Here is a 72089-nt window from a genome sequence, read left to right as displayed (position 1 = left end):
ATGCCATTGCCCCAACCTCAGGCTGAGCTAGAATAATAGGCTATGCTGGCATAACCTCTAGGACCTGATCGACATGGACCCGCTGCTTTGGAGTACAAGCCGCGGGTGTCTAAGCTCCTCCCCCAATCTGAGATGTCTCTAGTGCAAGTGGAATCAACCCCACCTGAGCTAGAGTATCTAACATGCTCAGGAACTGTGCTAAGGTCTCCTGAAGTGCATGGGTGACAATAGGTGCCTCGGGTGCCTGTACCCCAACTAGAGCTAATGGAGGTTGTACCCTCCTCGGTCTCTGCCCTGGCCCCCGCCTCTCATGGATCTATCAGGGGGCGTGGGTGTCTGATCGTAGGATCCAGCGGTGCGTGTCCTCACCATCTGTGAGAGAATAGAAAGTCAAAGATTTAGATTTTGAAATCAACCAATTCGCAAGATAGGGAATCAAAGAAGTGGAAATTTTTCTAATAGTTCTATAGCCTCTCGAATATAAGTACAGACATCTCTGTACCTATCCGCAAGACTCTACTAAACCTGCTTATGACACGTAACACCTATGAACCTAGCGCTCTGATACCAACTTGTCACTATCCTAATATTCCTCCTTAGGATGTAGTGCTCTAAGACTAGGTAAGCCTAAGAAACGGGCGAATATGGCAAAAATAAAATCTAGAAATAGGATATAAAATAATAAGTCTCATAAATATCATAAAAACTGAATCACAGCTACAATACTCCAACCCCGGAGATGTTGAGTCATAAGCTCTATGGAATGTTCCAAAACACCTACTACAACATTGTCTAATAAAGGAAACAATAATATTGAAAGGATAATGGAAGGTAAGTCGGAGACCAGCGACCGCCGAATAGGTATACCTTAAAGTCTCCGGGAAACGGCTAAATCAAGAACTAACGTCCATCACGGACAAACGTACCTGAATATACGTAAAAGAAGTGCAGAGCGTAGTATGAGTACATCATATGGTACCCAATAAGTATTAAGCCTAACCTTGGTAGAGTAATGATGAGGCCAAGTCAAGACACCTAATAGAGCATGAATAACAGAGCAAAAATATAGTAATGAGAAGTAATGAAGAGAGAAGAAATAAATGATAACAAAGCGGGTTAATAACGTAGACTAATGACTGAATTGTAAGCATACAACTAACAAGAAGGAAGAAAATAATGAGAGCTATAATAGTCAAATATGGACAAAATTGGTAAGACAAGGAAGAATAAAAGCAACAATAACTATTCAACCTATAACTCGTTTCAATATGAAATGCACAACAAGAACCACAATCGTGGTACCGCCTGGTATTCACTTTTCACAATTTCAATCACAATCTTTCCTTATATCATCACGGGAGCCTAATATTTAGTTTTAAAAATCATTTTCCGAAAAACCTACCTGCGTTTTAGCCCACCTTGTTTGCCACGCCCCGAACTTGGGCCTGGACGTAACACGGTACTCGGTGCCTGACTACATGTGACCGAGCGAACCAACTAGCTGGTTGAATCAACATGTGATATCATAACATACTAAATGCGGAAGATAAACTAACACATGATGATATATTGAATGTTTGAATAATAAAACTTAAAGTGTGGAAACACTAATACAAGTCTGAAACATGTCTGTTGTCAATATTGCTTAACACAAAAAGCTTGTGACTCTATCTATCTGTTACTATAGTCTATGAAGCCTCTAATGAAGTACTGAAATACACTGACTATTTAAAGACACTGAAAACTTTAAAGTAACAATAATTCCCCGAAAGAACTAGGGATCACCAAATTGCTGGTACGAGAATTCTAGTGCTCTAAATCATCAACCTGTAAATCATTACCTGCATCATGAGATGCAAGCTCCGGGAAAAAGGGACGTTAGTACATTTGAATTGCACTGGTATGTAAAGCAACTAAAAGAAAGAATTATAAATGCTGAAATTGAAACTAAGCTGATAATTGAGAATTGATAATTAATAACTAAAATGATAACTATTGAAACTGAAATTGAAATATTAACTGGTAACTGATGACTGAACTGATAACTGGTAACTGAAATGATAACTAATAACTGAAATGATAACTAATAACTGAACTGAACAAAGAAAGTAAGGATATGAATACTCCCTCTTCTGAATGATGAACAACATGTTTATCTTAATAAGATACGGCCTCAGGCCCAATATATATGTGCACAAGCTACGGCTTCAGGCCAAAGTATACGTATACATAACTACGGCCTCAGGCCCAAACATGCATATAACATAAACTACGGCCTCAGGCCCAAGTATGCATAAAGCATATAAACTACGACCTCAGGCCCAAATACAGGTGTTCAACATTTAGGAACTGAGAATCATATTGAAATACATGATGCTGAAATACTGAACCATACTGAGTTACATGATACGTAAATGCTGAATAGAGCTAGACTGACATGTATTTATGAATTGATTATGAAAATTGAAACTTCAACTGTTTATGACATGCTGAGTAATCTACACTGAGACTCATGAGCATCAAACCCAAGTCTATATTGATTATGCACTGGTTTTACAACGTTTAGAATGAAAGTCATGAATGAGTTACGAAGCTAGAGAATAGAAGTTCTACGACTATTCATGGAACTAAGGCATAATCACTTTCTGAGGAAACTAGTAATAGTCATAATGAATGGGACGTAGGGAGAATCATAGACATTCCCAAACGTAAAGATAGTTAGCCTCAATACCTCAATTTCGCCCCTTAGTAATACTAAAATGATCCACAATACTAAGAACCTTCAATCTATAATAGCAACATCCAATGGAACCCAATATTAGTAACAAATTCCATAACTTAAGCCATTTAGGCATATTATCAAACACCTTGTAGTCATAAATCTCTACATCTCATAACCATATAATTAGTTCATCTAACTACCACCATTCATCAACAATTTATCCTACCATCATGATTAACCAATTTATAACTTCCAACATCACATATATGACCATCCATCCACACCCAACCACCAAAGTTCCATTAAATAATCATCTTTCAATCTTTCAAAACTTCTGAATTTCGAATTCGATCAAAAAGTCTATTAAACTTCGTCTGAATGACCTGAAATTTTGCACACACATCCCAAATTATACAACGGACCTACTCCAACTTCCAAAATTCTATTCCAACCCCGATATCAAAATTTCCAATGCCGACCGGAAAATGCCAAATTTCCAATTTCTCCAATTCAAGCCTAAATCTTCCACGGACCTCCAAAACACATTCGGATCATGCTCTTAAGTCCCAGATCACCTAGTAGAGATAACAAAATCATAAAAATACAAATCCGAGATCATATACTAAAAAATCAAAACTTGGTCAAACCTTTCAACTTAAAGCTTCAAGTTGAGAATTGTTCTTCCAAATCTATTCTGGTTATCCTGAAAACCAAAACCGACGTTTTGCATAAGTCATAATACATCATACGAGGCTAATCATGCCCGAGAACTGGTGAGCAAAGTGAAATTTCTCAAAACGACCGGTCGGATCGTTACATAATATTTTCACAACTATCATACATAATCTTAATAATTTAACTCTGCTCACACCGTTAGTATTGGAGAAACCACATTTCGATAATTCCTAAACGCTATTCTTCTATAGCTTGCTCTCTCACTGTTAGCTGACTTTTTTCCCTGCCACTATACTTCGGGTTTAACTTAAACTCTTTGTTTTCTAACATGCGTTTGGTGTTTCAAACTGTTAGCCACTCACTAGTGTTAACTTTACTAAGTAAATCAAATCTTACCTTTACTAGCTCTACTAAAATTGCTAATTCACTGTATTTATTCAAAACTTATTTACTATTTTTTTACTAATCACTTGCTAGCATCATGTTTTCTTGCTCTGCTTTGAATAACTAAAGTGAAACATAAGCTTATTTGTAACTTCCCTCACTATCCGACCATATTCTTTTGCCATACACTATCATTCTTTTTGAACCATGCACATGGATCACACTTAGGGAAATTTCATTTGTCTTAAACAAAATTGGGATATCTAACCCCTAACTTTCTATATAATTCAAAATCATATCAGATTATAAACCTTCAGCCTAAACACATAGTCACATCATGTGAAGGGGAACTGTCATATTTTTATCTCACAATAATAGCCACTTCGTATACAAATTCACTAAACATGGTACTTTCTAGTTCTGATTTGAATAAATCTAACAACTTAAAATCATTCCCTAAAATTCAATGTCGCCTCTCTTGATTCTCATTTTGTACATCATATTATTCTTAGCTATATTTTCCTTAGGCTCTTTTCTGTCCAAAACTATAATGATCAATTCTATGCCCGCTACGGTTGAATTCTTAACCTGTTACACCATAGGGTCTGACATACGGATACACTGCCACACAATCTTGGGTCTTAATCCCTAGAACATGCTAAGATTTCGCTATAATCGTTGTTACTTACATATTCTTTGAGCATCCATATGCATTATTGTATACTCACAAGTCTCCAAAAATTTTGATACACTAAAAATTGGATATTTGTTAAACATATAATTGAATACTGGCATATTGAATAACCATAAACTTTCTAGCTGAAAGGCCGCTAACTGGTAACTGAGATAAACTGATAACAATAAAACATGATAATTGCTTTTGTACTTTCTGATTAGGTTATGATATAATATGTACTACCATATGTAGCATCCCACTTTCAATATACCCTCAAATCTCATTTGTTACCAACCTGCACGCCATAAATATACCCCAATGGGCAATCGTCCTCTCTAGAACCTTAGGTTTCTCCTGTGCGTCGCTTGGGCATCCAATACGTTTGGAATTCGATAGGAAGAGAAGGTTAACTATTGCTATAAGCTTCATGGCACGATCTATAGTAGAAGGAAGTGAGACAATCCTGAATGTCTTGGTAGTTAACTATTTATATGAGTAGCCGGAACACAGATATAAAGGATACACTACTGGACACAACTTCATAGACTCCCTAAGACTCTTGAACCTAGTGGCTCTGATACCAAGCTTTGTCACGCCATGAATCTGGGTCTGGACGTAACACAGAACTCAGAGCATGACTACATGTGACCGAGTGAACCAACTGGCTGGCTAAATCAACATGTGATATCATAACATACTAAATGCGGAAAATAAACTAACACATGCTGATAAACTGAAAGTCTGAATGATTAAAATCAAAGTGTGAAAACATTAATACAAGTCTGAAACATGTTTGTAGTCAACATTGCTTAACACAAAAAGCTTGTGACTCTGTCTAACTATTACTATAGTCTATGAAGCCTCTAATGAAGTACTGAAATACACTGGCTGTCTGAAAATACTGAATATTGTAAGGTAATGATAATGCCCAAAAAGAACTGGGGATCACCAAATAGCTGGTACGAGAATCCTAGAGCTCTGAATCATCAACTTGTAAATCATTACCGGGATCGTGAGATGCAAGCCCCGAGAAAAAGGGACATCAATACATTTGAATTTCACTGGTATGTAAAGCAACTACAAGAAAGATTTATAAATGCTGAACTGAAACTAAGCTAATAACTGAGAATTGATAATTGAAATGACAACTATTGAAACTGAAAATGAAATGATAACTTATAACTAAATTAATAACTGGTAACTAAAATGATAACTTATAACTGAAATAATAACTAATAATTGAACTGAACAAAGGAAGTAAGGATATGAATACTCCCTCTTCTGAATAATGAACAACATGTTTATCTGAATAAGCTACAGCCTTGAGCCCAATATATATGTGCACAAGCTATGACCTCAAGCCCAAGTATATGTATATATAACTACAGCCTTAGGCCCAAAAATGCATAAAGCATAAACTACGGCCTCAGGCCCAAACATGCATAAAGCCTAAACTACGGCCTTAGGCCCAAGTATGCATAAAACATATAAACTACGACTTCAGGCCCAAATACAGGTGTTCAAAATTCAGGAACTGAGAATCATATTGAAATACATTATGCTGAAATACTGAATCATACTGAGTTAAATGATACTTGAATGCTGAATAGATCTAGACTGAAACATGCACACAGTTGCATTGCAAGGGGCGGCGTGGTAGTGTAAAATTCTGTCAGCTTTTGGTAATTTGGTCGTAACTTCTGGTAGGAGCATCCAAATGATGAATGGTTTCAAGTGTTAGAAACTAGACTCCAAGTGATTTCATTTGATAGGTTGTGCATCACATACCACCTTATATAAATATATATATATGATCATGCAAAGGTTGGTCTTGTGCATGCTCATTTGGAATTTTAGTCTATCATGAAATTTTCAAACTTGACTTAGACTTAGGCCTCTCCTTGGACCCCAAATCACTTATGGTACGCCTCGTTCACTTATTATCATATCCAATTAATAACCATCACATTAATACTCATTTAACGCATCCACAACTGATTCAAATTTACGGGGTGTTACATTATCACACCGTGTGGATTCAAGTAGTTCCCCTACTAGCAGCACGCGTATCAAGTGCACCTTATCTCACTGCATGCATATCAACTCCAAGCCTTATACCAACTTATATGTATCAATGTCACAACATAATCACAAGTTGCACCACAAGTGCCCATATACCACAACTTGCCAAAAGAATCATCAATATCAATGTTTCCATAACAAATAGCCTATGGCTTAACCACAATGTGTACAAAAATCTCAACAATAACAAAATAAAAGTGAATAGCTCAACAAGAAAAATATCTCAACAATTAATAATTTCGCCTGAATATGATAATGATAGTTCTCAACTTCAACACCAATAACTCAACAATACGATATTTCATGAAATAACAACTTCAGTGAAAAGTAATTCAACAATTTAATGATGTAACAAAACACAAGGAAGTTAATAACTTCAACTAATACATATAAGAGTAAATTAGCAAGTAAGAGGTGAAACAATTGTTAACAATGTCAAAAAGAGCATATAACTGTAGATTATCGCATGAAAGGGTGGATTAACAATGAAAGGATAGATATAACATATAAAGATAATTCAATTAAAAGCAAGAAAGGAGTTTATATTTCCTAAACCAGTCAAATATAGCTTGTATAGCCACTCATCACCTTACATACATGGCTTTCACATAACACAATTAGCACAAACAAACCAATTCCTAAGGAGTAGTTCCCTCACACAAAGTGAGGTAAGATCAACTAGGCTAACTCAACCCTCATAAATAGCTTTTCCCCTAAAATTTGCCTCCTCACGGCTCAAATCTAACCACAATTAGCTTAATATCATCAATCAATGGAAGGAAAAACAAATACAATAGATGAAGCTTTGATCATTACAAAATTCCCAAAAAGTCAACAGAAGTCAACTCCGGGCCCGCCCGGTCGAAACCAAGTCCAAGGGTAGATTTTGACTTTCGATAACCTTATGATTCCATATATTAGATTAGTTTTCCAATTCGAGTTCAAACCGACTCTCAAAACTTGGAAAAAGTTCACAAATTTTCAGTTTGATTCACATGAATTTGATGTCTGTTTGGATATCATAGGAAATGGGGCACTATAGGAAGGTTTTCCAAGTGAACAACCGATGCTACGTCAAAAGCATGAATTTTAGCTGTCGAATGAAACTACTAAATACTAAATGTAGGAATTCCAACTTATCTAAGATATATTAATGAAATATAATTGAGAACTGATTATAATCACTTACCTAATATTTGTAGATGATAATTCTCTCTCCAAATTGCCTCCTACCGAGTCTGGGGTTCTAAAATATGAAAAATGAGGCTTAACCTGACTTTCCAGCCTTTATATCCAGCTGCAGCTATCGCATTTGTGACACAAGGTTGGCATTTGCAAACCCTTGCAATTGCGGACTAGGGATTACATTTGTGAACCTTCACAGCCTCAACAAGGGTCACTCTCGCAAAATCCACCAAGTGGTCGCAAATGCGACCAAGCCCCAGGCCTGTTGACGTCATAATTATGAAGGGGTAAGGCGCAATTGTGATAGACCATCCCTTGTCCCCTTCGCAATTGCAAGGATGGTCCTCTAAGCAGCACACCATTAAATTTCATTTTCAGTTTAAACCATTCCGAATCACGTCTAAAATTCATCCGAGCCCCCGGGGCTCCAAACCAAACATCCACATAAGTATAAAAATATCATACAAACTGGATCGCGTGACCAAAACACGAAAATAACATTTAGAGCTAAGAATCGCACACCAAAATGCATGAATTTCAAAGTAAAGTTCAAGAACTTGTATAATTGCAACTAAACGTCCGAATCCTATCAAATCAAGTCCAAATAGTACCAAATTTTGCAGACAAGTTCTAAATAGCATAAAAGACTTATTCCATGTCCCAAAACTAAATTCCGAGCCCGATACACAAAAGTCAACCTACGGTCAAAGTTCTAAATTTTAAACGGCCAATTTTTGGAAAAATAACACAAATCAACCTACGAACTTCGAATTTGATTTCGGGCATACGCCCAAGTCAAACGTCACGATACGAAGCTACCGGAGCCATAAATACATCGTTCTAGGGTCGTTTTCATAAAAGTCAACCATTGTTAACATAAACAATTAGGCTTTTAAGCCAAGAATCAAAGGGTCTAAATCAATCTGAAATCTTCCCGGAACAAAACCATCTAACCCCGTAAGTCATAAAACTATAAACACACATGTATGAAGAATCAAAAGAAAAATGGGGCACAAATACAAAAAAATTCTAGTCGGATCGTTACAACATCTTCTATTAAAAATGCTTTCCTTTTTATAGATGCCATTTAATTTCAAACTCCAATGCCCATAGAGTCTTTTTTATTTCTTCCGTCGAAAAACTTAGTGATTAAACTTTTGTCTGCAACTTTTATTCCGGATATCATATTCTTTTTCAGTTACAAATCTTCTGGCCCGTTGGAGCCGCTCCTTCCTTTATCCTCTTGATATTCTTGTTGTTGCATCTTTTATGGAATGATTTAGTTTTTCATTCCATAAATCGCTTCTTCCATTTCTTCATGAATTAGAACCTTTTGATCGTAGCTAAATGAGCTTTGATTCTTAAGATAATCTTTTAGCAAGTTGGTGCAATTTGTGTTTCCTTTGTGCAGTATCAATCCGACTCCAAATCTTTCAATCTATGTATTACGTATTTCCTTTCTTTCCTTTCCAAGCTTTGCTCCTCTTTTATGTGTGCTACATTTGTCAAGACATTTCCTTCCATTTTGGTTCTTTGCAAATTCAAAATATCCTAGCAGCTTGTTGTCATGCCCCAACCTCGGGAGACGCGACCGGCGCTCAATCGAGAGAACCTGACTGAGCAAGCTTTTTTGGACACTTTTTACCCAACTCACTATGATTGAGAAACCATGCTTTCATTTAATTAGACCATAGGGAAGATCATACATATAACATTGGTAGTTCATTTACATTACAGCCCTTAAACCATAGTTAAGTTTTCAAAAAATTTCATACAGTTACAATTTATAGGAACAAGAGTTTAGAATTACAACATAGTCTAGAGACCCATCCAGTGCCCATGCATAACCCACACAAACGTCTACGGAGCTTCTAAAGATACAAAAGACAGTTATAATAATGCCGGCAACAAGGCCCCAGCTATATCTCAAAAAATGGTAATTTATAACAAAAGATATATTTCATAACCCCTAGAAGAAAAAGGGGCTCACCAAGATTTCTGAGGAGGATGCTCCGCTACCTGCGATCGACACTGTCTACTATGGAACCACCTACATCCATTCAAAGATGTAGCGCCCGGCAAAAGGGACGTTAGTACCGTGGAATAGCACTAGTATGTATAACTAAACACCATCTCAATAGAAAGAACAACCATACAAGAATAAAGAAATCATAAGGATCAACAAAAACTTTAAACAATCACTACATCATCAAATAAGGGATCACATAGCTTTCACACACCCATATCTTTAAGTTGGGACATTTAATAATGTTACATCATCATTCACAATACCACTGCTTTCTTGTGCGGAGTCCAATCATGACCTGATCGGCTAGGTTGCCTCATTTGAGACATGTACCTCAGTCACGATTTCATTCTTACTTTTCGATTTCAATATCAGCACAATACCACTATGTGTGTAGCGTGACGTCCAATCATGGCCCGATCGGCTAGGCCGTCTTACCAAGATGTTTTTCCTTTTCCATCCATCATCTCATTTCAATCTTTATTTTACATATATCAGTTCATTGGCACTTGGGGCCACAACTATCACATCATACTTGGCACTAGGCCACATTTCATAACTCAAGCTCTTTTCCCCCTCATTTCACATCATTTCCACTTGCAACATTAACCTTGCAATTTAAGATAATAGGCACGCACAAGAGCAATTCAAGTTGTAAGCATAGAGAGGATTTCAAATAGTTTGGAATAACAATCTCAATTTAAACTTGACTTTAAATCTAGATATTTTAGCACATAGTTCACATTCTTCACGCATCCTTAATTTACCAAGAATAGCATATTGAACACATTGAGACACACCTTTCACATATATTCTTGCAACACCATTCCACTTAAAATAACAAGTACTACATCAATCAATTTTCGGACTTACAACATTTACATGGAAATCATGGGAGCTCAATTTCTAAGAAGAGGGGGTTTTAGCCATACATACCTCAATAGAGCTTTCCTTAAATTCTTACAATAATTCTGGAACTCCTAGCAACTTCGATCTATTTTACGAGAATTAAAAGTCGAACAAAGAATTAGAGGGATAATCAAGATTCTAGCTTATTTGGGCACATTATCAAGCACTAAATGTGTATTATGATTTTAGGGCCTTTTTGGTGAGAGATTCTGTCATCCTACACCCCATTTGTTATATTTTTAGCTCATAGCCTCCCCATACCCTTTTTATCACACATGCATGCAAGAAAATTCATCCTTATACACATGAGCCCACTTGTTAATTACATATTTTAGTAGGAATTTCGAAATCAAAGATAAGGGCACAAGTTCTTGCCTCTTAGGGTAAAGGCTTAGAAACTTTACTTGATAATCTTCAAAGATTTGGGCAAGGATTGAATAGAGAATTGGTGAGGATCACTTTATCCCTTTAGAACTCTTTTTCTCACTCTAAATGTAGTAGAAAATAGCACAAGAGGGTCTAATGGGGTGTTTTAACGGAATGTGGTCGGATTTTAAAAGTTAGAAAATAGGAGCCCGACTCAATCTTCGGTTGCATATGCGACCACATAACTGATATGCGACCCGCACAAGGGACCGCAAAAGTAACCCTCAAGACTCGAATAATTTGCCCGGGTATGCGACCAATATGCGGTCCGTATCCCTGTTCTACGGTCGCATAATGCACCGCAGAACCGCCCTTCACAAAAATCCCAAGGAGCTTATGCGACGACTATACGACCTGCATATCGATTATGCGATCGCATAATTGGCCGAATAGCTTTCCTCAAAATTAGCCAACACTCTGTCTCACCCTGCGGCAGATATGCGGCCCGCATTGTTGTTATGCGGTCGCATAATGGGCCACAGAAATGCGCTCTTCTGAAAAATAGTTTTGCTTAACTTTTTAATGCTCGGATCAATCCAAAAGGTCCTAGCCGCGGCGAGCAAACTTTTCGTGAAGAATTTATAAATTTCTAACACATATTCTTAACTTGGCACTACGAAATTTCGGGTTTTTGAGTAAATATTTCATGGGGCCTTACACTTGTGATATCTTCCTTCGTACCTTGCCTTCTTTTTATGCTAAATACATCATTAATGGGGTCTTCAAACATGTAAAATCTAGTAGTGGAATTCATTCTCACTCTTCACTATTCCAACACGAATTGTTGAACTGATCACTAGTAGATCTCCTTCCTTTCTCGAATATTCTGAATAATCTTGTTACATCGCTCTTGATTCTTTTTCCAATTAATTCTTTCACTATTCATGCATTTATAATTCCTGATTCTTGAGTCTTGCAATATCTCGACAGATCTTTGACTTTTACGCACAACATTTATTGTAAATATTTCTTTCCATAACTCCGTTGTATATGTTGCACATGACTGATACTTTCCATATTTTATTTTCTCTATTGAATGAACCAGTACAAAAAGTAGGTTTACCATAAATAAATTTTCATCGTTAACGTAAATTGGTTTCGTATCATCAAAATTAATATGTGAAACTTGGGGCTAAAACTAAGTTCCCCGCAATGTGCTAGTATTTTCATATAGAATTTGATGAACGCCATCTGAGCTTGGAGCCTTACAGATTTTTGAAGGAGTGGAGAGCTTTTAATATTTCAGTGTTGCTAGGAGGTTTAGAAAGGGACAGTCATTTTGACTGGGAGCAAAACTATTGTTTGAGAAATTTAGAATTTTTAAACGGGGGTGATTTGTAGTATAGATTTGGAGTAGTATTAGAGGGTATGATTCTCAATTTCTTTTTCAGTCAACTTGAAGCCACGCATCGACATAAGGGGCTAAAGAATGTGTAGCTATTTCGGGAAAATAATTTTAAAAATATCTAATGTAAGGCTCACACGACGATATAAGGAAAGATTGTGATTGTGAATTGAGAAATATGAATATGAGATGTGATACTTCGATATGATTCTTATTGTACATTCTATGTTGGAAAGACTTGTTGACTTGAACGGTTATTGTTCTTCCTTCCTTCCTTCATTCATTCATTCATTCATTCATTTGTATTTTGATTGAATTTGGTTATTCATTATTATCTTGGTGTTGGAATGGTTATGACTTTTTGTGTGAGTCATGCATTCCACGTGATTTATTGTATTGCTTTAACATGCCAATATGTGCCTCCGTTATTACTTGGTAAATTGATTGTCAACGTGAATTTACTTACGTGGAGTCATTATCTCATATTCTGTTGAGTTGTTGGTAACATAACTGTTTAAATAAAAGAATTATCAACATGCTTTATTCTAAGTGTGTTTTAAGATACAACTCATTATCTTACTCTATGCTTTACTATTTTAAATGGTCATCACATTTTTACTTTAATAGGATTCTCAAATTATACCTATCATCCTATTTGATGTTTACTTTACTTAAAACTGTTATCATGTGTTATTTTAACAAATTCTATATTTAATTTTTTTAATTTGAATGATGTTTTATTTTGTCTAAACACGATATTTTTACTTTATTTGATTAATTTCTAAACAAAGCTCATCTGATACTCTATTTTGTATAAATTTTTCTTCAAACTGATTATAAAAAAACTGATTATCTCATTTGACGCCTTAATTTATTCAAGATTATTATTATGCCTTATTGTGTTTAAATATATCTCTCAAATATTTTAGTTGATATTTGATACGGATAGAACATGATAGCACGTGGGCTTTGTCGTGCGGATGTGATTGTTATTGTGGGCACAAGGTGCCAGACGTGTAAGATTTGAAAATTGTGGCTCATGATTTGGGGTTACGAGGTGTGGTGCATTGGGGTAGTTCTTGTTGTAAGTCCATGCATTGGAAATGATTGATTAATTGAGTTGTCATCTATTTTTTCTTATTTGAGTTCATTCATATCTCATCTGTGTTCTGATTATGTTGCTGCTTTATTACTCGTCTACTTCTTGCTACCATTTGTGCTTCTATTATTTTCATTGCTAGTTGTAAATCAATAATCTTTCAGATGTTAGTCTTATATTAATGTTCTTTCCATTATTAGCTTTATGTTATATCTTGCACAGATTTTTATGGCTAGTAGGTGTCTTGACTTGGCCTCGCCACTAATCTACCGACGTAATGCTTAATACTTACTAGGTACCACTATAATGTACTCCTACTATACTTTTGCACATTTTTGTGCAGATCCAGATACTAATGTCATCCAAGAAATAGTCGCTAATTTCTTTCATTTTTTACCCTAGATCAGAGACGTGTAAATCATATTATTTCCTGTAAGAATAACAAAGGGGACTTCGAGCAACACGCATATAAATTCCATCTTATGTCACTACATACATATCAACCCTTATCCTTATACCACTGCATGCACATCAATATCGCAATAACATCTCACACCACACGTGCCCATATATCACAACTTTAAAATCAACAATATCAATGTTACCATAACACATAGCACACGCTCAGCCACAATGTGTAGAAGAATCTCAAATTAACAAAATGAATTAGAAATACTCAACAAGGAAAGATATCTTAATAATCAACAACCTCAACTTCAATATGCTAATAGCTTTCATGATTTCAACTTCAATAACTCAAAATGAAGGTATTCCCAGGAAATGATAATTTCCAATTCAAATGTATAACATAAACTTAACAATGAGAGAGATAGTATGGAATAGTAACTATGCCTAAATGCATGAGAATAACTTAAGACAAAGTGACTTCATGTAATAACAACTCCAAATAAGAATAACTCAACAATAAAGAATGTATCATGACAATAAGAGAGGTAACATCTTGAATTAAGGCATATAGGAGGGAAATTGACAATAAGAGATCGAACATGTACTAACAACGCCAAAAAGGCATATAAGAGTAAACTAAACAATGAAAAATATAATATGATATGACAAATTCAATAAAATGCATGAAAGAAGCCTAAGAGTCTAAACCAGTCAAAATACCACATATGAGCCCGTGTACAGACTTGTCACCTCATGTACATGTCTCCCATATAATTCAATTAACACAAACAACCCAAATCCTAAGGGCTAGTTTCCCCACACAAAGTTAGGCAAAATACTTACCTCAAAGAAGTTAAATCAATACTCTAAGAAGCCTTCTTGTGTGAAACAACCTCCATGCGGCTGTAATCTAGCCAAAATAACTTAATATTATAAATAAAAGTCGTAGGAAATAATTTTGGCTAATAATGCTTCGACTTAATGAAAACCAAAAAGTCAACCCTGGGCCCGAACCTCAGAACTCGACAAACTTATAACTTCCGAACACTCGTTCTGATACGAGTCGAACCATACCAAAATCATTCAATTCCGACCTCAAATTGGCCTTCAAACCATCAATTTATGTTTTAGAATGTTTTTACTATAATCCTAATTTCTCCAATTTAAATCATTAATCAAACACTAAAATTGAGGTTGGAATCATGAAATAGTAACAAATCCAAGTCAACAATACTTACCCAAATCCAAAAGGTTAAAATTCCCTCTAACATCACAAAAAATCGAGCTCCAAAACCTTGTGAGAAAAAGTAACTAAATTTCGAAACAAGAAATAAAATGTTGTAGCTATCCTAACTCGAATCAGGTCCTAGATGATCCCAATACTCATATTTGATATGTCCAACATGATCCTTGCGAGATTACACACAATATAGCTTCTTGAATCATCCAATTTAGCTTTAAAATGAGAGATATATGATGTTTTGAAGTTTTAAAAGAAATCTTAAAATTTCTGGGATATAAACGGTATTTTCGTAATTACTTGCACCATCAAAAAACTAGAAATAAGAAGATCTTCATTTTAGCACCCAAAACTCATTCGGAACCTCCTGGTCACAAACCATATATGCATTTCAATCTTGACCCGATATTGGCCACAGTCAAACTTCAAATTCTTAACCTAACTAGTTTCTCAACTAATGATCCAAAATACACCCGAGCCTCTCGGGACCCCATCTGATCAGACCAACAAGTATAAATACATTATCCAAATTTATCCAAAGCCTCAAAACACCCACGTGAACATCACAACAATAAATCGAGGCTTAAACGAAATAGAATTTCTCTTAAATTGTTAAATTTTTATTCTTTCAAAAGAGTGTCCGAATCACACTTAAATACTTCGGATTACTTTCAAACTTGTCACAAAAGTTCAATTAAACTATATAGACCTATTCAAAGTCTCGGAACACCAATTGGAGTCCAATAACATCAAAGTCAACTCTTGGTCAAACTTATAAACTCTTAAGTTCTTCAAATTGCCAGCTTTCGACAAATATTGGCGAATTCTTATAGGAACCTCCGAAACAAAGTCCAAACATATGTACAATCTAAAATTATCATATGAATCTATCGAAACAATCAAAAACCGATTCCGAGTCCAGTTACCTAAAAGTCAAACCTTGGTAAACTCTTATAACTTAAAGTTTATAAAATAAGAATCATTCTTCCAAATCAATCTCCAACCGCATGAAAACCGAAAACAACTATACACTCAAGTCATAATATATAATATGAAGCTACTCAAAGTATCAAACCACCGAGTGGAATGCTAAAGCTCAAGACAACCGATCGGGTCATTACATTCTCCCCCACTTAAACTTACGTTCGTCCTGGAACGTGCCAAGAGTCGTTCCAAAGCCGTCAAATCGTTGTATAAACATTCCATATGCATACCCATAAAGTGATTCCACATCACCTTAACCTATATACGTCCGACAACACAACCTAGCTGAAGATCAATACTGCAACCTTAGCCCATAAACCTTAGAGTCAAATTTCTAATATCCAAATTCCATTGCAAGACCCAATTCTCACATGTATATGTTTTTAAGTCTGAATAAGATAAATAAATCCATATTCATATCCCAAAATTGTCACGTCCCAAACTCGGAGAGTGTGACCTGTGCTCAACCGAGTAAACCCGGTCAAGCAAGCCTGTTGAACACTTTCTACCCAACTCACCTATGATTTAAAGAGAATGTGTAACTTGAAAATTGACCAACAAGGAGATCATGTAGACAATACCAAATACCTAACCATTAGTTACTTCATTTAATAAGTCTCTAAAATAATGTGTTTCACAACCATAGTTTACAAATAGGAGCATGTGATACAATTAGGACATTTTTAGTTCAACTTTTCCCACACCAATACACGACCTACATTATGTGTACGGAGCCTCTAAAGATACCAAAGGGTATAATGATAATGCCGGAAACAAGGCTCTGGCTATACCTCAAAACATGATAATATATACAAAACTAAAGATGCACAATCTTGGAATGAGAAGGGGCTCACCAAGTCAGTTGGGAAGAATGATCACCGCTATCACTAGTTAATATCCTCCGCTGTGGAACCATCTGCATCCATTAAAGATGCAGCGCTCCCGGCAAAAGGGACATTAGTACATGTCGAATAGTAGCAGTAGGAAAACCACAGATCTAATCAAGAACCTGAAAATACAATACGAATATGATGAATCAGGGTGACAACAAAATAACATAGATGGCCATTGAAGCCAAAGCAAGTTTATCAAGAGCTTCCAATAATATTTATAAATTTTAAGACGAGGTCCTTTGTAACCATCTTTACACAAAGCGTCCCTGCCGCCTCACCTCAATGTATGCGGGTAGAGGTGTAACCACAGTACCAAAACCTACACAAAGTGGCCCTACCGCCTCACCCCAATATGTGCGGGTGGAGGTGCAAAAACAATATCAATACGACACAAAGCAGCCATGCTGCCTCACCCCAATATGTATGTGGGTGGTGGTGTGACAACAATCCCTAAAATTTCACACAAAGCGGCCCTGCCGCCTCACCCCAATGTATATGCGGGTGGAGGTGTAATCCAAATCACAATCTCTACACAATTTGGCATATTAACTTTCATATGAAACACGACTTGGAGTTACAACATGTAGATACACAATCCATAATTTGGAACACATCCTCAATTAAGAGTACAACATAATAAGAGCATCGAAATACGAATTGAACGTATAACTTTATCACAAAGCCTATTCAGAATAATTGGTTCATAGTGAACATCTTGAAACTTACAAGAGTAATGTGGGGTTAAATTCATAAAGAAGAGTTTAGCCAACATACCTTAATTGAGCTTATTCAAACTCTAAAATGTTCCAAAAATCTTAGAAACTTCAATCTATTTTAGAAATGTAACAAATTGAATCAATATTAGGAAGACGGTAATTATTCTAGCTCATTTGAGCATTTTATCAAACACTAGGTGTGAATTAAGGTTTCAAAGTCCTCCTATGGTGGGTTGCATCATCCCAAACCCATTATCTACCATTTTTAGCTCAACAATCTTCTTACACTCTTTGATAACACATGCATGCAAGATGAACAACTCACATACCCATAAATTATCTTACTAATTGCCCATTTCTAGTTAAATTTCGAATTTAAGAGTTAGGTTGTAGAATCTTACCTATAGGATGAAGACCTAATATGCTTTCCTTGTTAATCTTCCAAGATTTGAGTAAGAATTGGTGGATGAAGCTTAGGAACTCCCTTTCTCACTCTATGTTACTCCCTCTCTGTAGAAATATATGTTTTCCCATTAAAATGATCCCCAATGGTGTTTTATTAGAATGGGGTCGGGGTCAAAAATTAGAAAAAAATAGGAGCCCCGACCCAGATCTGGAGTCACATATGCGACCACATAATGATTTTGCGGTTCGTGAAATGGGCCGCAAAAATAGCCTCCAGAACTTGGTAGGTCTGCCCCACTCTGTGGCCATTATGCGGTCCGCAGACCTGTTCTGTGGTCGCATAATGTGCTGCAGAACCTCCCTCAAAAAAATTTCCATGTTGGATCTGCGATCGTTGTGTGGCCCGTGAAATCATTTTGCGGTCGCATAATTGACCGCAAAATGACATTCAAAATTTGCCCAGTTGACTACCTCACTCTGCGGCCATTCTGCGGATGCATGGTGGGCCGTAGAAATGCCCTTTTCAGCGAAGCATTTTCCATCAATTCCCCAACGTACAGTTTGACCCAAAAAGTCCGTACCACGGTCTCTACTATCATTAACACATATGCCTACCTCGGCACCGTGAAACACCGATTTTTAGGTAAAATTTTACGGGACCTTACAAGAAAAAATACACATGATATACCACATAACTATGATACTCATAACGGTAGCGTCCGACCATAATGGTTGTTCAATGACAAGACCGGTACCGGTAACAAATCTTACATCAAATAAAACCTTATTCTGAACTATCATACACTGCCAATAATGGAGGAAACAAAGCGTAAACTCATAACCACTCATCAGATCAACAAGTCGTGGAGCTCTCTTGCCCGACAAGAACCGTAGCCGAAATCTAAGCTGACTAGTCACATTATCCTTCCAACATACCTTTATCAAGTCCGATAACAATCATTCCAGGTCAAATAACCTCACCCCATCTAGTACAATCTGCTCTACCAACATGGCACACAAATCCTATTTAGAGTCACATACATGCAATATGTGCACTAACAAATAATAGCTCAAGATATACCCAATGATGGAAAGAGAATGAAATGAAAAAACTGCCATGCTAGCTAAACAGATACCATTACCAGGCGCAGTGCTTTGAATCCATCACACAAGGAGAAACAAATATACTGGATAAGTTCAATGACCATATCCTAACATAACCCTACTGCGATATTTGATAAAATATAGACACCGGTCCGCATGGAATGCGTCGAGCCTTGAGGATCACAATCAACAACTATATGCATATCAACAACAAACAAGCAAAGCGCATGACCATAACCATGGAGAAACGGATATCACTACATATCACAAACAGAAGGCCATAATCAATATGCAATCAACCATGCAACACCCCAAGAGCCACCTCGTTCGAATTCCGCCACAAGGCCCAAACAGTACTGCATAATGTAACATTCTCACAACTCACCGTGGCAAAGGAAAGTAACACATGGAACAAATCAAAACACGAATAAGATCAATTCAATCGAGGACATCACTATTAACATGAGTTGTTCCAAGTTATTAAAGTCTGTATGAGGATTGCCTGTCACTGCCATTGTGCAGATGTCATTCAAGCAGATGGCAGAAAGGTTTGTTGAAAGGGCTGCAGGTGCAACATTATTGATGGAAAGGGGTGTTGAATTTATGCCAAACCCAATGAAAATTTTTGAGAAATATAGGCGGCGAGCATATTGGCATTCATTTTTACAGTATGATCACGATCGAAATATTTTTGAAGTTCGCACCGCTATCCATGAAAATCGGGGGAATAATGTACACACCATAAATGAATCTAGAAGGTTATGCTCTTGTGGGAAATGGTTCATCTACCACATGCCGTGCTTACATGCCATCAGATGTTTTCAACATACAGGTTTAAGGCCAACTAACTACGTCGATAAACAATATAGGGTTGTTGCATACTTAAACACCTATAATGGCCAGTTGCAGCCAGTGGGTGCTAAGCATTATTGGCCGCCGGAACCATTTAAAATGGTGTGTAACAAGGAGTTTTTATGTTAGTGACAGGTGCAGAAAAGAACGAGTATACGAAACTAAATGGATATTGGTGATACAGTTTATGCGTTTAAATATGGCATATGCTCGCAAATAGGACACGACCATCGTAAATTCCCTTGAGCTAGTTTGGGTGGTAGTAGTAATCCAGCTCCCGGTGGAAGTTCATCTAATGTGCCGAACTATCAAGGATACACGTAGTGATTTGTTTATCTTGTTTGTAATGTGGTTGTAATAAGTGCATGTACTTGTTTATCCTGAAAAATATGAAATAAAATTATGTTTCCTTTGCTATTAAATCTTATTGATGAGCCATAACTTAGCCGGCACCCACTATCCACATTTGGGGTTGGCTGATCCTCAGCAGCGGTCGATGGGCCTGAAAATTATTGCTCCTAATACTCTCCGGTAAAGCTCATGCCTGTGATCAACAATGGATCTGATGGGGTCACCTGTGAAGTTAATGGAGTGAGCGGCAGTTGAAGGCTGAATGATGGCATGATGTTGTGATGCTCGTTTGGCTGATGGAGGTCACCCGGCAGATCAGCTCCAACATCCTCAATAGGTGCCTCAACACCCCCTTGCTGGGTACCACCTCCTTGTCGGCCCCCATGACCCCGTGGGATAGCCCTACCTTGTGGGGTAGCCCTATCTCGATGGTAATGCTTTGATGCCACATAAGCAGGGTCGTGTACTAAGCTCTCATCCTCTCGGGATTGCTGTAGTGTTGGGGCAACAAACTCTATAACCTGCCGACCATACTCGTGCAAAATGGCCGCCCCCTCGTTGGCATGCTGTCCCAACTGGTGGAATAAATGTAGGCCAATAGCTTGTACAACGTGTAAAATATAAATTACGAAATGTTAGGTTACAGTTATAAGTAAGAATACCAAATAACATACTAGTGCATCGTGCCTCCCTTAGTATGGAATGTACCGACCACCAGCTCGATGAATGGGATTCCCGACGAAAATTCGGGTAATGCCGCGGTATTAGCCCATATAATCATGCTTAGTATCATGCCGACTCGGTGAAGGGAGGTGGAATCAGGTCAAATCACCGGTCCCAAGTATCGATCTGCTCTTCTTGCCATGCCAAATATGCATCGTCCACCCTGGAATGATCATCTTACTAGAAATGTGTGGTCTGCCAGGTGGGCAGTTTTGGTACGAGCTAAAGAAGGCTATACTGGCAAAGTACCCACTCGATGGCATGATGCTCCACAATATCAAGGCACATCAATGGGATAGAAAAGCCCTATAAGTCGGTCGACCGAGCAATAATCGGGCAAACCAGCTATTAGTGCATCATTGTATGGTGTCTAGATGAACTATTAAGTAACAACAGAAAACGTGTGTATACACAACATATGTGAAGCTATGACAAGTAAACTTAGGTATACTGTAACGACCCGGCCGGTCGTTTCATGAGTTACATCCACATTTTGCCAATTTTTGCTTCTTTATGTGTTGTTCTACTATATTTCATCATATTATGTTGGTTGGTTCGAGTTCGGAGTGGTTTTCGAGTGGAATGAGACACTTAGTCTCTAATTTAGGAGCTTAAGTTGGAAAAGTCAACCGGATGTTGACTTATGCGTAGAAGGACTCGGATGTGAATTTTGATGGCTCAGATAGCTCTGTCAGGTGATTTTGGACTTAGGAGAATGTTTGGAATATAATTTGGAGATACGTGGTAGAATTTAGGCTTGAATTGGCGAAATTGGAAATTTGGAGTTTCCGATCGGTAGTGGAAATCTTGATATCGGGGTTGTAATGGAATTCCAGAAATCGTAGTAGGTCCATAGTGTTATTTTTGACGTGTGTGCAAAATTTCAAGTCATTCGGAGGTGATTGATAGGTTTCAACGTTGTTTGTGGAATTTGGAAGTTTCTAAATTCTTAGGCTTGAATCCGAGGGTGATTTGGTGTTTTGGTGTTGTTTTGAGTGATTCGAAGGCTTGACTAAGTTTGAATGATGTTATGGGATGTGTTGGCATATTTGGTTGAGGTCCCGAGGGCCTTGGGTAAGTTTCAGGTGGTTAACGGACCAATTCTTAGTTTTGGAAGTTGGCCGATTTTCTTGTATTTTGTTGCAGAGAAATCCTTCTTTGCGTTCACAAAGGGATATTGAGAGAGGCAGCTGGGTTGTTCTTCACATTCGCGATGTAGGTACTACGTTTGCGAAAGTTCATGAGTTTAAGGCTAAGCGTTCGTGACCTGGGCATCGTGTTCGCATAGAGTAAATGGTCATGTGGAGCTTCGGTCAATTAAGCCTACGTGTTCGCGAGGAGTGTTCCGCGTTCGAATAGGGTTGAGCTGAGTGGTCTTCGCGTTCGCGAGTGGGCCCTTGTGTTTGCAAAGGAGGAAATTCTGGTCTGAGGCAGCTTGTGCTTTGCGAACACGAGGGCACTACCGCGTTCGCAAGAGGAAGACATCTGGGCAAAATATTTAAGTTAAAAAACAAGGGTTTGAGTCCATAACTTCAAAATTCAATAAAGAGCTCGGGAGAAGACGATTTTGTCACGCCCCAACCTCGGGAGACACGATCGACACTTAATCGAGTGAACCCAACTGAGCAAACTTCATCAACACTTCCTACCCGACTCAATATGAATAAGGAAACCATACTTTCAATTATTTAGATAAGGAACGGTAGTACATTCAACATTGTTAGTTCATTTTATATCACAACATTAAACCGTAGTTAAGTTTCCAAGATTCCACACAATTTCACTTTAGATAAGCGAGAGTTAGAATTACAACATAGTTCGTAGACCCATCCAACACCCGTACATAACCCATACATATGTCTACGGAGCCTCTAAGGATACAAAAGAAAAGTATGACAATGCCGGCAACAAGGCTCCAGCAATACCTCAAAAGTTGAAGTCCACAACAAAAGATGTACAATATAACCCTTGAAGGAGAAAGGGGCTCACCAAGACTTTGAGAAGTGAGGTACTCCGCTACACGCGATCGGCACTATCCGCAATGGAGGCACCTACATTCATTAAAAATATAGCGCCCCCAGCAAAAGGGATGTTAGTACCATGGAATAGTACTAGTATGTATAACTAAACACCATCTAGTTAGAAAGAACTTTCATACCAAACATAAGGAAATAAAAAGTATAACTCAAAAGCTTCAAATGATCACAACATTATCAAGGTAAAAGAATCATACAATTTTCACATTTTGTTTCCATAGCCTTTTGTTTGGCATTTCATATTGTTCATCATTATTCACCATACCACTGCTAGCTTGAGAAGAGTCTGATCTCGACTCGATCGGCTAGGTTGCCTCACTTGAGACATACATTTCAATCACAATCTCATTTTTCCTTTTTTATGCGGGATTCAATATCAACACAATACCACCATGTGTGTGGCATGGCATCCGATCTCGGCCCGATCGGCTAGGCTGCCTTACCAAAGCATTTCCCTTTTCCATCAATCATATCAATCCAATATTTGTTTCACATATGTCATTTCATAGGCACTTGGGGCCACATCTATCACGTCATATATTTGGCACTAGGCCACATTTCACATCATTCCCAATTTCAATATTAGAGTTGTAATTTAGGATAATATGTGCACACAAGAGCAAATAAAATTGTAAGCATAGATGAGACTTCACATAGAAGACACAACATATGCTGCTTCAATCTCAATTTAAGGTCTAAGCATTTCAGTACATGATGTCATGCCGCACACATGGTGGTATTGTGTTGATATTGAATCCCGGATAAAAAGGGAAAAATGAGATTGTGATTGAAGTGTATGTCTCAAGTGAGGCAACCTAGCCGATCGAGTCGAGATCGGACTTCGCTTAAGCTAGCGGTGGTATGGTGAACAATGATGAACAATATGAAATGCCCCAAACTAAAGGCTATGGAAACAAAATGTGAAAATTGTATGATTCTTTTACCTTGATAATGTTGTGATCATTTGAAGCTTTTGAGTTATACTTGTGACTTCCTTATGTTTGGTATGAAAGTTCTTTCTAACTAGATGGTGTTTAGTTATACATACTAGTACTATTCCATGGTACTAACGTCCCTTTTGCCGGGGGCGCTACATTTTTAAATGAATGTAGGTGGCTCCATTGCGGATAGTGCTGATCGCGCATAGCGGAGTACCCCCTTCTCAAAGTCTTGGTGAGCCCCTTTCTCCTTCAAGCGGTTATATTGTACATCTTTTGTCGTGGACTTCCACTTTTGAGGTATTGCCGGAGCCTTGTTGCCGGCATTGTTATACTTGTGTTTTGTATTTTTAGAGGCTCCGTAGACATATGTGTGGGTTATGTACGGGTGTTGGATGGGTCTACGAACTATGTTGTAATTCTAACTCTCGCTTTTCTAAAGTGAAATTGTGTGGAATCTTGGAAACTTAACTACGGTTTAATATTGTGATATAAAATGAACTAACAATGTTGAATGTACTACCTTTCCTTATCAAAATAAATGAAATATGGTTTCCTTATTCATATTGAGTCGGGTATGAAGTGTTGATAAGGCTTCAGTTGGGTTCACTCGATTGAGCGCCGGTCGCTCCTCCCGAGGTTGGGGCGTGACAAATTTGGTATCAGAGCCTAAGGTTTTAAAGTGTCCTATGATGTCTTGGAGCTGTGTCTAGTAGAGTCCTTCTTATCGGTATGTTGTCAACCACATCTATAAGTTTGAATCTACATGGATATTTTAGGAATGTTACCCTTCTTCAACACTCCAGATCGTACGATAGAGCTTAACTATGAGATTTTCTTCTAACACATGCTTTAAGGTTCAAGGTAAGTTTAAATGATCTTTCGTCTATTTCAAGTAATATTGTCATATGTCATGACCAATGGGCAAAGGCCTGAATATTAAGGAGATGGCACATGCATCATGTTGAATAAATGGTACGAAAATATGAGATTCGTACATAGTACTAGAAGCATACTTTATTCGAGAAAAGTGTTAAAAATGATTACCACCTCCAAAGAAACATTGAATTGATAAGTGATATGTAAGCTTGAATAGCAAATGTGGGTAGTGTGAGAAGTATGTAAATGATCCTAAGGTGTAAAAGAAAATTTGTTGTATAAGCATGTGATATATGTAAGGCATGATTAGGAGAGTAATGAAAAACGTGTAGGTCTCTTACGGGAGACAAGAAGTTATGAAAGGAAAGTTAATTGAACCCATAATGAGAAGACCCATGTACAACGAACTTAATAAAAATCCAGAAGTGTATAAAGTGATATTACACTCCTAAAGGATATTGACCCGAGGAATTGGAATCCCAAGTCCGTGTGGCTAAATAAGAGCAGAGAACTTATGAGGTTAATACCATGGTGACTTAAATATCCCTAATAATCGAACATATATATGAGGGATAGAGACATGAGGCATATGTCCCTGAAGTTGCTAAATTCAAGACTTGTGTCGAAATCTGGGACATTCGCCCCAAGTGGGGGAGGAAGGGCCATAGTGAGGCCACTTAAATACAATGAATAAAAGTAAGACCATGTAGCTATGATGTTTGAATATTTTGTTGAAGATATACGTAGTCTAGAAAAGTGATAATGGATGACGTGATTATCTGAAAGGATATGCTAATGATAGACCACTAGTATCCCTCCCCCCTCCTAAAAAAAGTGGAGGGTTGAAGAAGGTAAATTTTTCATACAGGGCAATGTGAATGATAGGGTCAACGATCCTAGAAACTACGAGTATATTTGTAAAGGGATCTTATACTTGTTAGAGGGTTAGGAATAATGGAACCTAAGGAAGTACATAGGCCAAATGTGGAAGGTTGCGAGTTTTTAGAATGGGTTAATCATAGACTTGAGATTTAACCAAAGTACCAAGGTGTTAAGAAAGGCAGGACGAGTGGGAGAAATAAATGTGATGCTATAATAACCCAAGAGGGTATTTAGGCTTAATGAAAAGCCTCTAAAATATCTTACAAGCAAAGAAGTGTTAAGTAATATGCGGATGAACACATTTTCCCACGAATATCGTAGCAAGAGTTAAGAGGTGATCAGGATGAAATAACCTAGGGAAAAGACCACGTAAAATATGGAACAGTGCATGGCTATTCACTAGCTAGGAAGAATGAGGTGAGAAGAAATGGGGAGAAAACCTATAAATTGAGATGGTCATGGTTATCATAAAATATCTTGTATCAGAATGGTGGACTCGCTTAGAGCATAAGCGTTAATAAAAGTTATAAAGGACTAACCGTAATGCAACCGACTTGGGTGACACCGAATATCAACTAAAGGATCTAGAGATAGTTCATGTCTACATACAATGGAAAGTGAGACTACTGGAGGTGAAGTTGTGGTATGATAAACCCACTAAACCAAGCACAATGATATTACAATTTCACGGGAGGTAGACAAGTGTGTGGCACAATAAGGCTATCAATTATGCACTATGAGCAAAATAGAATGGGAATGAATGTTCCAGTTAGAAAGAAAAGATGGTACCAGCATATTGTCCAGGCCAAAGGGAGATCAAAACGGGAAAGATAACACAATCTACCCAAAGGGCAAATGAAAGGTTCAAAATAGATTGAAAGATGATGAACACTTGTTACGGACAAGAAATGTTTAACATGGTAACTCTTAAGCAACAATATCAGGGAACTCTATTGGTCGCTACAATACAGGGAATGAGGTAAGTTACTCATCGAGGATGGTATCAGGTGGACTAAGTCTTACACTTAAGAGTAAAACCAAAAGTCGTTGTTGAAGAATTGAGAAAGATCTCAAGTTTCAGAGAATGCCCTACTCAGGCCAGTGACTCTTCCTAAATTGTATATATATAAAGGGTGTTGATATGTGTTTTGGGCGGTGCTTAACCGTAAAGAGGGATCGTGAGAATATTCACAGGGGAAATAGTTCAATTTCTTAAATTTTATAAGGCACATAAGGGGAGAAGAGGTTGGCTAAGTAAAGTCGGAGCCCAATGTTACCTTACATTTGATGAAATGTCATGCAGGTTGATGTTATCAGGGTATGTGCGCAAGTTAGCAGGTGTTATTGATTTGAGATAGAAGGTCCTATAAAAAAAACTCATTCAGTAATGTCTTTTGTTGAGAATTTGGAAGAGTTAGTTGCAAGTATTCACAGGAGATTGTAACCATATCAGGGAAATTATTGTAAAACTCGATTCGTGGGAGGTCTTATGTAAGAGAAATGTGATAAAGATGTTCGACTAATGATGCAACGTGTTAAGGTGATAGTTTATGCCTCTAGGCAACTCAAGAATCATAGAAAGAACTATGCAGCATATGACTTAGAGCTTGCGGCAGTGGTGTTTGCACTAGAGATTTGGCGACGTTATTTGTGTGGGGTCCACGTGGATGTATTTATGGACCACAAGAGCCTTCAATATATTTTCAAACAAAAGAAGTTGAATCTGAGAAAGAGAAGATGGCTCGAGTTACTGATGGATTATGATATCGATATTCTCTATCACCCGGGAAAGGCCAATATTGTGGAGGATGCTCTTAGCCGAAAATCTATGGGAAGTTTGGCTCACTTGAAGACATATCAAAGGCCATTGGCCAGGGAGGTTCACCAGTTGGCTAGTCTGGGAGTTCGTCTTGCGGACTCTAGTGAAGGGGGCGTAATTGTGCAGGATAGGGTTGAATCATAGCTTGTGGCGAAAGTGAAAGAAAAGCAATTCACCGATCCATTGTTAGCACAACTGAAAGAGGGGATTCATGAACACAAGACCACAACTTTTTCCTTTGGCATGGATGATGGTACCCTACGGTACCAAGGTCGCCTATGTGTTCTGGATGTTGACGGTCTTCGGGAGAGGATCATGGCAGAAGCTCACACTTCCAGGTATTCCGTGCACCCAGGTTCTATGAAAATGTATCATGATCTCAGGGAAATTTATTGGTGGAACAACATGAAAAAGGATGTGGCATACTTTGTGGAAAAATGTCTGAACTGTCAGCAAGTGAAGGCCAAACATCAGAGGCCCGGTGGATTGGCCCAAAGCATAGAGATTCCAATATGGAAATGGGAGATGATCAACATGAATTTCGTGGTAGGGTTGCCGCGCACTCTGCGCAAGTTTGACTCAATTTGGGTGATTGTGGACCGACTCACGAAATTAGAGCACTTCTTACCAGTTAAATCTACCGACCCAGTGGAACAATATGCTCAGTTGTATCTCAAAGAAATAGTCAGGTTGCATGGCACTCCCGTCTCAATCATTTCAGATCAAGGGGCTCAGTTCACTGCCAACTTTTGGAAGAAATTTTAGCAAGGTTTGGGTATGCAGGTAAATCTTAGCATAGCTTTTCATCCTCAAACTGACGGCCAAGCAGATCGGACTATTCAGATGACCATTTGCCACTCATAGAATTTGCTTACAACAACAGCTTCCATGCTAGTATCCAGATGGCATCATTTGAGGCGTTGTATGGTAGGAGATGTAGATCTCCCATAGGGTGGTTCAAGGTTGGAGAAGCTGAACTGATAGGGTCGGACCTCGTGCATCAGGATATGGAGAAAGTCAAGATTATTAAAGAGAGGTTGAAAACTGCTCAGAGTCACCAAAAGTCGTATTCGGACGTTCGTCGCAGAGACTTGGAGTTCAAAGAAGATGATTGTGTATTTTTGAAGGTTTCCCCCATGAAGGGTATCATGCGGTTTGGAAAGAAGGGAAAATTGAGTCTGAGGTATGTCATACCATATAGAATCACTCAAAGGATCGGTCAGGTGGCATACAAGCTCGAGTTACCATCCGAGATGTCATTGGTACACCTATTATTCCATGTGTCTATGTTAAAGAAGGTAGTGGGAAACTCGTCCGCTATTGTGCCAATTGAGACTATTGAGGTTAATGAAGAATTATCGTACGAAGAAATTCCAGTTGGCATCCTTGATAGGCAAGTACGAAAGTTGAGAAATAAAGAAATTGCCTCCGTGAAAGTGTTATGGCGAAACCAGCAAATTGAGGAAGCCACTTGGGAAGCTGAGGAAGAAATGGAAAATAAGTACCCCCGTTTGTTTGAATAGAAATGAAATAGTTCTATGAAGTTGTTTCACATAAATGTTGTTGAGGTGTGTTTCTGGGATTCTCTAACAGGTGGATAGGTCCGGTTACAAGGGAAACTCTACCAAAATTTTTGAAAATATTTGGGAGTTAGTCAAAATTTGGGAGGTAAAGAGGTGTGATAAAAGAGATAAGTTACGCTAAGTATTTGTGGATTGACTCCACTTATCATTAGAGGACGAATGATCCTAAGCGGGGGAGAATGTATAGCACCGGAAAATTTTGCTGAGTAATTTAAGATTTCGTGGTGCCAAGGTAGGCTAATTATTTTATTTTATTTTGTGTGAAAACGAGGATTAATGATATAATGGATATCAATTGGATATAGTAATAAGTGTATAAGTCATATTATAAGTGATTAGGGGTCTGAGGAGATGCCTAAGCCTAAGACAAATTGGAAATTACATGATACACTAAAAATTCCAAATGAGTACGTACAAGACCTCACTTTGGACGAGAATATCTTCATGTATATAATGGGTTGTGGGATGCACAACATATCAAATTAAAGCTCATTGAGTCTAGTTTCCAACTTATTAAAAAGTTTATCATTTGGAGGTGTATACAGAAAGTTATGCTCGTTTTGGTGTCCCTTCAATCGCCAGCGTCCTGGGTAGCACTGGGCGCTAGCCGTGGCGCCGGGAATTTTTGAGATACTGGAATCAGCGCCACAGGCAGATCTTCAAGAAATTCCTTCAAGAACGCAAAGAAGGGTTTGCAAGATTTCTTCAAAAAGGTAAATCCTACACCCTTAGACTTATATATATGGATATATTATGGGAATATGAGTATGAATTAGGTATTGGAACTCTTGGTGCGGTGATTGGAAGCCATAAGTTCCCAATATAAATACATAATTATTCTAGAGATTGAAAGGTGATTATTTGATTAGATTTGTTGGTTGGGTGCGAATGGATGGTCATGTATATGTTGTTGGAAGTTATAAATTGATTAGGAATGATGATGGAATAAATTGTTGGTTAATGGTGATAGTTGGATGAACCAATACTATAGTTATGAGGTGTAAAGATCTATACCTATAAGGTGTTTGATAATATGCCTAAATGGCATAAGTTATGAAACTTATTACTAATATTGGCCCTATTGAATGTTGTATTGTATATTGAAGTAGCTTAAGTGTATTGGATCATTATAGTATCATTAAGGGGCAAATTTTAGGTATGTATGGCAAAAACCCCGTCATTTAGAAATTGAGCTTCATTGGTGTTTGTGTAAATACGGTAAGATCAAAGTTGAATTGTTGTGTTGATTGTTGTTCAACATGAATTTTGGGTTGCGACCTTATATGCGTGAAAGATATGTCTCAATATGATAAATGTGTTATTCTTGATAACTTGGAAGGGTGCAAGGAATATGAATCATGCACTGAAATGATTAGACCTTAAATTGAGATTGAAGCTGTGTATGTTGTGTCCTCTATGTGAAGTCTCATCTATGCTTACAATTTTATTTACTCTTGTGTGCACATATTATCCTAAATTACAACTCTAACATTGAAATTGGGAATGATGTGAAATGTGGCCTTGTGCCAAATATATGACATGATAGATATGGCCCCAAGTGCCTATGAAATGACATATGTGAATCAAAGATTGGATTGAGATGATTGATGGAAAAGGGAAACGCTTTGGTAAGGCGGCCTAGCCGATCGAGCCGAGATCGGACTCCATGCCGCACACATGGTGTTATTGTGTTGATATTGAATCCGGGATAAAAAGGGAAAAGTTAGATTGTGATTGAAGTGTATGTCTCAAGTGAGGCAACCTAGCCGATCGGGTCGAGATCAGACTCTACTCAATCTAGCAGTGGTATGTTGAACAATGATGAACAATATGAAATGCCCCAAACTAAAGGCTATGGAAACAAAATGTGAAAATTGTATGATTCTTTTACCTTGATAATGTTGTTATCATTTGAAGCTTTTGAGTTATACTTGTGATTTCCTTATGTTTTGTATGAAAGTTCTTTCTAACTAGATGGTGTTTAGTTATACATACTAGTACTATTTCATGGTACTAACGTCCCTTTTGCCGGGGGCGCTACATTTTTAAATGAATATAGGTGGCTCCATTGCGAAAAGTGTCGATCGCGCGTAGCGGAGTACCCCCTTCTCAAAGTCTTGGTGAGCCCCTTTCTCCTTCAAGGGGTTATATTGTACATCTTTTGTCGTGGACTTCCACTTTTGAGGTATTGCTAGAGCCTTGTTCCGGCATTGTCATACTTGTCTTTTGTATTTTTAGAGGCTCCGTAGACATATGTGTGGGTTATGTACGGGTGTTGGATGGGTCTACGAACTATGTTGTAATTCTAACTCTCGCTTATCTAAAGTGAAATTGTGTGGAATCTTGGAAACTTAACTACGGTTTAATATTGTGATATAAAATGAACTAACAATGTTGAATGTACTACCTTTCCTTATATAAATAAATGAAAGTATGGTTTCCTTATTCATATTGAGTCTGGTAGGAAGTGTTGATGAGGCTTGCTCAGTTGGGTTCACTCGATTGAGCACCGGTCGCGCCTCCCAAGGTTGGGGCGTGACACGAAACCCCGAACTATGTGTTCTATGATTAATATTGAGGTGACACAAATTCCAAGTGACGGGCGTGTGGGCATGCACCGTGAGAATTGTGGCATGGATCATTCCATGGCACCACTTAGTGACTCTTTCTTGCTGATATCTGTGTTGTGATTATGTGATTAAATTAATGAGCTGTAAATCATGCTAATCACCATGTTAGGGCTTCACGCCGATATTGTTGAGACCCGAGTGGTTTTTTCTTGCTATCATCTCATTTCATTCATTGATATTCTGGACTCATTCTTGTTTATGCATATCATATCATGTCTCTGTCTCGGTTGTTATCATTTGGTACATCATATCGTCGGTTTGGGCTAGTATTATGGCATTGTGAGCCCGTGCATGTGAGACTGAAGAGTTATGACTGAGTGAGGCCAAGAACCTGATTATGAGTGACAATATGGGATCGGGCTGCATGCCGCAACGGAATATTAATTATGCCTTCGTTGGCTTGTTATATCGCTTGGGATCACCCTCCGGAGCCTATACATGCCCTAGTGAGCGCGAATGATATTATTGAGGGATGGATTTCCCTGGACATGGATTTGTCTGAAGTATTGATACCTGGAGATGTATTTCTCCTCAGGGTTGGATTACCTTTGTTCCTCGCTACCGGTTGACTTTAAGTCAATGTTATATATGTATTTATTCCGGGATGGATTTCCCTGGGCCGGATGGCCATATGCGGTACCGAGTGGTTGAGCACTTGAGAGTGGGAGCACATGGTGCATTTTCATATATTTCTAGCATTTACATGTAGAGATTTACTGAGTTTTACACTCCACATTGTTCGAATTAGCGTTTTGCTTTACTGTTGAGTTGAATAATTAAATTGCCAGCATGCCTACTTTACGGTTCCATTTAAATGTGTTATATTTGTTGAGGTTTAGTTCGTCGCTACCTGTAAGTCCATAGTTTGGACTTTTAACTTACTAAGTTGGTGTACTCACGTTACCCCCTACACCTTGTGTGCAAATCCAGGTATCTTAGACCACGGTAGCGGCTATTGACTGTTCCAGACACGGATTTCATCGGAGATAGCAAGGTAGATGCCTTACATTCGTAGTCCTGGCTTTCTCCTTCTTTATCTACCCTCTAGTGTATTTTGGATATTTTCAGATTATTGTGGTCTAGTTATGTTTTGAAACAAATGTAGTATTGCTCATGACTTAATGACACCTGAGGTCGGGCATTTTATTTTTGTTTTGACTTTACATCTTTTATGGAATTTTAGTTGAAAATGGTATTATTTAAGCTTTAAATAAAATGTTGAACTATTTTGGAAATGTGTCGGCTGGCCTAGTTTCACGATAGGCACCATCATGACTGGGTCGCTTTTGGGGTCGTGACAAGTTGGTATCAAAGCCTAGGTTCCCTAGGTCTCACGGGTCATGGGCAGGTTTAGTAGAGTCTCACGGATCGGTACAGAGACGTTTGGACTTATCTTCGAGAGGCTACATAACCTTTAGGAAAAACTTCACATTTTTGAATTCTTGTCGTGCGAATCTGTTGATTCTAGTACTAAACTTCTGTTATTCTATTCTTTCACAGATAGTGAGAACATGTGCTACCGGTCAGGACGGACGTCCAACAGTACCACCAGTTGGGGCCGCTAGACGCTGAGGCCACATTCGAGGTCGTGTTAGGGGCAGGGGTGTAGCCCGCACAGCAGCTAGGGCAACACCTACAGATCCACCAGCCACCCCAGTTCATGATCAGATTCCAGCGGGGGATGCTCCAGCAGGACCAGCTCAGGCACCGATTGTGCCTATTGTTATTTCAGGTCATTACGAGACCTTAGCTCAGATCTTGACCGTGTGCACTAGTCTTGCTCACGTGGTCGCAGTTTCTACTACAGTAGCTACTTCTTAGGCCGGAGGAGGCACTCAAACTCCTGTCGCTCGTACACCCGAGCAGGTTGCTCAAGGACTTTAGACACTAGAGGCACCACCAACCCAGCTGGTTGCACCTACTCAGGATTATGTAGTTCCAACCATGCTTGATGATGAGAAGCATTGATTGGAGAGGTTTGGTAGAATTCAGCCTCCAACTTTCAGTGGTGCAGAGGGCGAGGATACCCACGGTTTCTTGGATAAGTGTTAGATGATTCTACGTACAACAGGTTTTCTGGAGACTAGTGGGGTCTCATTTACTACTTTTCAGTTTGCTAGAGCTTCCTTCACTTGGTGGGAGACTTATGAGAGGTGTAGGCCTGTTGGTGCAGCGCCCCTTACCTGGCATCAGTTCTTTATTCTCTTTTTAGAGAAGTATGTACCACACTCCCTCAGATAAGAGCTGCGCAGGCAGTTTGAGCAGTTGCGTCAGGGGGATATGATCGTGATGCAGTATGGGATAAGATTCACTGAATTGGCCCGTCATGCTATCTGGCTAGTTCCCACACATAGGGAGAGGATCAGGAGGTTTGTTGATGGCCTCACTTATCAGCTACGAATTTTTCTAACCAGAGAGAAAGTATCTGGTGCTACTTTTAAGGACGTGGTTGACATTTCCATAGAGATAAAGTTAGATCACCTCCAGGAGCGAGTTAAGAGGGAGTCCAAGAGCCATTGGGGATCTGGTATTTTTGGTGGTGTTCCTTCGAGAGGCCAATTTCAGCACGGTAGAGGTCGTCCATTCAAACATGCTCAGCCAGCTTGTTTGGGTCACTGTGGTGGATCATCTAGCCACGGTTCTCACAGTTCACATCAACGTCACTCATCTCTTAGTGCCCTTCCAGCTAATAGTTCGACTCATGCACCATCATTTCAGGGTTCATCCATGCCTGGTTCTTCTAGTTGGTATCCTGGTGCTCGGGGCTCCCTTCAGTCCTCGTTTCTAGTAACCGGTAGAGGTTGATCAGATGGTGGTCAGGCCCATTTCTATGCACTCCTAGCTAGACCAGATGCAGATTCTGTGATTACAGGTATTGTCTCCGTATGCCACAGAGATGCCTCTGTATTATTTGACCCCGGTTCCACTTTTTCATATGTGTCATCATATTTTGCTTATTATTTGTATACGCCCCGTGAGGCTTTCATTTCATCTATTTGTGTATCTACTTTGGTGGGCAATACTATTATTGTGGACCGCATATATCAGTCGTGTATGGTGACTATTGGGGGTTTGGATACCCGAGTGGATCTCTTGTTGCTTAGCATGGTTGATTTTAACGTGATATTGGGCATGAATTGGTTATCTCCGTGTCGTGCTATTTTAGATTGTCATGCTAAGACAGTGATGTTGGCTATGCCGGGGGTGCCACGAATTGAGTGGCAAGGTTCGACGAATTATGTTCCCAGTAGAGTGATTTCATTTTTGAAGGCACAGTAGATGGTTGGGATGGGTTGACTTTCTTATTTGGCCTTCGTGAGGGATGATAGTGTAGAGACTCCTACCATTGATTCAGTCCCGATAGTGAGGGAATTTCCGGACGTGTTTCCTATAGACCCGTCGGGCATGCCGCCTGATAGGGATATTGACTTTGGTATTGATTTGGTGCCGGGCACTTAGCCTATTTCTATTCCACCGTATCGTATGGCACTGGCGGAGTTGAAGGAGTTGAAAGAACAACTTCAGGAACTCCTTAATAAGGGGTTTATTCGGCCTAGTGTGTCACCTTGGGGTGTACCGGTTCTATTTGTGAAGAAGAAGGATGGTTCCATGAGAATGTGCATTGATTACAGACACTTGAACAAAGTCACAATCAAGAACAAGTATCCTTTGCCTCGTATTGATGATTTATTTGACCAACGTCAGGGAGCGAGAGTGTTCTCCAAGATTGATCTCCGTTCAGGGTATCACTAGTTGAAGATTAGGGACTCGGACATTCTCAAGACATCTTTCAGGACCCGATACGGTCATTATGAGTTCCTTGTGATGTCATTTGGGCTAACTAATGCCCCAGCAGCATTCATGCATCTGATGAAAAGCGTGTTTCAGCCTTATTTCGATTCATTTTTCATTATTTTCATTGATGATATTCTAGTGTACTCGCATAGTCAGGAGGAGCACGTCGAGCATTTGAGAGTGGTATTGCAGCGGTTGAGGGAGGAGAAGCTTTATGCAAAGTTCTCCAAGTGTGAGTTTTGGCTCAGTTCAGTGGCTTTCTTGGGGCACATAGTGTCCAGTAAAGGTATTCAGGTTGATCTGAAGAAGATAGAGGTAGTCCAGAGTTAGCCCAGACTGTCCTCAACCATAGAGATTCACAGCTTTCTTGGTTTGGTAGGCTATTACCGTCGGATCGTTCAGGGATTCTCATCTATAGCATCACCCTTGACCAAATTGACCCAAAAGGGTGCTCCTTTCAGGTGGTCGAATGAGTGTGAGGCTAGCTTTTAAAAGCTCAAGACTGCCTTGACCACGACTCTAGTGTTAGTTTTGCCATCAGCTTCAAGTTCATATACAGTATATTGTGATGCTTCTAGAGTTGGTATCGGGTGTGTGTTGATGCAGGAGGGTAGACTGATTGTTTATGTTTCTCGTCAATTGAAGCCCCATGAGAAGAACTACCCTGTTCATGATTTGGAGTTGGCTGCCACTGTTCACGCAGTGAAGATTTGGAGGCATTATCTCTATGGTGTGTCCTGTGAGGTGTTTACTGATCATCGTAGACTCCAGCACTTGTTCAAGCAGAAAGATCTCAATTTGAGGTTGCGGAGGTGGTTGGAGCTGCTAAAGGACTATGATATTACTATCGTGTACCATTCGCGAAAGGCCAATGTAGTGACCGATGCTTTGAGTGAAAGCAGTGAGTATGAGCATACTTGCATTTATTCCTGTTGGGGAGAGGCCTCTTGTGATTGATGTTCCGGCTTTGGTCAATCGGTTTGTGAGGTTAGATATTTTAGAGCCCAGTCGGATCTTAGCTTGTGTGGTTTCTCGGTCTTCCTTGTTTGGTTGTATTAGAGAGTGCCAGTATGATGATCCTCATTTGCTTGTCCTCAAGGATAGAGTTCAGCACGGCGATACCAGAGATGTGATTATTAGTGATGATGAAGTATTGAGGATGCAGGGCCGAATATGTGTGCCCAATGTGGATGGGCTTAGGGAGTTAATTCTTGAGGAGGCCCACAACATCGGTATTCCATCCATTCGACTGCCGTGAAGATATATCATGATTTGAGACAGCACTACTGGTGGAGAAGAATGAAGAAAGATATAGTGGGCTTTGTAGCGGTGCCTCAATTTCCAATAGTTGAAATATGAGCATTAGAAACTGGGTGGCTTGCTTCAGCAGATAGATATTCCAGAGTGGAAATGGGAGCAGATTACCATAGATTTTGTAGTTGGACTCCCACGACTTTAGGAAGTTCAATATTATTTGGGTGATTGTGGATCGACTGACCAAGTCCGCGCACTTCATCCCTATGTGCAATACCTATTCTTCAGAGCGCTTAGCTGAGATTTATATCCGAGATATTGTTCGCCTGCATGGTGTCCCAGTTTCCATCATTTCAAATAGAGGTACTCAGTTCACATCGCAGTTTTGGAGTGTCGTATAGCGAGAGTTGGGTACTCTGGCTGAGTTGAGCATAACTTTTCACCCTTAGAGGGACGGGCATTCCGAGTGCACTATTCAGATATTGGAGGACATGTTGTGTGCTTGTGTCATTAGTTTTGGGGGTTCATGGGACCATTTTCTACCACTCGCGGAGTTTACTTACAATAACAGTTATCACTCGAGTATTCAAATGGCTCCATATAAGGCTTTATATGGGAGATGGTGTAGATCCCCAATAGATTGGTTTGAGCCGGGCGAGGCTAGGCATTTGGGTACAGACTTGGTACAAGATGATTTGGACAAGGTGAAAGTGATTCAGGAGTGGCATCATACGGCGTAGTCAAGACAAAAGAGTTATGCTGACAGGAAGGTTCGAGACGCGTATTATATGGTTGGGGAGAAGGTTCTATTGAAGGTTTCACCCATGAAGGGTGTTATGAGATTTGGGAAGAAGGGCAAATTGAGGCCTCGGTTCATTAGGCCTTTTGAGTTGCTTCGGAGGATTGGGGTGGTGGCTTATGAGCTTGCCTTACCACCTAGCTTGTCGAGCGTGCATCCGGTATTTCATATTTCTATGCTCCAAAAGTATATTGGCGACCCGTCTCATGTTTTGATTTTAGCACGGTTCAATTAGACAGTGATTTGACTTATGATGTGGAGTCAGTGGCTATTTTGGAGCGGCAGGTCCGAAAGTTGAGATCAAAGGATATAGCATCAGTGAAAGTGCAGTGGAGAGGCTGGCCCTTGGAGGAGGCTACTTGGGAGACCGAGCGAGAGATGCAGAGCAGATATCCACACCTGTTTGAGGATTCAGGTACGTTTATTGACTCGTTCAAGGACGAACGTTTGTTTAAGAGGGGGAGGATGTAACGACCCGGCTAGTCGTTTCATGAATTACAGCCCTGTTTCCCCCATTTCTTCTTCTTTATGTGTTGTTCTGCTATATTTCATCGTATCGTGTTGGTTGGTTCAGGTTCGGAGTGGTCTTGGAGTGGAATGAGACACTTAGTCTCTAATTTAGGAGCTTAAGTTGGAAAAGTCAACTGGATGTTGACTTAAGCGTAAAAGTTCTCGGATGTGAATTCTGATGGTTCCGAGAGGCAAGGGCATCGCGGGCTAGAGTTTGGCTTGGTTTGAGGCAATTCACGCTTCCAAACTTAGTTCTGAGGGTTCGAAACCCCGAACTATGTGTTCTATGATTAATATTGAGGTGACGCAAATGCCAAGTGATGAGTGTGTGGGCGTGCATGATAACTACGGATTCTAGCCTATCTTATGCTCTCTTTGTTTAGGTTTTGGATTAAAAAATGTGTAAAATATTCCCGAAAGCTAACTTATTGTGCTTGTTTGCAGGGTTTTGTCAAAATGAAGCAAGAAAATCATAACCAACTCATAAAGGAATTAAAATTGCACAAGTCCAAAGCTGAGTCAAAAGCGCTGACAACAAGGGAAAAGAGAGGCCGCAGAAGGTCCACTGTTGGGGCGGCCTCAATTATGCTGACAGCGGAATTGAGGTTCAGAGAAGGAGTTTTGAAGGCAAAAGAGGCCGCTGACCGCGGTGAAATAGCGTGGCAGCAAAATTACTTGACGCGCCTGCGGTGTTTATTCCATTGAGGGCAAAATTGAGAATTAGAGGACTGGAAATTTGAACTCAATTAAAGAGCGCGGTCCACGAACATATTTCGCGGCCGTGGTTGGAGACAACGCTGAGGCAGTTGTGTTTCCGCTCCCAACGGAATCAAGTCTAGTCCCGGTCCAAAAGAGAAGAATCGCGGTTTGTGCTTGCTTTTTCACAGCCGCAAAAGTTAAAGCATTGAGATGCTCATTATTCTGTTGTCGGCGGAACCTCCGTAGGGGCATTTTTATCCAGTAATTTTTGCTGTGTATAAATAGATCTTTTTCAAAATTTTAGGGTATCTTTTGTATTGAAGATCTCGTAAACCGCCTTACTTAGCTATTTTGAGTAATTGTAGAGTAACTTCAGCTATTAATCTTAGATTTTATCATTGTAATCAATATTTATGACTTATATTTCATCTCTATCTTTGAAATTTCTACCAAACCCTAGTGTGGGTATTTAATGGGTCTTCTATTTTAGGGCTTAATTATTTATGGGTTAGTGATATTTAGCTTGTTTTATGCTTTAATTATAGAATTGTTGGTTGCAAACACCGATTCATGCCTTTATGACTTAGACTCTTCTTGAGAAAGAGGGACTAAGTCTAGGAAATTCAGGCTAACAAGGAATTGGGGTGCATTCAATAGATTTGATATCCCCAATTAAAAGGTTGATCCTAGAGAAAGTAATACCCGACTTGAGCCAATTTTACTTGTATTGTTTGAACACCCAATTGGGCTTGAGAAAGCCAATTAGGGCAAAGTCACTCAAACTACCGAGAGGTATAGAGTGAGTAATTCTGTGTATAGGTTATATCACGACCCCAAACATAACAAACTTGTCCTAAATTTTAGATCCCATTAGATACTCGCCTAGGTGTAAGTTAGTTCCCTAGTGCTTTTTATCACTTGAGAAACCCATACAAAACTATTGTACTTAGCTTATTTTTCAGCAATCCTTAACATTAAAATTAGAATATAAACAAATCCAATATGTTTAGAAATGCAATTAAAGACAACACACATAGCTAGATTAGATAGAAACCCAACTCCAAACCAATATTAACTCTCTATGGAAATCGATCCCGACCTTTCGGGTAAAAGATACATCGACCACTCTTGTCATTCTATAGTGGTGTAGGGTTAGAGCCGATCACTTTTTGGCGCCGTTGCGGGGGATTTAAATGATTTTGGCTATCTATCTGACTATTTTTATGTCTTGTTTTTCTTTCCTTCTGTTTTACTAATTTGTGTGAGTTAATCAATTCAGGTAAACAGTGATTCTAATGGAAATGTTATCCCGAGGGAGGAGGTAGATGATAATGGTGAAGATGAGGTTCCTCTAGTACCTCAAGGTCAAAGAAGAGGCCGCCACACCAATGAAAATATTCCAGACCCTCCCCTAGCTCCTCCACGAGTAGCTCCTCAAGTGCTTCCAAATGAAGGGCACGCAAGTGCGATTGTCCCACCCTGGATTCGGGCGGGCAATTTCCAGATTACAAATGACATGCTGACCTTATTAGAGCAAAAAAGGGTACTTCATAGCTGCTCCTCATCAGAATGCATATAAACATCTAAACGGCTTTGTGGACACCTGTTGTGGTAGCAAACAAACAAATGTGTCGGAGGATGCATTGAGACTGAGATTGTTCCCTTTTTCACTTAGAGGGAAAGTTTTGGACTAGCTCGAAAAACTCCCCAACCATTCCATCACTACATGGGATGAGTTGGCCAACAAGTTTATAGCCAAGTTTTTCTCAACGGGGCATATGGCTGCATTAAGGGATAAGATCTTAGCATTCAAACAAGAACCAAATGAACTCATTCATGAAATCTGGGATAGATATAGAACTATGGTTAAGGAATGCCTCAACAATGATATGACTGAAGCAATGATCCAACAAACGTTTTATCGGGGTATAAACATGACCAATCAATGTGTGGTAAACCAACTAGCAGGGGGTAATTTTATGAAGTTGTCATATGCAGAGGCCAGTGACATTCTTGATGAGATAGCTAACACTTCCTCAGCCTGGAAGAGTTGGGGGAATGTTCCTCAGGGGGGTCCTCATGTCATAAATCTTCACATGGAACTTCAGGACCATGGACAAGCCATAGCTGAGTTGACAACAACCATGAACCAGTTAGCCAAAGCACAACTTCAGCAGATTCAGGGACCAAAGCAAGTAAACACAATCAAAGGTGTTAATCTATTGGTAAACAAAAAGAGACAGTCTGGTCAACAAATGTAAAGTAATCAAGATAAATTTGAGCAAGGTAGCAGTGGCTACAACCAAGATGATGGTTATAGTGAGCAAAGTGAAGAGGTTTTGTATGCCAACAACTATCAAGAACAAAGAGGTAATGCTCCAAATAAAATATGGAGATCTCAAGGGAATAATCAGAATTAGGGAAATGAAGACCAAGGAAATTGGAACAATAACAACAACAACTCCAACAATTGGGGGAATAACAACCAGAATTGGGGGAACAATAGCAATTGGGGTGGAAACAACAACCAATGAGGTTGGAATAATGGTAATCAAGGTAATAAGTGGCCGAGTTTTCAAAGGCCTCCAATGTTTCAACAACCAAACAATCCACCTCCATTTCCATCCCAAGGTCCTAGCTCGTCCAACAATGAAATGGGGCAGATTGAGTCAATATTTGATCAAATGATGAAGAAGAACGCCGACTCCGATGCTCAATTGGCGTCCCATAATACTTCTGTTCACAATCTAGAGGTCCAACTTGGTCAGATTTTGCAAGCTTTAAACACTCGCCCTAAGGGGCACTACCTAGTGGCATGGTAGTAAACCCGAAGGGTGGGAGAAATACCGGCCATGCAATGGCGATGAACATAAAGAGCGGTAGAGGTGGTGAAGCAAGCACCTCCAAGCAAAAAAAAAGTAGTGAGTGATGACTTGTAGTGAAATGATGATAATCCTATAGTTATTGAGAAAGTGAGTGAAGACAGTGTGAATGGTGAGGTGAGAATTGATATTCATGACAATGAGGAGGAGACTCAAAATGACGTGAACCCGTCTAGGGAACACATGATAGACATGCCAGAAACGGTAATGCCTAAAGCCAAGGCTCCTTTGCCAAGGCCTCCTCCACCTTACCCTCAAAGACTTGCAAAGCAGAAGAATGAAACCCAGTTCAAGAAGTTTATTGAGATGATGAAAAGTTTGTCTATCAATGTGCCCTTGGTGGAAGCTCTTGAGAAAATGTCGGGCCAATTTTATGAAAGACTTGGTAACTGAAAAGAGATCTATGGATTGTGAGACCATCAAAATGACTCATCAAGTGAGTGCTATTGTGCACTCGATGGCACCAAAGCTTGAAGATCCCAGCACATTTACCATTCCATGTACCATTGGGAGAGCGGATTTTGCATAGGTCTTGTGTGATTTGGGAGCAAGTATAAATTTGATGCCTTACTCCGTATTCAAAACATTGGGTATTGGTCAGTCGAGAGCTACTTCAATGAGATTGCAAATGGCTGATAGAACAATGAAGAGGCCGCTTGGCATTATTGATGATGTTCTTGTCAGGGTGGACAAGTTTATTTTGCCTCCTAATTTTGTGATTCTCGACTGTGAAGTTGACTATGAGGTGTCTATAATCTTGGGAAGGCCTTTCCTAGCAACAGGGAAGGCATTTATTGATGTGGAAGTGGGGGAGCTCACCTTATGAGTGGGTGACGAAAATGTTATCTTCCATGTGTGCAAATCAATGAGGCAACCGAATAGTGCTGAGGTTTGTTCTTTTATGGATTTGGTGATGGAGGTGATTGTTGATGACACGAGTGCAGTGATTAATATAGAGGATCCTTTGGAAGTGGTATTATTTAACTATTATGTAATCGAGGATGAAGGCTTCGTAGAGTGTGTCAATGCCTTGTACGAAATGGATTCTTACTCCTATGAGCCCCGTATGCTCTCCTTGGATCTTGAGAATAGAAAGATTCCACCAACAAAGCCCTCCATCGAGGAACCTCCCATATTGGAGTTGAAGCCTTTACCTCCACACCTCATGTATGAATTCTTGGGCCCTTGTTCAACTTTACCTATTATTCTTTCTTCTTACCTTACTAACGTGCAGGTAGATGCCACCCTTGAGGTGATTCAAATAAGGAAGAGGGCAATTGGATGGACTCTAGCTGATATTCGGGGGATAAGCCCCGCCTTTTGCATTCACAAGATTATACTTGAGGAAGATGTCAAACCCTCTGTGGAACATCAAAGGAGGTTAAACGAGGCTATGCAAAAGGTCGTCAAGAAGGAAGTTATCAAGTCGTTAGATGCAAGGGTTGTGTACCCCATCTTAGAAAGTTCATGGACTTCACCGGTCCAATGTGTGCCGAAAAAAGGGGGTATGACTGTGGTCACAAATGAGCAAAATGAGTTGATTCTCACTAGGACTATCACCGAATGGAGGGTATGAATGGACTACCAGAAGCTGAACAAAGTGACCCGCAAAGATCATTTTCCATTGCCTTTTTCTTGACCGAATGCTGGATAGACTTGCTGGACGTTCTTACTATTGCTTTTTGGATGGGTACTCAGGCTACAACTAGATTATGATTGCACCAGAAGACCAGGAGAAAACCACCTTCACATGTCTGTATGGCACCTTTGTATTTTTCTGGATGCCATTTGGTTTGTGTAATGCACCGGCTACCTTTCAGTGGTGTATGATAGCTATATTTACTGATATGGTGGAGGACTTCTTGGAAGTGTTCATGGATGATTTCATTGTTGTGGGTGAATCTTTTGAAGAATATTTGGGTAATCTGGACAAAGTGTTGGCCCGATGTGAGGAGACAAATCTAGTGCGTAATTGGGAAAAGTGTCACTTTATGGTCGAGGACGGCATTGTCCTTGGCCATAAGATCTCAAAGAATGGTATCGAAGTGGACAAAGTGAAGATTGAAGTGATTTCAAAATTCCCTCCTCCGACTTCCGTCAAAGGAGTGAGGAGCTTTCTTGGGCATGCGGGGTTCAACCAAAGGTTCATCAAGGACTTTTCCAAGGTGGTGATTCCCTTGTGCAAATTGTTGGATAAGGATGCAAAGTTTGTATTTAATGATGAGTGCATGAAAGCTTTTGAGCATCTCAAGTATAGATTGACTACCACTCCCATCATCACCGCACCCAATTGGAGCTTTCCATTTGAGCTCATATGTGATGCTAGTGACATTGCGGTTGGAGCGGCCTTGGGGCAAAGGGTAAACAAGATGTTTCATCTGGTGTACTATGCAAGCAAAACTCAGAATGATGCCCAGGTCAATTATACGGTGACAGAGAAAGAGTTTCTAGCAATTGTGTTTGCAATGGAGAAGTTTAGGCCTTATCTCATGGGTGCCAAAGTGATTGTTCATACCGATCACGCAGCACTCTATTACTTGATGACCAAAAAGGACTCTAATGAGAGATTGATGAGATGGGTTTTGTTGCTTCAAGAATTTGACCTAGAGATTGTTGATCGGAAAGGTTGTGAAAACCAAGTGGCGAACCACTTTTCCCGCTTGGAGGAGGAGGGGAGACCTAAAGATGATCTAAAAATTAATGATGCATTCCCAGATGAACAACTCCTCTGAGTATCTTTGAATATTATGCCTTGGTTCGCCGATGTGGCCAATTTTCTTGTTACCGACATTGTTCCAAGTGAGTTCTCTTCTAACCAAAGGAAGAAGCTTAAACGGTATAGCTTGGATTATTACTGGTATGAACCTTATCTCTTCAAGATTTGTAATGATGGTGTGATCTGGAGATGTGTTCCAGAAGAGGAGCAAATGAGTATTCTTGATGCTTTCCATTCCTCGCCCTACGGTGGTCATCATAGTGGGGCGAGAGCTACTTCAAAGGTTCTTAGATGTGGTTTCTATTGGCCTACTCTGTATAAAGATACTGGTGAGCTTGTCAAGATATGTGATGAGTGTCAGAGAGCAGATGGGATTTCCAGGAAGGATGAAATGCCTCTCATCGGTTGACATTTTTGACGTGTGGGGCATAGACTTCATGGGGCCTTTTGTTAGTTCATGTGGCAACACTTACATTTTGGTGGCCATTGATTATGTTTCTAAGTGGGTTGAAGCCGTGGCTTTTCCCAACAATGAGGCCCGGAGTGTGGTGGCGTTTCCCAAGAAAAATATCTTCACACGGTTTGGTACTCCTCGGGCAATCATCAGTGTTGGGGGTTCTCATTTCTACAATAAGTCATTTGACACTTTTCTTGCAAAATATGGTGTCAATGATAAGGTATAAACCCCTTATCATCCTCAGGCTAGTGGACAAGTTGAGGTCTCCAACAGGGAGATAAAGAGTATATTGTCAAAAACTGTCAATGCAAATAGAACTGACTGGTCAAGGAAACTAGATGATGATTTATGGGCCTACAGGACTACTTATAAGACTCCAATTGGTATGTCTCCATACCGGTTGGCATTTGGGAAGGCATGCCATCTTCTGGTTGAGTTATAACACAAGGCCATGTGGACGCTAAAGAGATTAAATCTTGAGTGGGATGTTGCAGGAAATCTCCGGGTAGAGCAACTCAATGAGTTAGATGAGTTCCGGTTTCATGCATATTCCAGCTCGTCCTTGTATAAGGACAAGATGAAGTACTTACATGACAAATATGCACAGAGCAAGGAATTCAAGGAGGGTGACTTGGTTCTCTTAATCAACTCTCGGTTATGACTGTTTTCGGAAAAGCTCAAGTCAAAATGGAGTGGCCCTTTTGAAGTGGTACATGAGACTCCATTTGGTGCTCTTGATTTGAAGAATAAAAATGGTGAAGTTTTTAGAGTTAATGGCCATGAGTCAAACACTACCTGGGAAAATTTGATGACAGCCACGTGGTGGCCTTGATCAATTTCAAATGATAATGGTAACTTGTGTCATGCCGCGACATTAAATCAGACTCTTCTTGGGAGGCAACGTTGTACACGGTAAAATCGAAGGACTAATTTTTCATTGACAAAATTGCTTTAGTAGGCCACCTTAGAGGCTCGGGATCTCAAGCCGGTCATTTCCCTCAAAATATGTCAATACCCGGCCAAGGATAACATCGGCCTAAACCCCGACGAACATGGGAAGCTTCCGAAGAATGCATCCGAGGTCGATTAAGTCTATTGGAGCGGCTCAACATCGGTCTACGCACACGTCATAAATCTAGTTAGCCGTCCCATCCCATTTTCCTTTTTCCCCCAACGTATCTTGTACTAAGTCTGGGCTCCCCCCCTCTTATAAAAGGAGGGTCATTAACACTCTAAAGAGGGGGTTTCCAACAATTCCACACAATATCAATAATATCTCTCTCCTTTTCTTCTATCTAACTTGCTCGTTCTTACTAGCTCTAGGCCATTCTAGCATTTATTATTCTCTCATTTGTTCTTCATTTATTGCTTGGTATTGGCCATAAAGAGACTTCTTTAATCATATCTTAATTGTTATCCCATTCTCGGCTACCCCCGATAGCTCGAGATCGAGCCCAAATATCGACCTCGAGGTCCTCCATCGACCATTCCGAAGCCAGGGCAGCAGGCTCCTCGGTTTGACCATCGTCCCATTTAGCTTGTATTTTATCGTCAAACTTCATATTCTTTGCATCATCTGCTCTAACAACTAGCATAAAAATAGATCACGTATTTTTAGAATCCCATTTACAAATTTAATTGTTGTTACCATTTTCACGGTAAACAGTTTGGCGCCCACCATGGGGCTAGTGATTATTTTCTTGCTGGTTTCGCTACAAAAATGCAAGTTATCTTCCACACTTTTTCTTGTCCAAGATCTCTTGATTTCAGGTCAAAATGTCTGGCTTGGTAAATAGAATCGAGAATGATAACCTCGAAAACTACGAGGAAAACGGCGTGGCTATTTAGGCTGCAGGAACGCAACCACAGAACCCCGATGATGCGCCCGGGCTGATTCTAGTGGAAGCAGACTCACAGGACGCACAATAGGTCGAAAAAACCTCACAAACTGACAGAAGTGTGCAGCATAGCGACCGACAGGAAGCCCAAAAAACCCCAGCCCGGGAAGAACAGGAAGTTAGCCTTCATGTTATTTTTGAAATGTTGCAAGCACAACATTTGGCCATCGGTCAGTTACAAAGTCATCCAAAGACTCCCAACACAGTGGCGCCGGAAATAGCTCCCCAGCCGAACAAGTACCCGAGAGATCGAGCAGTAACGGATCGGTAGCCGACCCCGCCATAATAAAGATGCTTGAGGACCTCACCAAAAGGATCGAGTCAGGCGAGAAAATGATAGTGGACAACGATAAAAAGGTCGAGAACTACAACTCTAGGGCAAATCAGATCCCTGGTGCACCCCCGGTCCTCAATGGCATCTATTCGAAGAAGTTCATACAACGGCCGTTTCCCGAGGAAGCGGCCCCAAAGCCCATTCCAAAGAAGTTAAAAATGTCGGAACTCCGTAAGTACAATGGTACTACTGACCCTAATGAATACGTTGCTTCCTACACCTGCGCAGTAAAAAGCAATGATATAAATAATGATGAGATCGAGTTAGTATTACTGGAAAAATTCAGGGAAACACTCTCGATGGGAGCCATGATGTGGTATCACAACTTGGCTCCTAATTCCATAGATTTATTCACCATGATAGTAGATTCCTTCGTAAAGGCGCATGCCAGAGCCATCAAGGTAGCAGCAAGGAAGTCTGACGTCTTCAAAATCTAGCAAAGAGAGAACGAGATGCTGCAGGAATTCGTGTCCCGCTTTCAGATTGAACGGATAGAGCTACCGCTATTCTCCGACAATTGGGAAGTACAGGCCTTCACCCAAGGCCTGAATGAACGAAGCTCGGTGGCTTCAAAATAGCTGAAACAGAACATGATCGAGTATCCGGCCATGACCTAGTCGGACATCCACAACCGGTACCAGTCGAAGATCAGAGTCGAGGATGACCAGTTGGGAGCCCCTTCGGGCTCAATTTACCCGAACGGTCTCCTGGTAAAGGAACCAAAGCCAAACAAAAAAAGGTATCAACCACACCTTGAGGATAGGAGGAACGCCCCGAGGCACAACCTACCCCGCAACAATCGGAGGGTGGATCGAGGACAGGACCCTCGAGGGCTTATCAATAGAGCCAGGATCGATCGAAACGTAGTACCAACAGGTGCACCCCACCTTTCAGAATACAACTTCAATGTCGATGTGTTATGCATCATGTTCGCTATCAGTAATATCAGAGATGCCACATGGCCCAAACCGATACAGTCAAATCCTTCACAAAAAAATTACAACTTAGTATGCGAGTTTCACAACACGCACGGCCACAGGACCGAGGATTGTCATCAACTACGAGAGGAGGTAGCTCGGTTGCTTATCAAAGGACATCTCCGAGAGTTTCTTAGTGATCAAGCCAAAAATCAGTTCCGAGAAAGGGAGGCAACCAAGAAGAACGAGGCAAACGAGCTACAACACGTCATCCATATGATCATGGGGGGCGCCGATGCCCTGCAAGAACCCGTAATGAGAAGAACAAAAATATCCATCACCAGAGAAAAGCAGACTCGGGGATATATCCCCGAAGACGCCCTCATGTTCAGCAAAGAAGACATCGAGACCCTGTCTTAACCCCACAACAACACCTTGGTAATTTCTTTCTTTGTAAATTCTTTTAAAATAAAATATGTACTCGTGGATCTAGGTAGCTCGATCAATATTGTCAGGTCGAGAGTAATAGAATAGCTCGGGTTGCTCAACCAAATCGTGCCCGCCACTCGGGTCCTCAACAGATTCAACATGGCAAGCAAAACAACGAAAGGAGAAATCATCTTCCCGGTCATCGTGGCGGGCACGACTCAAGACACCAAATTCCATGTCATCGAGGGAGACATGAGGTATAACGCCTTATTCGGGCAGACATGGATACATTTCATGGGAGCAGTGCCATCTACCCTTCACCAGATGATAAAATTCCCAACAAAGGACGGGATCAAAACTGTCTACAGGGAACAATACGTGGCAAGGGAAATGTTCGCAATACATGATGTGGTACCAACGTTCCTGCCTCTGACCCCGAATAAACCAAAGGACGAATCGGGTCTCACCCTCTATCGAACTTGACAAAACAAAGCGTAAGTCCGTGCCATGTCTTTGCCTCAAGCAATTACAACAAATCAATCTCGAGGCATTGCCAGCGCATCTCACTTCAAGGTACGACCATCTCTTTTTTGTTTCGGATTCAGAACTAACCCTTGCGCAGGCACCCGACCTGAGTTGTCATAGCACTGGCACTTCCTGAAGACCTCAAGGCTCTAAAAACGCACATGTTGCACACTTTTCCTTCGATCAAGTTTTGTCCCAAAAGAAGGGTTTTACCGACAAGGTTTTTAACGAGGCAACGACTGCGAGTTGCCTAAGGAAAACTCCGCAAATACTCAAGACTCCTCTTGCAGGCAACCTTTTGAACATTGAGGGATGTTCCCCCAGAGAGCTACCCGCTCGAAAAGGGAAGCAATGTACCAGGCCAAACGGACGAAAAAACCATGTCTGTATAGTCAGGATCCCCTCGGCAAATACGTGTGCTATTGTACCAAGCAATCAAAGAATATCTTTTGTCAAAAATGCCTTCGCAAAGTAAGATTACAATTCTCTCGCCAAAAGTGCCTCGAACACTCGGGACTGACGCCAGCAATTCGCCGCTCAGTGGCCTCCGGGTTGAAACTCCAAAATTACAAAGCCTTCGGGTAAGGCAGCGCGAAAATCGCCCAGCGTCACCAACATCGAGGGTACCTTAAATATCCAGCGATTGTCTCCAATCGCCACGCACTTGAAAATTTGAGTCCATAAGACCCCAAGTGAGCAAACGCGGTCTAGCAAAGATCTATACAACACAACAACATAGCTACATCAATAGATCAAAGGGTATCTGTCGTCAAAAGCACCTCACACTCCACAAAAGGGGATTTCAGCATACTTTCGGCATCTGATACGCCAAACAAGGAGATCTCAGTATACTCAGAGACTTAACGTCAACAATTTGGCACCCGTACGACCCCAGGGTCGGAATTCCAGGCTCATAAAGCCCCAACAAGGCAACTCCGAACTCATGAATAGCGGCCTTCGAGCCTAAGCAAACTCGATGACTCGGAGATTGTCACCACTCGCCATACACTAGGAAACCCGAGGCCATAAGACCCCAAGCGGGCAGACTCGGTATGAGCAAATCTATTCTACATAGCAACAAAAACTATAAGACCTCAATAGGCATGACAAACTGTAAGACCTCAACATGCATGACAAATTGTAAGACCTCAACAGGCATGAAAATTTTGTAAGACCTTTCTATAGGCATAAAACTCAATCCCGAAGTTTAGGCTATAAGTCGCATTTGTAAGAATCCCGAAAGGGCATACCCTCAGTATATACGCCTAAACTATCACTGGGAATCAAAAATGGCTCTGGCCAAACACATATGACTACGATCAAAATGGCTGCTCCAGCCAAATTAATGTGACTCGGGGATGCCAAAATCGCATGCCATTACTTCGAATATACTTCGAAAAGAACAGGTTAAAACAGGCTTCCCTCAAAAGGCAAACGAGCTCCGACCATGTCAGCTCCAAAAATCACAATGCTTTGAGCTACTCAGCCTACGAGCTAAGAACCTTCCGAGGTGCTCGAACATCACCGCTAATGACTTGAAATCAAGGTTCTTCAAGAACTGATAACGGGTCAAGCAAAATCATTTCAAAAAGACTTTAACGAGAGGAAAACAATGCCTAAAAACGCCCATGGGTAAGAGCGTAAGATCCATTGTCGCCAGCCAAACGAGCCTCCGGGCCGCACACTAAAAGGTCTCAACAACCAAACAGCATAAGAGCCACTGTCGCTAGCTTGAAAATTGAAAACTTGAGGATTAAAATGAGCTTGAATCGTAACCCAATTTGGAGACCGGATCCAAAATAATTAACTACAAAATGCCCATAGGCTAAAGCGTAAGAGCCATTGTCGCCGGCCAAACAAGCCTCCAGGCCACACACTCAAAAGATCGTTTCGATCCAAGGCGTAAGAGCCATCGTCATCCGCCTATGCAGACACAAAAGAACTTGAGGGTCAATTAAAGCTCGTGTCACAGCGCGACTCGGAGACTGGACCCAAAATAGTTGAAACACAAATACCCAAGGGCAAGGAATAAGGACAATCATCGTCCGCCCATGCAGGCACGGGAGATCGGAGGGGGTAAGCTTGAATCAAGACCCAACTCGGAGACTAGGCCTAAACAGCTAGGCATAGCACAAAGGCCCTGATGCCTACTCGCATCAAAAATCGCACTTAAAAGCCTCCAGGCCTATCTAAGTGAGCTCCGGATCCACCAGGATCCCGCAGGACACCAAAACCAGCCTGCCTGGTCGAAAGCAATGCAGAAAGATATACAAAAAAAGATAAAGCTTCAAGTTTCCTTCCTTTTTGCAAGCGCAAAAAGTGCGGTCTCCATCTATAAACATGCTCTGCGAACAGTAGATACAAATAGCAAAATCCACGCTCTGTTCCAAAAGGTTACGGCCCACCAGCCTCAGCTTCACTCAAACTCTTCCAGGAGGACAAAACCCCTGGCGCTACTCTCTTCAGGCATCTCTCCTCGAGATCCACAATGAATGTATCCCTCGTTCCTTTTCTCACGATCGAGGACCCGCTCCAACTCAGCTCGGACATTGGTGACGTCCTTCAAATGGATCGCCATTTCATCATCAGCCTTGGTCCAGCCCAATGTTGCTTCAGTCCACGCGTCGAATATTCCGACTCGGACCTTCATGAGATCAGACTCCAGCTTTGCGATCATATCCACTCAAGCCGAAGCTTGAACTTGTGCCTAAGCCCCCGGTTCACCACAAGCATTCCTAACTCGGTCGGCTTCACCCCTAAGGTACTCCTGAGACTTTGTCCTTCTTTTTTGCAAACTAAAGAATAGGCAAAAGCCTAACCTCAAAGGTTAAAAAAGCAAAACGCTCGCTACGAAAGGTCGCATATCCCATCAAATGTCTCTCGTAACTCAAGCTCCGGTATGCCTTATGTCACCAGTACATCAACTCAACACCCTTCCCCACGCCAAGGAGCCTAAAGGACTCGCCCTCATCCAAATCCCTCCGAGGTCTAGCCCCATGACGGAGCAGCTTAAACCTGAGCCTATCAAAATCCTGCAGGAGGAAAACTTGGTAAAGAAGGGAAGGCACGAGATGCAGAAGAACTGTGCCAAGGCTCACCGCAAAGTAAAGCCGACGGACTTCCATGAAGGCCGAAGCACATTCCTACAGGCCCAGCCCCCCTCGGCCTTGGGAAGAACCGACCTCGATTGAAGCACGATCACTCGGAGGAACCACCGCTCCGGAGTCAAAAACTTCAAGAACAGCAGGCTCGGATGTTCTCTTGCCAGAGACACGGACCCGTTTAGCCTCACTAAAAGCTCCATCGCCCTACGAGTGTATATCCCATCTATTGTCATAACCTCCTGGCTCAGAAGTCCACAACTCCTCCCCCTTTCCGAAGAATCACGGCCTTGCCCCGGTTGGATCATCCGATATCTATAGACGTCCGTCTAAACATAACAGGAGAAGGCAGAATTGGCAAAGCGCGGAGTGCGCCACCTAAAGAGTATTGCTCTATTTTTTGAGCAAATAATTCGGGTTCCTAAGGTATAATACCAGCAATCAGCACCCGAGCAGAACAATTTGTCCATGTCCGGCCTCTATCATCCCCGGCAATAGCGATTAAAGGGGTAATTATCTGGCACCATGGAATTAGCAGGCCCTGATAGCCCCGAAAAATAGGGGGAACTCTCCCCCTTTTTTGTCGGATTAATCCCGTTATTGCCTTCATAGCAGCCGCAGAATTAGAGGCATGGAGATGTACAGGCATGTTGTTACCAGAAACGTGGCGCGGAAAATGGCAACTGCAACAGAAAGAGTAACCCCTGAGAGGGCGGAAATAGCCTTATGCCATACATTGGAAGAACTACGACGATTCCAAGCTGACCGAAGACGCCAACCAATAGCACCACCTCTAGCCTCGAGGCAATACTCAACCCCGAAGACGTCAGTCATAGTAAGATGACGCTCTGTAGGGCAAACAACGCCTTCACCACTACAAGACTGGCATGCAACATCGAAGGTATCTACCAAGGGAAACCAATCTATAAAGGAATGAGCGTTTTTTAACAACGCCCGTACAAAATGGGATCCGGGTGCTGACCAGGATGGTCCGAGCACGAGCAAGCCTCCGCTTAGAGACTGCCTTCAGAAAATCACTGGTGTCCCCCGTCTGTGGGTCCCCGAGCAAATTTCTTTTCGAGGGTTATTATGAGGCCCGAAAACATTATCCACGCTTCCATGCGAAGTCAGGGTCCCGGCGGACCGAGGTTATTGGCCTTATTCGGGTTCAGTCCGAGGAACTACAAAAGGCCCCACACGAAGTTGTTTCCATCAACCAAAGGCCAAAAGGAATACTCACATCCAAGGTCAGTATTATAGATGACAAAACAGGATCGTGCATTCAGAACTGCCGCAAAACATAAAGAATACAGTAAGTATCAAAGGAAGGAATCAAGGAAGTATTTTTGTATTCATAAAAATGTTCGCTTACAATGACCCTCGGGGGGTTCTTACATATGATTACAAAAGCCTGCAGGGGGGTCCTTACACGGAAACAAAGAAGTTCAAGGATATGCATACAACAAGTGCCTAAGAATCTAGCCTATTCCCAAAATGTGGCATCTCTGGCATCATCTCGTCAGGTGTATGACCTCAAAGACAATATCTTCCAAGTCCAATCCCTTGGATACCTCACCCCGATCCTCCCGGAATGGCATTTTCAAAGGGAAGGGTATAGAAGAGGAAGTTGAGGGAGAAGAGCAAAATGATGAAGGAGAGGCCGGAAGAAGACAAGAAGTGGCTGGGTGAAAATTTTGGCTAGTACAAACTCTGCTAGTTCTGCCATTATAAAACCACTTCTTGAGACGTTGCCTTGGCCCGGGGGCTTCTTGAGACGTTACCTCAGCCCGGGAGGCAACAGCTAGTAGAGAGTGTCGCCAGTGCAATACGCCAAGCCGAGGAAAGAGGATGAGCAGCAGTGTATAATCCGAGCCCCCTTTAGCAGCGGTGCATAATCCAAGTATCTCCCCTAGACGGAGGAAATTGGTCCCCTACTTCATTGCCCTGAGCCTACGGAGATAGCAACAACAACAAAGGCAACAACAACAACAACAACAACAACAGCACTGCGACACAACCTCGTCCAAGCGAAGAAGGATCGAGAATTGGGCCATGGCACACATGATATAAGATCTCGAGCCATGGGCCTCAAACATGATGAGATGGAAATGACTAAAAATGGCAAGAAAGGAGGAAAGGATGGGTATCAAAGGAATATCGGATGAGAAACTAATCACAAGAAGCCCCATTTATAGGGAGAGGGCAAAGTAATTAATGGTGCCATTATCGCCTCAAAAAATGTAACAGCAGGCGCAATCAATGCATTCATGGGAGCTGAATCAACAGAAATAATATGACCCCGAAGAACGAAGAGTCACGATATATTGGATGATCCTGAAAAAGCGAAAGGGTGAAATGTCTCGGCACTTGTAAAAGGGGATCTGTGCCATCAGCATGACGTCTTTGCGGGAGACCGTGAAGTTGGGTGTCAAAATTATTTCTTATCGCTTCCCTCTAAGAAACGCGGAGACTATCTATACACAGTAAAATCAGAGGACTGATTTTCCATTGACAAAATTGCTTCAGTAGGCTACCTCGGAGGCTCGGGATCTCAAACCGGTCATTTCCCTCAAGATCTGTCGCTACCCGGCCAAGGATAACATCGGCCTAAACCCCGACGAACACGGTAAGCTTCCAAAGAATGCATCCGGGGTTGATTAAGTCTATTAGAGCGACTCAACATCGGTCCACGCAGACGTCATAAAGCTAGTTAGTCATCTCATCCCATTTTCCTTTTTACCCCAACATATCTTGTACTAAGTCTGGGCTACCCCCTCTTATAAAAGGAGAGTCATTAACACTCTACGATTCCACACAATATCAATAATATCTCTCTCCTTTTCTTCTATCTAACTTGCTAGTTCTTACTAGCTCGAGACCACTCTAGCATTTATTATTCTCTCATTTGTTCTTTGTGTATTGCTTGATATTGGCCATAAAGAGCCTTGTTTAATCATATATTAACTGTTATCTCATTCCCATCTACCCTCGATAGCTCGAGATCGAGCCCAGATATTGACCTCGAGGTCCTCCATCGACCATTCCGAAGCCAGGGCAGCAGGCTCCTCGGTATGATCATTTTTCCATTTTAGCTTGTATTTTATCGTCAAACTTCATATTCTTAGCATCATCTACTCTAACAACTAGCATAAAAATAGATCACGTATTTTTAGAATCCCAATTACAAATTTAATTGTTGTTACCATTTTCACGATAAACAAACCTATGTGTTTTTCTTCTTTTTGATTTTCTTCTTAGTGTAGGATTTGTTTTGCACTAACCGGTTGTGAGATATGTGTAGGAATGTTTGATGCAGTGCAGGACAATGTTGGAAAATTTGGCTAAGTCAGTAATTGCACCGCTGACCGCGCTCAAAATTTCGCGGTCAGCGAAAGCATTTTGCGGAGGCGTAATTTAGTAGCGGACGCGGACTTGAAAAGTCCAAAATGAGACCTCTCTGATTCATCCATGTCCACGGTGGCTTTTTCACGGCCAGGGGACCTGTTCCGCGGCCATGCCAACTTTTTCGCTCTCAGCGGTAATGTTGCACAAGCAGCTTTTTAGAACAGGTAAAAGTGCGAACCGCGGTGAAATTCTGCCGGCCGCGCCAGGTAAGCTCTATGTGTCCCAGTGCTATTTAGTATAAATATAAGGTCATCAGCGGTGAAAATTATGCTAACAGCGGCTTGCTTTACACGGCCACGTAGCAATTTTTGCGGACAACGGATTCTAGGTTCAGAGGCTTGTCAAATTGGGTCCGCGACCGCGGTTGTTTTTCCCCGGACAGCGGTTTAACTTTCATGGCCATGCCCAAAATTTTAGTTTCAGCGGTTCTTTAGATTCAGATGCTAGGTAGTCTGATCCCCAGTCCTCCGCGGTCGCGGACCTTTTTCCGCTGTCAGCGGCACCCATTCCGCGGCCGCCTTTCTTTTTCCGCTGTCAGTGGACCTCTCCCTGTTTCACTGGCAACTTTTCCTCTGTGGCTCTTTGATCATTATTTTAGCACCAATACTAATGATCTTTCACTGATTTTCTCTATAGACAATGGTACGATCTTGAGGTGTCGGTGATGCACAAAAAGGGAGGGTTGAATCCAGTCGAGGCAGGGGAAGAGGAAGTCAAAGAAGGACCAAATTTCTACTAGCGGTCCCAAAATCAATAGGGAAGCTGAGGAAAACAATCAAAGCTACAGATAGAGCCATATCTCATTCTGAGGGGAGTGACTATGTCCCTTCCCGGGAAGCTTCAGAAGGGAGTCCAGTGCCAACACACATTCCCACAGACTTCCAAGCAAGGTTTCAGTTGAGAGACGTGCCTACACCCCCAGCCTCCTATGCTTCTCCTGCTTCTTCTAAGTCGTCTGATGGCTCAGAGGAAGGCAGTGAGTCTTAAGCATCAGCCTCTCCTATAGCTTCTCCACCTAGACAGGACCTGATTGATATAGATGTTGAGATACCAGATGACGGGAAAGGGGGTGATACCCAGATAGGAGGGCTAGAGAGAACAACGAACCCGGTGGCGTGGCAAGAAAGATTTGTCAGTGAGAAAGCCTACGATAAATTCAGGGAGTGGTAGCCTTAGAATTCACTCATACATGAGAGGCACTTCATAGAAAGGGATCTTCTACCCCACAACCCTAATGTGAAAAGGCAATTTGATGACAGAATGGGGTGGAAATTCTTTACAAGCAAGTTGCCGGATGCCAATGAACATTTGGTCAATGAGTTTTACGTTAATGTCGCCCACATCAAAAAGGTTTACTAAAGTCCGGAACAAGAAGATCAAATTTGATGGAAAGACTCTGAACGACTATGCTGGATTTAATGACGAGGATGAGTCCTTTTATTTGGAGAAGGTGGCCATGGATGAGTTGGCCTGCCCATGGCTGGCATCAATAATTGCTCTCCCGGGGACTACTCCAACTTGGCTAACACCTGGGGTCCTAATCTACAGGAAAACACTAAGCTTTGAGGCAAAGGGTTGGGATACGTTCGTGTGCAACTAATTAGACCCCACTACTCATGACAGTGACATACCGGTCTCTCGGGCTATTATAGTGGGGGCCATCATGGTAAGGTACCCAATCAACGTCAGGAATATAATGTCCAGTGTGATCACTAGAGTGGTCAACAAGAATGAGAGCTCCTACCCATTCCCGAACTTCCTCACTATGTACCTAGAGGATCAGGAAGTCGAGGGAAAGGATTTTGATACCAAGGTAAAACCAAAGAGACCCTTCTCCTAGTACAGCCTATAGGGTTCAGATAACCCCAAGGCCAAGGTCAAAGCCTCCACTTCCACTGGCCAGTCTGAAGAGCCAGGGGTGGTGGCTACTGGTTTCGAGCCTCCTACTGCCATACCACATCCACTCTCCGGACCATATACCTTCATGCCTTCTTCGGTACCTTCTTCATCAGCTTACCCTCTCATTGCACTGAGGGTTAAACTTTTTCCAGCATCAACAACTAGATGCAGGCAGGCAACTACATCAAAGTTGTCTGTTATATCCAGCACAGTAGCATCTCAGTCAGCTCTAGCATAGCCTCAGGTGCTAGCCTCAGTGGAGGAATCTCTAAAGGAGCTTCTGGACAACCAGAAGCTCATCATGGATGCTTTAGAGGCACAAGGAAAAGCTATCACAGAACTGAGCAAACAAGAGAAGAAAATGAAGAAGACTCGGGCTTCAAAGGAGTCGGTGAAGCTGCTGAGGAAGGAGGTGGACAAGATTAGATCAGTTGGGGACATTCTATTGGAGCTACTATTAGAGGACCCAGCTCCAGCAGCTCAGGCAGCACAGGTACCGGAGCAAGAGGCTGATAGAGAGCCTATGAGGAGAGGGGTGATTCCCCAGACTGATGACCTCGAGATACAGTTGGAGGACCCCGAGGGAGGTGCTCCAGGGACCCAGCCACAGGGCCCAGTCAGTGACACCACTGATGTGAAAGGACCCCATGCAGATAGAGGATCCATATAGGGTTTTTTTACTCTTAACCCTCATTGATCTCATTTTTGTTTTTAGAATTGAGGACAATGCTAGTTTTTATTTAGGAGGGTGGTCCTATTTTGATGATTTGATAACTAGATTGTAATTATGATACTTATTTTTCTTTATCGTTATTTTTCACTTTTGGGACGTATATAACTTTACCATATATTTCTCACTTTGTTATTTTTTTACTTTTGGTATGAATATATCTTTACCATTTCATATATATATTCATTCCCCTTGATGATAGGCTATAGTTGTGTATTTTAGTCGCTTATTATACCTTAAGTTATTGTACTTTAATTGAGTTTAAGTTTTAATCGCTAGTGTTTTGCACTAAATATGTGTTTTATGCCTTGTAGGAGTGATTCCGATCTATGTAGGCGTTATAAAATGAATTCAAGTGATTTGGAGCTTTGAAGTCTGAGTAAAAGCCCAAGACATTAAGTCGGGATCGTGTTTGGAGGTCGTGTACCAAGTCCAGATGTTAAAAGAGGACGAAATAAGTTCACTTTGAGAAAATTACACTGCCGCGCCGCATGGGACGCCGCAAGGCGCGGCGCAGCAGTATAAAATGCTGCCTGATGCGAAAAGTTGAGACTGCTGATAAACTACATTAGTGCACCGCATGGCGCGGCGCAAAGTGCGGCGTACCTGTACTAATTTCTCAGAGCTAGAGTCCTAGTTCGCGCAGGAAAGGGTATGTTGTCTGGGCCCAACCTTACTTGGTATAAATACATATAAAAATATTATTTTGAGGACTTTTAACAGATCTTAGACCTAGGGACACACTTTAGACGTAAAGAGAACACACCACGCTTGGATGAGGCTTCTAACTAGTTTTTCTTATCTTCTCTTCCTTTAATTTCATAGTCTATTAGTTCTAGAGTTTTGGGTGCAACATGAACGTTATAGTTTGATGCTTGAATTGTTCTTATTATTTTATCATATTGTTTTATTTATTCAATCTTGCGCTTAATTATTTAATTGCTTGATCACCAATTGAACACTATTTACGAATCTGGGATTGAACTCGGGAGAGAGAATTCTAGATTGCATATAAGATTGAGTAGAGCAAGATCTTAACTCTGAGGGGGGCAGATTTGCCGTTAGGATAAGAATATACCTAATCGCCTTTCTTGGTTACTATACAGGAATTATTAATGCGTTCTTGTTAATTCTAATTCCATAGGAATATAGGTATTAGATTAGCTTGAATAGGCGAGTTGTACTTCGGGAGAAGGCTACGAGCAATATTAACCTTGTCAACCAATAAACCAGATAAATTAATTAAATGATTTAAGTGGAAAAGTCAACGGGATTGTTAGCTAACCCATAGCTCTAGAATATTCACTCACATTGAATTTGTCTCTGTAATTTGCTAACTTATTTTCTTTAATCTCTTAATTGTTACTTTAGATTAATTTTAGTAAAATATTCATACTTTAGGATTCACTTGAATAGATTAATTATTTGGTTTAATTTAGTTGATAGTTAATCACAAGTCCCTGTGGGTACGATATCTGGACTTACAATCCTATATTACTTGTCGACCATGTATACTTGAATGTGCGTTTGGGAGCAACAAGTTTTTGGCGTCGTTGCCGGGGACTGAGAAATTTACTAGACTGCTAGATTAGATTTTTACTCTTTGTCTATTCAAGTTTTTTTTTATTTTTATCTTAGGTTAATATTTACTATCTTTGTTAACATGGCATCTGGGAATGATAATTGGTCGAATGTTGGTTATTCTTATTATTATGATCCTTGTCCATATTGTGGAGGACCTCACTGGTGGAAAAATTGTCAAAATGTTCCCGGGAGCGAGTTGTGCGCACAATCTCAATTATTTGAGTGGAATATTTGTAATATATGTGGTGGTCAAGATGGCCATTGGGATGGTTGTCCTAATTCTTTTTATCCTTCTCAGAGTTCTTATTATAATGTTTCTAATAATGTTTATGAGTTTGATAGGAGCATGGAAGTGGAGGATATGGAAAGCATGGCTCGTATTATGGACATGATAAGGCAAGTAGTCGAGCAACATGAGATGATGATAAGGCAAGTAGCCGAGCAACAAGATGAAAATTGAAAGGCTATACAAAGAATTAGTGCAGCAATCATGAGAATGAAGGCTAAGGCGGAGGAAGCGGATGAAGAGAGCGAGATCCCATCAGAAAATAATTTTGAAGAAACAAATATAATGAGAGAATCTTGGCTAGATGAACAAGCTCAACTGATAAAATTTCATGAGTTTCTCCGCAATGGTCTTTCAAATATGACAGAACAGCTGATAGAAGGAAGAACTGAGCTCAGGCAAGAGATAGATCAATTTGGCTCAGATATCCATGACATGCAGGCTCAATTGAATAAAAAGGTTGAGCCGTCTAATGCCCTACAACAAATTGTTGTGGATACTGGTCAACTTATGGAGCAAAAAGAGGAATCCCAACTATTCTACCAAATTATTCATGATACCAAGGTTGACGAAGAGTGCAAAATTGAGGATGTCAAAAGTAAGGCAATTTTGGAGCTGGAGCGCATTGGACCTCATTCTAAACACTTTTCAACATTGTGTTTGGTTGGTGACATGGGAATTGATCCAGTCGAGCATATGGAGGAGTCAATGGATGAGGAACAAACTGCTTATATTCTAAAATTTGTCACACCAAAAAGACAAAACGACATCCCTCACTTAAAAGCTAAGAAGTACAAGATGCGATATTATTTACTTAGTTCCTTTATTTTCATACCACCGCCCAAGGAACATGACAGAAAAATTGATGAAAAATTGGGGGCACAATTCATATCCTCAAAGTGGAAGCAAAAGTGGTAAAAGTGATGGCGTCGTGCAGCGACGTTAAATTAGGCACTTGTTGGGAGGCAACCCATCTTTACTGATTCCTTTTATTATTTCTTTTTGTTCTTATTATTGTAGTAGTATTTATTTTTGTTTTGTAGGATTATAAACATATGAGGCAAAGTCATTGGAAGAGTGCAAAAGCAAGCTAGAGGTTGAGGACTAAGTGTGGAGTGCCCACACGAAGGACTATGCTTGGGGGAAGTTTGAGTACTCGTGAGCCGCTATTGCTTTGGCCTTTGGCCTTTCAGGGAGTTTCTCATCCACCCTTATTATTGTTTTGCTTTATTTGTGCATTGAAGACACTTCACTCTTTTAAGTTTAGGGTGGGAGAATTCTCTAGATGATTAGTAGGATGTAGAATTGTGTAGCATTTTAGTAGCTAGAAAGAAAATCGAAAAAAATAAATAGAAAATTGGACTTTTCCCGACGATGGATCTCCTAGGCAGTTTTCTTGAGGGATTTAAGTCTAAATAAAAAGAAAAAAAAGATTTTCTTTGTAGGTAGTGTAGCAATTTCCCCTTGGTTTTTCTTTGTGTCGCGGTTCTTTTCCAAGGGTTTTGTTTGAACCGGGTATAGTTAGTTTTTATTTTTTAGAAATAGGAAGTCTTGTGCTATGTTTTGAATTGAAGCAATCTCTTTTAACCTTGTCATGCCTTGAGAATAGTGAGTACTTTAGTTGTGACGCTTAGTCTCAGTTTTTGACTCTTATATAAGTACCTTAAATTTTATGATCGTGACGTTGCTTAACTTCTTTGACTAGAGTGTCTTGATAAGTCTAATCCTGAGTGAGTTATTGTCACGACCCGGATTTTCCACCATCGGGTGTCGTGATGGCGCCTACTATCGGAGCTAGGCAAGCCAAATATTTAAAACACCTTTCCTGCTTTCTTTCAAACAATAAAATAAACGAGACAAAATCTAAGCGGAAGACTTTAAATCTAAAGCAACTGAAAACCAAAAGTGCGGAAGTTTGAACCAAAATGCTACCCAGAGTCTAGTGTCACTAGCTCACGGACTACTACAAAATACTAAAATCAATGTCTGAAGGAAAAATACATCATGTTTGTCTGGTACAAGATAAACAAACAAAAAAAACATGGAAAGGGACTTCGGCCTGCGAACGCCAGCTAGGCTACCTCGAGAGTCCCTGGACTGAAGATAGCTCCCAGAAGTCCTATTGCTGCGGTCCGTAAGCTGCTCCCTGATCTGTGCACCAAAAATGCACAGAGTGTAGCATCAGCACAACCGACCCCATATGCTGGTAAGTGCCTGGCCTAACCCCGGCGAAGTAGTGACGGCTAGACAGTACCTACCACAATTAACCTGTACAGATATATATACAACAAGTGCAAGAAAACAATAACAAGATAATACCAAGTAAAACTGGGAGGGGACATGCTATCGGGGAGTAACAGATAAAAATGAAATATCGAAAATAAATAGAAGAAACTCCGGTTTCCATGATATATATATTTATATATATAAGTGGACGGCGTGCCACACGATCCCATAATATCATATATAAGTGGACGGCGTGCCACACGATCCCATAATATCATATATAAGTGGACGGCGTGCCACACGATCCCATAATATCATATATAAGTGGACGGCGTGCCACACGATCCCATAATATCATATATAAGTGGACGGCGTGCCACACGATCCCATAATATCATATATAAGTGGACGGCGTGCCACACGATCCCATAATATCATATATAAGTGGACGGCGTGCCACACGATCCCATAATATCATATATAAGTGGACGGCGTGCCACACGATCCCATATTATAGTTCATAATATCTGACTTCATATAGTAGACCCCTTCAGGGGAGAATAACAACTCAATACCTTTAACCCGGCAAGGGTACAACTAACAGCCCAAAATATCCCGACAAGGGAGAATATATATATTAGTCTACACATCCCGGCAAGGGAGTATTCACAACACATTCTCCTTTTAAATCATTCTTCTTCAACCGTTCACATTATATGAAACTTATCAAATAAACAAGGAGCTTGTGTCACATTATTCGAATTAAAAGCAATCAAGACTCACGGTCATGCTAGACTCTGGTGCATAGATAACCGTCACCATGCCTATACACCGTACTCCACATTAGCAAGTAGCAAATATCATCCTAATCCTATTCCCTCAAGCCAAAGTTAGAACAAACACTTACCTCAAATGCTCCAAACTCAACTCACGCTTCTAGTATAGCTTTACCTCTTGATTCCACCACCAATCCGCTCGGATCTAGTCATAAGTTACTTAATCACATTAATAATTACTAAATGAATCATCCCCAATGCATGAAAATAGATTTTTCAAGGTTTTTCCCAAAAAGGTCAACAATACCCCTGGACCCACGTGGTCGAAACTCGAGGTTTGGACCAAAACCCGGTTACCCATTCCCCCATGAATCCCAATAGATGATTTGTTTTTAAATCGGACCCCAAATTGAGGTCCAACTTCTCAATTTGTAGAAAACCTAGGTTCTACCCAAAACACCCAATTTTCCACATGAAAATCTTTGATTTGAAGTTGAAATTATGTTAAAAGATGTTAAGGAACAAAGAAATTAAGTTAGAAATCACTTACCAATCGTTTTGAAGAAAAAACGTTGTTTGGAAAATCGCCTCTTAGGTTTTGGGTTTTTGAAAAATGAAAAATGACTGAGATTTTCCGAACTTGTATACCTTTCTGAGGACCTGGCGCAGACCGCACAAAAATGTGTTGCGGCCGCGCCGAGTGGAAGAAAAGTGGGGCTTCTCTGAACCCTTCCAGCGCGGACCGCACTGTTTTGGTGAGCGGCCGCGCTGGCTAACCTGAAACCCTAGCCCTCAGACTCAGCCACGCGGACCGCACAAAAATGCATCGCGGCCGCGCGGCTCCAGCGCGAACCGCGCGGAAATGACCGCGGCCGCGCTGGTGTCTGCAACACCTGAACCTGCATTTTCTTAAGTCCAAGACCTCCCGGGCCCCATTCAAAACTCACCCGAGCCCTCGGGGCTCCAAACCAAACATGCACTCAACCATAAAAACATCTTAAGGACTTACTCGTGCGATCAAATAGCCAAAATAATATCATATACATAGGATCAAGCCTCAAACACATGATTTTCTTTTCTTCAACTTTCATAACTCAAATTCTCCATTTTTAGTCCGAAACACGTCATATGACGTCCGTTTTTAGCCAAACTTTACAGATAGTGCTTAACACGTATTTAAGACTTGTACCGGGCGTCGGAACCAAAATACGAGCCCGATACCTATATTTTCTAACTCCTTTTCATTTCAAATTTTCATATCAAATTTCAGAATAACAATTTCTTTCAAAAATTCATTTCTCGGGCTTGGGACCTGAGAATTTGATTCTGGGCACACGCCCAAGTCCCATATTTTTCTACGGACCCTCCGGGACCGTCGAATCACAGGTCCGGGTCCGTTTACCCAAAATGTTGACCGATGTCAACATTATGCATATTAATACCAAAATTCATCAAATGTTTCACATAATTCACATATTTTAACATAAAAAAACTTTCCGGCTACGTGCCCGAACTACGCACGCCAATCGAGGCAACTAAAAGTGAGGTTTACAAGGCCTCGAAAGCGCAGAAAAAGGAAGAACTACGGTAATGACCCTTTGGGTCGTCACAGTTATGTTCCATGTGTGTGTAAGGTTTTGTGTTATTTTGTGCATTACTTTTGATGTCTAAAACTTGTCCCATGTGTTTGCAAAGCGAAATAGTAGTTTTTTTCAGTCTTGGAAGTGATATAGGCATTTCTTTGTTGATCCATATAAATATTTTACCCGCTTAATTGTTATGTATCATAGTTAACCCCTTTGAGCCTGTAATCTTGTTTCTTTGGCAACCACGTTACAAGCCTTACCCATTCGTTTGAATTAACCATCTATTTGAACATTTTCACTTCTCATGAGCACTTGAATTGTTATGAACTTTGTAAAAGTTAAAGTGTGGGGTGGTTGGTTTGGCTTTTGAGTGGAACTAATGAAATAAGGAGAAAGGTGCACTGTTTTAAAAAAAGTAAGAGCCACATGAATTAAAAAGAAAAAAATAGTTGTATTGCTATGAAAAGAATTCTTTGATAGTGGTGACTCTTGATGTAATTGTGCTTAAAGAAGTGGGGAGTTAATGTATATTTATGTGAAGGTGGAGTTATGGTTTGACATAAGTGTGGGGTTTTCAATGTTAAAGTGTATGTATTAAAGTTCTTAGGGAGGTGTAGTCACTCTTATATTTAAATGTAACCTACCCGTCCCGTAGCCTACATTACAGCCAAATAAAGTCCTACGTGATCTTAGACTGAATGAGCTCGATTAGTAGAGTAGTACACTACAGGCAAGCCTATGGTGTATCTTTTGTGGCATATGTATGTTAGTTCTGAGAGTGAGTGAATTCTTTCTATCTTGAGTTCCTAAGTGTTCTTAAATTTTATTGTGTGGAACTACTCTCTTTTGTTGTATGAGGGCACTTGATTCATAAAGGAAAGGTAATGTCATTGACCTCGATGTTAGAGTAAGTGAGTGAGTTGTGAATAATGTGTGGTACTTGTGAGTCAAATGTTGAGGTTAAGATGCTACACTCTTGTGCTTAGTCTATTTTAAATATTCTTGGTGTGATGAATTAGGAGAATTATTGTAAAAAGGTTGTGTCTATATAAAGTGTAGTTTGGTTGCTCAAGGACGAGCAATGGTTTAAGTGTGGGGTGTTGATGATAGGCTAGAATTGTGTATTTTAGTCGCTTATTACTCTCTGAGTTACTATACTTTAATTGAGTTTGAGCTTTAATCGCTAGTGCTTTGCACTAAATATATGTTTTGTGCCTTGTAGGAGTGATTCCGATCTATGTAGGCGTTATGGAATGAATTCGAGTGATTTGGAGCTTTGAAGTCTGAGTAAAAGCCCAAGACATTAAGCCGGGATCATGTTTGGAGGTCGTGTACCAAGTCCGGATGTTAAAAGAGGACGAAATAAGTTCACTCTGACAAAATTACACTGCCGCGCTGCATGGGACACCGTAAGGCGCGGCGCAGCAGTATAAAATGCTGCCTGATGCGAAATGTTGAAGCTGCTGATAAACTCCATTAGCACGCCGCATGGCGCGGCGCAAGGTGTGGCGCGCCTGTACAAATTTCTCAGAGTCGGAGTCCTATTTCACGCAGGAAAGGGTGTTTTGTCTGTGCCCAACCCTACTTGGTATAAATACATATAAAAATGTTATTTTGAGGACTTTTGATAGATCTTAGACCTAGGGACACACTTTAGATGTAAGGAGAACACACCACGCTTGGAGGAGGCTTCTAACTAGTTTTTCTTCTCTTCTTTTCCTTTAATTTCATAGTCCATTAGTTCTAGAGTTTTGGGTGCTACATGAACGTTGTAGTTTGAAGCTTTAATTGTTCTTATTATTTTATCATATTGGTTTATTTATTCAATCTTGCACTTAATTATTTAATTGCTTGATCACCAATTGAATACTATCTACGAATCTGAGATTGAACTCGGGAGAAGGAATTCTAGATTGCATATAAGATTGAGTAGAGAAAGATCTTAACTCTGAGGGGGCTGTGGATTTGCCGTTAGGATAGGAATATACCTAATCACCTTGCTTGGTTACTATACGGGAATTATTAATGTGTTCTTGTTAATTCTAATTCCATAGGAATATAGGCATTAGATTAGCTTGAATAGGCGAGTTGTACTTCGGGAGAAGGCTACGAGCAATATTGACCCTGTTAACCAATAAACCAGATAAATTAATTAGATGATTTAAGTGGAAAAGTCAACGGGATTGTTAGCTAAACCATAGCTCTAGAATATTCACTCACATTGAATTTGTCTCTGTAATTTGCCAACTTATTTTCTTTAATCTCTTAATTTGTTACTTTAGATTAATTTTAGTAAAATATGCATACTTTAGGATTCACTTGAATAGATCAATTGTTTGGTTTAATTTAGTTGATAGTTAATCACAAGTCTCTGTGGGTACGATATCTGGACTTACAATCCTATATTACTTGTCAACCACGTATACTTGCGTGTGCGTTTGGGAGAAACACCCCTCTTATGTATATTTGTCTCAATCCCCTATTGTACATATTTAGTTTACTTTCTGTATTTTAGTTTATAACATTTTTTGTAATTTTCCTTAATGTTATAGCTTCTTATCTCATTTAGTAGCTTCTTTTTCAATTTGTAGTTTCTTACTTTTACAAGTTTTCGTGATCAATAAGCCTTTGATTTTCTTAATACCACGGTTCTTTCCAAAGGTGGAATTTGTGTGAACCGGGTGGCTCTTCCCGATGATGGATGGCATGACAACCTTCTTAAGGGATTGAGTCCATTTTTTTTATGTTTTTGTGTAAATAGTAGTAAATAATAAAAGTGTCTCAGGCAAATCTTCACTAGGGCCTAACATATTTACCTTTGACCTTATAGTTAGAAATAAATTGATGTGTAAAGGATAGTGATAGTTGTGACCTTTAGACTCTTGTGTGGGCTAAACAATCATCGAGTGATTTTTAGGAGCCATTTGTGTTGCTCAATCTTAGCTAAAGTTGTTGTGGGCCCTCGACTCTGTTCTCTTTAGAAATCCAATAGCTTGTGTGGTGAGGTTTTGATTTGCAGGTCCAAGTCTCATGCCAATAATTCTAGAACTTGCCCTAAATATTTATCTAGGCAAAATTCTAAGTGTAGCTCGACTTGAGAAATGATTATAGGCTCTCCTTGATCCAAATTGAAAACTTGAAAGCATCCATAGCCTACAAAATATGAGATCCCTAGTCAACCTCGTTGAGCCATAGCCATGTTCTTTCAATAACCATGATACAACCCTTTATCCATTCTAAAATGATCCTCTCTTGGCACCTGATCTTTCCTCAGCACAATTGGCAAAAGCATAAGTTCAGGGGGAGAGACGAGGAATGCAAAAGTGATAAAAGGTACAAAATGAAGAAAAGGAATGCAAAAGAAAAAGAAAGAAAAGCCAAAAAAGAAATTGAACAATGTAGAAAAAGAAGGGATTCAATAAAAGCAATGATAAAAGGCTTGGAATGACTAGAAAGGAGAAAGATGATTGTCATGAACAAAAGTGACAGTGTATTTCTCTAGTCCCCTAAGGAAGAAGAAAATGACCCAACGAGTCAAGAAAGTGTGAGCCGAAATGAGAAAATGAAGTGCTTAAGGAAAGATGAAACCTACATAGACCGGTATATCCTACCTTGAACCAAAAGCCTTCATTACATTCCCGCAAAAGCCCTATATGATTTTTAGTTGAGTGAGCTTACATTACTGGTAATTCACATGAGGGACAAGCTTATGGTACTTAGAGCCGGACTTGTGACCTTCCTTTGAGAGAGATGAGTGTATTTTTCCACAATCCTTGTTCTGAGTGCTATAATCTAAAGTGAGGTTTCTTATGGAGAGTAGAGGAGAAAGAGTTTGGGTTCCACAGTGACCTACATAGTAGAGCGAGTTTCCTTGATGAGTTAAGTCAACTCTTGAAGCTCTTGTGTCGCACTAGAGTCATGGTGCTGAAAGGGTTGTGTGTTGTTGATAATACATTTGTGTTGAGGGTAATTGTTAGTCCCAATTGATTCTTGCTAAAGTCACCTTAGAACAACTGACATTCTTCTTTATTTTACCTTGTGGAGATGGGAATAACTTTGTTTTCTTGAGGACAAGCAAACGCTTTTTGGGGGAGTTGATAACTACGGATTCTAGCCTATCTTATGCTCTCTTTTGCTTAGGTTTTGGATCAAAAATGTGTAAAAGTATTCCCGAAAGCTAACTTATTGTGCTTGCTTGTAGGGTTTGGTCAAAATGAAGCAATAACATCATAACCAGCTCATAAGGGAGTTAAACCTGCACAAGTCCAAAGCTGAGTCAAAATAGATTTTTTTCAGATTTTTAGGGTATCTTTTGTACTGAAGAGCTTGTGAGCCGCCGTACTTAGCTATTTTAAGTAATTTTGGAGTAACTATAGTTATTAATCATAGATTTTATCGTTGTAATCAACATTTATGGCTTATATTTCATCTTCATCTTTGATTTCTACCTTTATTATGAGTAGCTAAACCCATTAGCTAGGGTTGTGACCCAACCCTAGTGTGGGAATTTAATGGGTCTTCTATTTTAGGGCTTAATTGTTTATGGGTTAGTGATATTTAGCTTGATTCATGCTTTAATTGTAGAATTGGTGGTTGCAAACACTGATTCATGCCTTTATGACTTAGACTCTTCTTGAGAAAGAGGGACTAAGTCTAGGAAAATTAGGCTAACAAGGAATTGGTGTGCATTCAATATATTTGATAGCCTCAATTAAAGGGTTGAACCTATAGATAGTAATACCCGACTTGAGCCAATTTTACTTGTATTGTTTGAACACTCAATTAGGGCAAAGTCACTCAAACTGCCAAGAGGCATAGAGTGAGTAATTTTGTGTAATGGTTATATCACGACCCCAAATATAACAAGCTTGTCCTAAATTTTAGATCTCATTAGATACTCGCCTAGGTGTAAGTCACTTTCCTAGTGCTTTTTAAACTTGAGAAAACCTTACAAAACTATTGTACTTAGCTTATTTTTCAGCAATACTTAGCATTAAAATTAGAATAGAAACAAATCCAACATGTTTAGAAGTGCAATTAAAGACAACACACATAGCTATATTAGATAGAAACCCAACTCCAAACAAATATTAACTCTCTGTGGAAATCGATCCCCACCCTTCGGGTAAAAGCTGCCTCAACCACTCTTGCCATTCTATAGTGGTGTAGGGTTGGAGCCGACCAGTGCACCGTGAGAATTGCAGTCTGGATCATTCCATGGCACCGCTTAGTGATTCTTTCTTGCTGATATTTTTGTTGTGATTATGTGATTAAGTTAGTTACCTGTAAATCATGCTAATCACCATGTTAGGGCTTCACGCCGATACTGTTGAGACCTGAGTGGTCGTTTCTTATTGTCATATCATTAGTTTCATTGATACTCTGTACTCAGTCTTGTTCATGCATATCCTATTATGTCTCAGTCTCGGTTGTTATCATTTGGCACATCATATCATCATTTCAGGCTACTATTATAGCATTGTGAGCTCGTGTGTGTGAGACTAGATAGTGATGACTAAGTGAGGCCAAGAGCCTGATTATGAGTGCAGTATGGGATGGGGCTACACGCTGCACCAGAATATTGATTATGCCTTCATTGGCTTGTTATAGTGCTCGGGCTGAAAGGAGCCCCTCCAGAGTCTATATACCCCCAGTGAGCGCGGATGATATTATTGAGGGATGGATTACCCTAGACATGGATTTGTCCAAAGTATTGATACCTGGAGATGGATTTTTCCTCAGGGTTGGATTACCCTTATTCCTCGGTACCAGTTGACTTGAAGTCAGTGTTATATATATTTCGGGATGGATTTCCCTGGGCCGAATGGCCATATGCAGTACCGAGTGGTTGAGCACTTGAGAGTGGGAGCACATGGTGCATTTTCATATATTTCTGGCATTTACATGTAGAGATTTACTTAGTTTTACACTTCATATTGTTCGGACTAGTGTTTTGCTTTACTTTTGAGTTGAATAATTAAACTGCCAGCATGTCTACTTTACTGTTCCATTTAAATGTGTTATAACTGCTGAGGTTTAGTTCATCACTACCTATCAGTCTATAGTTTGGACTTGTTACATACTAAGTTGGTGTACTAATTTTCCCCATTGCACGTTGTGTGCAGATCCAGGTATCTCAGGCCACGGCAGTGGCTGTTGACTATTCTAGATACGGATTTCATCGGAGATAGTGAGGTAGATGCCTGATGTTCACAGTCCCACCTTTCTCCTTCTTTATCTACCCTCTAGTATATTTTGGATATTTTCAGACTATTTTGGTCTAGTTATGTTTTGAAACAGATGTAGTATAGCTCATGACTTAGTGACACCCGAGGTCGGGCGTTTTATTTTTCGCTTTTATTTAGGTTTTGACTTTACATCTTTTATGGAATTTCAACTGAAAATGGTATTATTTAAGATTTAAATGAAATGTTGAACTATTTTGGAAATGTGTCGGCTGGCCTAGTTTCACGATTGGCGCCATCATTACCGGGTCAACTTTGGAGTCGTGACATATACATTTACCTGTGCGCCCTCCAGTAAATCCAAGATATCCCTGCACAAGGGGAGATTATATCACGCCTCGAGCCTGGGGACGAGACCGGCACCCACTGCATATCTACCCTTGCGTACCACTTGCGACTACGAGACTCTGAACATGTAATGTCATACTTTGGTCACGGGCCACATTACAAGATAATGTACGATGCAAATATAAACTGAATAGAGACTAATGCTGACTAAATGTCAACATAAAGCTGGGCCGGCAAGGCCGTCAGAAGTACTACAACTGACATGCAAACAAAATATACATACAGGATATGGCTACAAGCCTCTACTGATGGATGTACTGTAATCTGAACAGGGCCCCAACCTACCCATATCATATCTATATATATACACAAAACTTCTAGACCCGGCAACTCCGAAGGACGGGGAGCTTACTGATAAAGCCAAACTCGGGTAAACGCCTACTAAGGAAGTCTACCCGTCTGTTTGTCTGAACCTGCATGCATGAAATGCAGCGCCCCCAAAAAGGACGTCAGTACGAAATAATATACCGAGTATATAAGGAAATATACTAAAAGTTGAAACTAAACTGATAATATAATAACTGAAAACAACTGGGAGGGTCAAAGATAATCTAAAGATATGCTCACCTGCTGATACTGACTCTATTCTCTCATTATAATAAGTAAAATAGTTGTCCGGCCTTACAAGGCTCGGTATATATATATATATAACTGCTCTGCCGTAGTAGGCTTGCTCATAGGCGCTCGGTCATACTAGGCTCCATATCTCGACCAAC

Source organism: Nicotiana tabacum, chromosome 6, assembly GCF_000715075.1.
Source record: "Nicotiana tabacum cultivar K326 chromosome 6, ASM71507v2, whole genome shotgun sequence".
In the NCBI taxonomy this organism is placed as follows: Eukaryota; Viridiplantae; Streptophyta; class Magnoliopsida; order Solanales; family Solanaceae; genus Nicotiana; species Nicotiana tabacum.
Note: the sequence above shows the minus strand (reverse complement) of the source record.